Consider the following 72,089-nt stretch of genomic DNA (forward strand, 5'->3'; position numbering starts at 1 on the left):
ACTAAAATCCACAGATGCTCAAGTCCCCCATATAAAATGTCATAGATTGCCCTGGCTGGTGTGAGTCAGTGGATTGAGTGCTGGCCTGTGAACTGAGAAGTTACCAGTTTGATTCCAAGTCAGGGTACGTGCCTGGGTTGCAGGCCAGGTTCCTATTGCACACTGATGTTCCTCTTCTTCTGTTTCTCTCTCCCTTCCTTTCTCTGTAGAAATGAATAAAATATTTTTTAAAAAATGGCACAGATCAACGCATGCAGTTGTCTGTCCACATCCACAGACTTCCAACCATAGATTAAACCAGGAGAGGTATTTATTGAAAAAAAAATGCATATAAGTGGACCTGTGCAGTTCAAACATAAGTTGGTCAAGGGTCAACTGTGTATTAGATATCCAAAATACAGAAAATAAATTAGTGGTTGCCAGGTGCTGGAATGTGAAGTGACTGCTAATGGGTATTGGGTTTTTCTAGGGGGGTGATGAAAATGTTCTGGAATTAGTAGTGATAATTGTACAACTCAAAATATATAAAAACCTACTGAACTGTGAACTTTTTAAAGGGGCAATTTTATGGTATGTGAATTACATCTCAATTTTTAAAAAAGAAAAATAATTTTTCATTTAACGAAGTTGGATTTTCTGGGAATATGTTTTCAAGGGAGGCCAAATGATATTTTTACCTTCTCCTTTCTAATTTTTATGCCTCATATTGTTACTCTTGTAATAGTATAATAGTACGTATATCCAGAAAATGTTAAGTAATTTTTCATGAAAATCGTGATAGCTGACTTTTCCTGTTTCTGACCATTCTGGGAATGCTTCTCCACTGAGCTTTTGGGTGCACACATACACACATTTTTATCACATTAAGAGAATATTTATCCCTATTTGTCAGTAATCTATGGAGATTTTCTCCTTTGATCTATTAATATTTTGCAATATACAGGTTTTTTTACATTCCTGAAACAAATCCCACTTGGTTGTGGTGTATATCTATTTTAATATTCTAATATTTTGCCACATTGCATATTTAGAAAGAGTGACATTTAATTATCTACCATAAATGCCCCATTGTTTAGAATGGTCCCAAACTGGAAATAACCTAGATGTCTGTTAATAATGATCTGTTTGAAGAAGTGTAGTAGAGTCATATAATTGAGTACAATGCAGACCTTTAAAAAATGAGGAGGATCTATGCCCTGGCTGGTGTGGCCTGGTGGGCTGAGCACTGGCCTGTGAAGTGAAAGGTTGCTGGTTCGATTCAGGGCTGGGACATATGCTGGGGTTGGGGACCAGCTTCCCAGGTCGGGGTGTGTGAGAGGGAACTGATCAATGCATTTCTTCCTCTCTTTCTCCCTCCCTTCACCTCTCCAAAAATAAAATCTTTAAAAAATAAAAAAATGAGGAAAATCTATATATGCTACTATGGAAAATGTTCAAGATTAATGAAAAATCTGATATGTAAATGAATATTTTCAATATGATTCCATTTGTGTTAACTACTACTACTAATATGTATTACTATGATTGTGTGTGCATAGAAAATTTCCAGAAGGATATATAGATAACAAATTAGGGCAGTGGTAATGTTTGGGTCTATTTCATAATAAGTCTACCTTGTCTTTGTAATTAAGTTCATTTTAAAAAGATATAGGCAAAACACCCTATTGCTGGTGAGGAAGGGAAAAAAAACCATATTGTGCTTATTCTTAAATCATTTGCACATGGCAACCCTGATAGTGGTTATCCATTACATATTTTACTAACTTGATTTAACATTTATTGACCCCTTATACTCTACTATATGGTGGATCTCGGCCATAAATACACTTTTAAGTAGCTCTTTGTGCTAAGAGTGGAGAAGCATTGAGTAAGATTTACAGAATGATTCCAGCAGGTACTGTGTCCTGAAGGTCATATACACCATGTAAAGGAATGTGGACTTTACCTTAAGGGCAATGGAAAACCACTTTGTAACTTTCAGATGGGAAGCAGATTGCGTATAAGTCTTGTATCATTCCTCTGGGTGCAGTGTGGACCCCCACAGCGCGGAATAGGAAGACCAGAGGCTGGAGTACCAGTTCAGGGCAGCTGGAGTAACCTGGGTGAGAGAACGATGAGGACTGGAACTGGGAGGTGGTTTGAGGAGATAGGAAAGTGTTCAAATGGGAGACACATCAAGGGAGGCTGAATTGGTGGGACTTAATTGATGAATTAAGGGACATATAGAGGATGGGGGTGGAGGGACATTCAGAAAAGTCTCCCATTTCTAATTAGGGCAGATGGGTGGATGCTAAAAAAAGTCACTGAGACAGTGAAGGGGAGAGAAGTGGGTTTTAGGGAAGACTAAGTACAAGTACAGATTTACCTGTGTTGAGTCTGAGGTCTCTGTGAAACATCCTGGAGATGTACAGTGGCAGTTGGATATGCAATGCCAACCACATAACAAGCTCTCAATAAATTTACTTATGGAGTGAAAGAACTAAAGGAAGGTAGGTATGTGGAGAGGGGGGAGGAACACAAGGTCTGGAGCTCAGGAGACTGATCTAGGCTTGTTATTTTAAATTAATTATCCTATAGATGGCACTTAAGACTCTGGACATAGACGAGAACATGCAGACATGCAGGGAAGAGTGTAGAGTGAAGAGATGACAGTTGAGGACAGAAGCCTAGAGCACAGACATTTGAAGGATAGACAAAGAATGAGGTCTTCAAAGAGACCAAGAGGGTAATCAGAGAGGTGGGAAGAACACCAGGAGAAAAGTGTTACCTTCAAGAACTGATGGGGCAGGTTCCCTGTAGCAAATGGAGTCACGAGAAAAAGGGGAACAGCTCACATTTTTTCTGAACACCTGCTTTATGCCAACAACTTTTAACACTTACCATTTATTTATCTCCCAAATCCTAAGCAGCATGAATTACCCGCATTTTACCGTTGAGAAAATTACGGGGCAAAGACGTTATGGGGATAAGGTGAAAGGATTAGCTTAGGAATGATGGGAAAATGCCTGCTTTTCTGAAGCAAGTAGGAAGAGAAGAAATAAAAGCATGAAGGTGGAAAAGGTAAAATTGAAGGTGCTCATGTTTGAGGACCTATTTTCTTTGTGTTCTCTACTACAGCTCTGCCTCACACACCCAGGATTCCAGGAAGGAATTGACAAAGTGGGAGCTGCTGCAAAGGGCAGAAACGTTTCATCTTATTGCCACTTAAGGCCAATACCAACTCAAGACCAGTGGCCAGGAGTGGTTTCATCTCAATTTCCTGCTGATCTGGGGTTTTATAGATCCCATCAGGTGGTACTGAGTGGCACCTTGGAGATGCTGGCATTGGTTATTCGCCACTTCATCTATAGCAGCCTGTGCCCAGTTCCAAGGGTCATGGGTCAAGCTTTTGCCACTCTCGGCGCTCATCCTACGTGCACGGTCCCCACAGATCTTGTGTACCACATGCCTTTAGTTCTCATGCACTGTGCACTCAGAAATATCCAGGCTTATTTTTGTTCCTGGACTTTTATTCCCTGGCTTTCAGAACCAAAAAAGCTATGCTGAGTTAGGGAGTGGGGCACTGCCCAGAAAATTTCAGTGAGATGCAAAAAAGAAAAACACGAAAAATGTGTATACATGATCTATGTGTATGTATATCCTCATTCACTTTCAATTTGGTATCTACTTTTTTAGTACTGGCTTTGTGCTGGGAACTATGTTGGAAGGAAAAAACAGACTGAGATCAATTGCATTTTCTTAAGAGTTCATCCTAGTGAGGGACAGAGAATCATGGATTGGCGAGACCATTAAGATTGGTTTTGGCTTCGGATGACAGGAAAGTCAAAATAGCAGTGCATTTGGCTAAAGAGATGTTTCTTTTCTCTCATGTGAAAGTCCAAGGAATGGCAGCTACTTGATTTTGAGGATCCAGGCTCCTCCTCATTTCTACCTTAAGAATTTAGCCCTCACCTCATGTTCCAAGACTGCTTCTGCCATTAGTTCAACACACTAGTTAGTGGGGAGAAGATACACAGAGACCCACTCGAAACTTACCCTTCTTTGAAGGGCACTTTCACTCCCATAATGTGAATAGGTGGGAATCATCGCTCCCCCCACAAACACAGGTGGCCACAGTCTCAGCTAAAAATCTTGTTTTGAAGCTGTCAAAGGGGAAAAGTTCAGCAGTTTCTGGTGGTGATGCTGAAAAAAGTATGCAGATAGCTATAGTGCAAAGCCAAAATAAAAGTGACAGAAAACGCTATACTTACTAGGTCTGTGATCTTAGGTAGGTCACTTAACCTCTGTGCCCGTTTCTTCACATACAAAACGAGAATAGTAGCCCCTACCTCATAATTTAAATTGTGTAACAAGATTAATTTTACATTTTAATTAGTCAGATGCTTGGGGAATTTGTTACAAGATTAATTGTGTAACAAGATTAATTTTACATTTTAATTAGTCAGATGCTTGGGGAATTTGTTACCTAAGAAAATTTTTTTAATCCTTCCTGAAAATTTTCAATGTTATTTATTCAAATAATAGTTGTCATTGCTTGAGAGTTTTAATTGAAATACTGTTTTTCATGAGCATGTTTTCTTCCAATGTACTCTAAGACTGGGATCCCATGAATTTATCCCAAAACCTTACTCAAGGTTTTATTAAACTTTTCCATACAGCCCCTCGGCCCGCTTCCCTCTTCCTTTTCTTAAAAACCTTGCCATTTATGCTCTGGACAGCCATGTATTGCCTCTCGTCTGACATCCTTGTTACAGGGAGAACCCAGGGACACTTTGTCAGGTCCTAATAACAATAGGAATAACATTTCTCTAAAGTAGTTTTATCCTGTGGCAGAACACTGACATGAATTTTTGTGTTAGATGCTAGAAAACTCAGAGCCCGCCTTTATCAACCGTTAGTCTCACAGATTTATTAACTTTCACCCTGGCTTCATCTAATTTCTTCCATCCTCACTTTCCTTTTCCTGATTTCCTCACTTAAAAAACTAGCTATGTTGTAGGTATTTTTAAATAAGCTGTCTTAAAAATATTTTGAAATAAGACTTTTTTAGAAATTGTTCAAGATGTTAGGGTATTTTGAAAGCCCTTCTTTTATCAGGTTTAACCCAAATTTTCTAGGTAGTAGTCATTATTTTTTAAGTCCTTACCATTCCTTTAGTTTCAACTATGACAATTATACTGGCCACAAGCAGATCTCTGTATGCCGGTTAGATCTTTGTACCAGTGTTTCTTGGACCTGAGTTCACAGATGACAAAAAGGCATTTTCTGTCTACCATCTCCCACACACACGTGCACACACACATGCACCTTACCTACATCTTTATTTAAAATATTGTTAATTACAACATTGTTATGTATGTCTTTGATCATATTAAAGTTTTTTTTAATGTTAGCAAACTTCATACTTTCTAAATGTTGTTTAATTCAATTTTCTTCAAATAACCCAACATTGAAGACTTTACAAAAATGTCAATTAAATTTGTTAAGGTTCTTTTCCCTTCAATGGGTCAATACATGGGTGGGTCTTCTGTAGATACACCTACTTTTATTCCACAGAGCATATGATCATTTTTCTCTCAAACCAATGTTTTCCAAACAGAAACCCCTATCAATAAATAGGGCCAGTCTACACTAATTTTTTTGTGATGGTGTTAGTTTCCAAAAACATTTTCAGTAAATAAATAAAGGGGAGACGTAAAATACTGTGGTTTGCTTGGTGAATCTTAATTGCGAAATTTCTTCTTCTTTCGAAACTTCTTTCCTGCTGCATTTGCTACTTTTTCAGCCATGATCTCTGAGTACTTCCTTCGGTTATATCTAAAAATAAAAACCAAAACTTTAAGTTCTGAAGTATGACACATCAATTATTAGAAGTTAATTTAACATTTTGGAGAGGTGGAGGCCACTTTTAAATTTCTTTTTCTTTTTTTGCATTTTAACTGTCTATTCATTACATTTGTATTAAGTTCCCATGTGTAAGGAGCTATAGTAGGAGCTGATGACAAGGGAGTGCAACCAGACAAAGTCCCTGCTCCAATGAGGCTTACAGTCTAACAAGGAAAAAAAGACAACTGTAGAGGGAAGCTTTTGTAAATTTTCAGTCACTAGAGACTCTTGCAGTACATCCAGCTAATATCAAATGCTTTATATATTTTTGTGAGTTAACAATGTTAAAATAGGACTAAGCAAAACAAAGAAAGTTTACACTGACCTGAAAACAAAATATACTTTTTGGAACCTTAAGAAATATATCACAGACCAATAGTTTTCAAAGTGTTGTCTGGGAAGGAGACCCTTTCAGGGATCCATTAAGTAAACACTATTTTATAAGAATACTGACATTGTTGCCTTTTTCATGCTCATTATCTCCTGAGTGTTCAGCAAAGCTTCCCAGAGGCTTTATAATGTGTGTTATCCCAGCAGACTGATGAAGAAGCACATATGAGGCTCCAAGTTTAAGCCAGACATTAAAGAAATTTAAATTTAATTATTTTTGTTCTCTTCATAAAAATGTTAATGTGTTAGTTAATGTTAAGGTTACTACTTTAAAATGAGTAAGTATTTTTAGTTTCTTAATTCTAATTTCTATTATGATAAATACTGATAAATACAACCCATAAAAGCTTTTTAGGTCTTCAATAATTCTTCAGAGTTTAAAAGCATCTTTAGATCATAGAACTGCTTCTATACACTGTATTTCTCCATTGGGCTTTGGAAACACAAAAGCACAATTTCTTGCAAAAAAAAAAAAAAAAAAAGTAATGCTGTACTAGCTAGAAGCTTCAGCAGAAGAAGGGGTGCCAGTCCACAAATAATTTTAGTAGGAAATACTAAAAAAATTCACTAAACATGTGTAACTCCTTTGTTTTTAGCACATCCACTGTGTTACATAAATCTGTTATCACATAACTAAAGCCGAGGATCAGCTAAAATTCCCTTTTAAACAAATTATTTAAAACAGCAGTTCCCAACCTTTTTGGCACCAGGGACCAATTTTTGGATGATTCAAGTGCATTACATTCAAGCTCACCTCCTGCTGTGCAGCCCAGTTCCTAACAGGCTGTGGACTGATACTGGTCAGTGGCCCTGGGGGTGGGGACCCCTGATTTAAACCATTAAACTTTACAGCTCATTCAATCCCCAAAGCACAGTTTACACAGACTTTCTAACAAATCTAAGGTTAGATTAAAAATGAAACAAAATCAGAAACCACATAAACCAGAAGCATTTTCTTCTGTCCCAGGACATTCCTACTAGTGAACATCTGATGCATTAAATACATTCAGTGAAGTTCCCTATCCCAAAGTAGTCAGAGAAAACCACCTGAGCCCAGCTGCAGAGGGGATTGATTAAAACTGTTCATGAAGAGATGGGCTAGCAGAGTGTTTCACATATTTTGGCATGTAAATTCAGGACAATATTCATTTTAAGTAATGTAGTTTATCTTAATTAATATTGACAAACTCACAGTAGCAATAAAGTGTCCTTCCTTTTAAAATAAAGTAGGCAGCATACAGATAATTGTACAAAATTGTTAAAATGGTATTCAATGACTGGGTATGGGAAACAATGAACCGATATGACAGCCTCTAACCTGCAATTTTATGAGTTTCATGATATTATATTTCTAGTCTACTGCCCCAGCCTCCTTATTCTAAGATTTTTTTTTTTTTAGTGTTTTAACACTTACCTAAGTATTAACCATGTTATGGATAAAAACTGATCTATACTTTGTAGTATTTATGATGGCAATCTCAGAAATTAGAGCAATGTTGATAGTGCTTATTTCTAAATTTTTTACCATTACCCAGACTCATTTAATAGCTTATATAACATTTTGAGTTAAATTTGTTTTCTATACTTACAATCTACATTATTTTAGAATCCTTGATATTTTTACTTTTGCTATTTTTACTTTTACTTTTGCTACTAAACCAATCTGGAACTTTAGCAGAGGTTACTATATGAGGTATGCTTTTAAGTCTCCTATAATATGTATGTAGCTACTTCAAGGACATTTAAACGTACTTAGATTACTCCCGTCTTAAAAAAATCCTCTCAGTCCTTATCTATTAGCCATGCCTCTCTCTTCCTCTTCACAAAACTTCTTCAAAGAGTTGTATCTATTCCTTCATTTTCAAGTCATTCTCCAGTTGTTTTCTTCCCCATTGCTCCCCTAAAAGTCCTGCCAAAGTTACTCTAACTAAATCCAAAGGAAGTTTTCAGTTATTTCATTTGATTCCTCAGTAGCATTTCTTGTTAACCACTCCACTGGCTTTTACCTCCTTAAAACATTCTCTTTCCATGACTTTTATGACATTGTGCCTTCCTAGCTTTCTTAATGTTCCCTTAGCTATTCTTTCCCAGTCTCCTTTGCAGGCTCATTCTCCTTCAGTCTGTCAAATATTTTGCAGCTTCTCTCTAAAGCAGTTGTTCTAAACTGGGAATGCTTATATACCCTGCAGGGGACATATGAAAATGTCTGGAGACATTTTTGATTGTCATGAATGGGTGGTTGCTACTGGCATATAGTGGGGATAGAGGCCAAGGATGCTGCTAAACATTCTACAATGCACATGAAAGTATCCTCTAATAAGGAATTATCCCATCCAAAGTATAAGTAGTGCTGCCGTTGCGAAAGTCTGCTAAAGCATTTAAAAATAATCTGAAATTTAAAAAGTTTATAAATATTCTAAAGGAAAGCATACATATTATAAAGTGAAACATAAATTCCTTTACCTTCTGAATTCAGAATCAGCCAGCAGTTCTTCCACAATAGTTTTCTTTCTTTGTTTCTTGGGAATTCGTGAATGGTAGAAGTCAGCTGGATTGTCAACAATGGTTCCAATCTACGAACAATTGGTAAAATATGTCATCCAATACCTGAATGGCACATTGCTTTCCTATTTCAGAGTGGCTCTGAGAAAGTGTATTTATTGAAAGGAATGAAAACTTAGGTGTACATTACACCAATATTAAAGTTAATTTTGCCATTTTTAAAAGCAAAAATAAATTACCTACTCAATCTGCATTAATTCCTAATGACATTTCTTCATTAGTTTAAAATAAATCCAAAATTCCTTTTATATAATTTAGTGCTAGACAATATAGTAAATTCTTGATAAATAATGTAACTAGAGGGAAAAAGTGGGACAGGTAAACTCTTGTCTTAGCTCTCCAACTTAATGAAACTGATACATAAATTCTATTACACACCAATTTGATCTCCTAGATTATCATAAATGCTGCCAGCTTAGAACCTTCTTATTAACCACTCTGCATTAGTACATACACTCAACCAAGTAAACTGTACTGAGTGTCTACTGTGTGCCAGGCACTGTCCTAGGTATAGGGAAAGATAATGACCATTTGGTCCTTGGCAATGAGTAGACCATAGTCTTGAAAGGAAGATCTGCAGGCAGTTAACTAAACAATTAAAACATAACATAGTATTATGCTGAACAAAAGCATTGCTTAGTCTAAACACTAAGTGACCAATTCTGCCTGAGAGAGATAAAGAAGGTTCACAAAGGATGACATATTAGCTTGGGTTTGTACGAGTAAAATCCCACCAAGCACACATGGCAGAGCCAAGCACATGCAAAGTCAAATACCAACAACAGTCTGTGACAAAGTAGGGGTTGATGAACTAATTTGGGTGCAGACTTTGACTGTGAAGAGCCACATCAAGGGGTAAAAACTCTACCCCATGAGCCACAAAAAATTGTTGCAAGTATCACTGAATGACATCTGTGATACCATTTAACAGAGGTGTATCCTGGACTGATTGTTCCCTAAATAGATGTCTCGTTACATGTGGAGGATGGCCTAGGAGGGAGAGCAGACCTGGAGGCAAAGGACCATTATAATAATCCAGATGAGTGACATGAAAAGTAGTCAAAAAGAACAAAATGAATTTTAGAGTTCCCAGAGGATGACCACTGGACTTCACCTGAAAACTTTGAAAACCAATTTTTAACTTATTTTCAGAATTTGCCTGGGGACCTTCAGGAAAGAAAAAAAAAAAAAAAAAAGAAAGAGTTGGTCCAAATGAGTCCTTCTTTTGTTCTCTGTTCTGTAAGAATATTTACCCTTAGGCTAGCATTAGTGATAGATGGAATACCTACTTTATAGGTTCCATTAACTTTTTGGTTTGCAGGCCAGCAATCAATCCACTGAGCCACACCAGCCAGGGCTGGTTCCATAACTTTTCGCTACCTACGAACCTAGTTACCATCTGTAGCACTGTGTCTCTCTATATGGAGTCATTACAAGTTGGTGGCTGCCTGACTTGGGTTCTGGCCATTATTATATGGCCTGAGCTGATGTGCATTGTAAATATAAATCTATTTTAAGAGTAAACAGAAAGATCACACTATAGCGCTTCCTTCCCATGCTAAAATCCACAGAACATCACCACCATTATTCCATTTCTTCATACCTGGAAGTACTTAGGGAAGCCATCCCTATCGTTTTTCTTGTAAAACCTTTTTGGATCCATGCCAGCTCTCATCTTCAGTGCTTTGAGATCATTTTTTAGTTCATCTGTCAACTCTGGAGCTTTCATACCAAACCAGCCATCACCTGCTGTTTTCTGTCGTTCTTTCTGAAATTCAGATTTCGAAAACAAACAAAAAATTCTAACTTTAATAAACACTATATAAATTATACCTTATTTCCCCCAAAATTGTACATACAGAAAATTTCATTAGTAGCAAATAAGGTTACTTTACAGAATGTATTAGTCTTCAAATTCATCTTTCATTAAGGAATGAAACAACAAAAAAAATGGTTTCTCTGGTCAATTAGGTAAAGCACTAGCAGTTTCATAAATGAGGGCTCCTTTAAACTGAACTTTATATTTTAGTAAGAATTGCTGACTTGATGGGAGAATAACCCACAGCTTTCATTTCTATTGTCTAAAACAGCCTACACATGAGATAACAGAAACATTTTCACTTCTGAAGCTTATAGGTAAAGATTCAGTTTTATTCAGTCACCCATGTATCTCAAAGTCATTCACTCCAATAGTCCAGAAATTTGTATTTTTTTTTAAAAAGTAATTCTTTTAAAAACTCCTAGTAAATGATTTGCTTTATTTTATTTTCTGTTCCATTCATATAATCAATGTTATAAAGTATCTACCATGTGCCAAGGAGCTTTATATTAGTTACAAGACATTATTGGAATACCTTCCTCAAATTTCCTAATTCTCTTGATAACTTCTTTATGCTAAATGTCAGATGGAAGCAATCTCTATATTTTAGTAAAGAAAACAGTTTCTATTTCTCATCTGGCAGACTAAATAGACCAGATTTCTGGCTGGCTACATGGTTCCCTTCAACAGTATGCAACAGACAAGAGTTCCTATCGTTCAGTGAACAGTACTTATAAGCCAAAAGTATGGACAGTGACTTTAAATGGTGACTGTCACTATTTTTAAGGAGGAAAAAAAAAGTTGTCTCTATGTTCATCACTCGGTGCACTTTCATTTTGTGAAAATCCATATAAAATGTGTTTACGGAACCATATTTTATAGGCCCTTAGGTATCCATGACAATTTTCTCTGAAAATATCTATTTTTTATTGTATAACCATGTTGTATATGAGCTGAACACAGTATATTCATTTACCTCTAATACATTTTAAATAATGAGAGTCTTTGCACTTACCCTGCGTTTTTTTTGAAGTTGAAACTTTGATTCACGATATGGTGGGACACAGTAGTTTTTCTCAAAATCAGGAGTAATGACGACTTTCTGCATAATCTATAAAAATATTAAACTGATTTTAAGATTTCAGGATGTCATATAACCTTTTCAACATCTTTTGTCTTACTAGGGAAACCTCTCTCAGACTGAAGACTATTCCCAAAATATTAACCTTCTTTATATGCAGACATATTACTGCAAAGTTTTTCTTGTACTTAAATTTGTAAATTTTATTACAATAAAAATGTTTTAGGAGCCCTGACCAGCGGGGCTTAGTTGGTTGAGCATTGCCCTACAAAATGAAAGGTCACCTGGTTTGATTTTCTGGTCAGGGCACATGCCTGGGTTGCAGCCCGGTCCCCAGTTGGGGTGCATGCGCGAGACAACCGATTGATGTTGCTCCCACATTGATGTTTCTTTCCCCCTTTCCCCCTTCCCCTTTCTCTAAAAATAAATAAAAATCTAAAAAAAAATGTTTTATGAAGCAAACTAGAGAACTACTTTAGGAAATCTATAAAGTCAATCATCAGTTCAAATTTCTTTTACTAATCTGAACACATCAGATTTATATCATGTCAATTTGTATTTATTGCTTTGCAACCAGCCACCTGCACCAAACTGGAAAGTAAAGATAATGGGAACTATGGCACATAGCTCTTGAAATCCCTGGAAAAAACCTGACTAGATTTCAGTAAGTTTTTTTGATGTTGGTAAAACAGCTTATAATCTGAGGAGACTGGCTAGACTGTTAATAAGTACAGCAATATAGATTTTGACTCAACAACATACACTTCTTATGTTCTACCAATGAGACAATCCTATCTAGACAAATATGCTTCTTGCAACTCAATGTATCTTGGATGATCTTTCAACGCCAATTTATACATAGATCAACAACTTTATTAATAGCTGTTATATACCAGTTTTCTTCTAACATTTACTTTGTCTCCATTAAACTTTTCATTAAACACTGTAAACATCACTTCTGCATACTTGTGATTGTGATAAAAATGACTTCAAAATTTGTGTCATTTAAAATTTTTACAGGTAATGGTAAATTGCCTTACATTCAGATAGTATAAACTCCTACCAACAGTTAATCATGGCCCTTTTCTTTATATTGCCACCAACACAGGGCATTATCTTTTTTTTTATGTTGTTAGTGGTGTCGCTTGGCTATTTTCATTTGCTGCTGATCATCTTAATACATAAAGTTCTCTTCAGTGGGGATACCTGTACTCTTTTGGGTACTTTTCCACTTTTGAATAGAGTTGCATTATTAATATGTAGAAGTATATTTTGTATCTTGATATTAATCTGTGGTCTTTTACTTGTCTTTGTTAAGCAAATAAATACAAAATATTTTATTTATTTATTTTTAGAGAGAGGGGAAGAAACACTGATATGAGAAACACCAATAGGCTGCCTCCTGTATGAACCCCAACCAAGGAATGAACCCGTAATCCAGGGATGTACACTGATCGGGAATCGAACTGGTGACCTTGTTTCACAGGACAACACCCAACAGAGCCACACCATTCAAGGTTTAATTGCTTAAGTTTCAAAATTTTGTGTAGTCAATCAAATCTTTTAATTTTTTCCTAAGTTACTTCTGTATTTTTGTTACTAGACTTAAATGTTGTCGTAATACCATTTCTGTGACTAAAAGAAACCTCAGGGTAATTAGTCATCTCCCCCAGTACAAGAACTAAAGAAGATTACTGCTCAGTCCTCAAAATAGTTCACAGGAATACAGTAGTATTAATTCAGTCAATAACATCTGACATTATCAACTTAGACATCCCCAATTCAGGTTCAGGCTTGTAAGTTTCTGGGTAGTACAGCAGCAGTCTAGACTTTCCTATCACTCAGAAGAGAGAGCATGACATTTAACAGATTATTAAGAGCTTGCTGTGTGTTAAATACCATACTAGGGTTTAGGACAGTGGTTCTCAATTGGGAGCAGCTGGCAATTTCTGAAGACATTTCTGGTGTGTGTGTGTGTGGTGGCGGTGGGGGGGGGGGTGGATGCTATTCCCATCTAGTGGGTAGAGGCCAGGGCTGCTGCTAAACCTCATACAATGCGCAGACGCCCTCCCACAACAAAGAATTATGCAGCCCAAAACATAAATATTGCTATGGTTGAGAAATCCTATTTAGGAATACAGATAAAACTCAGTAACATAACCATTATACCACATGATTAATAATAAATCTGACTGATACAGGGTGTTACAAAAGTACAGAGGAGGTTGTGGGAAGGACTAGGGTCAAAGAATGTTTCCCAAAGACAGTGATCTATGATGTCTGCATTGGCCTGGGAAAGAGCAGGGTCTGTTCAGGTAACTACAGCAGTCTTTGATGGTGAGAACACAGCAGGTGGATAGAAGTGGAGGAACAGAGGCATTCTGAAGGCTTCGAGGAGCCACCGAAGGACTTAAAAGAGAAGAATGTCATGGTCATATTATATTTTTAGAAAACTTAACAAGAGTATGGAGAATAGCTTGAATAACAAGGAGTAAAGGGGCTGCAGCAGTCAGTATGTAAGAATTATTGTAGCCCAGGCTTAGTGATTGCAAAACAGAAAGACTCTGGCATCATTAACCAGGATAGAGAATACAAAAGGAGGAGCTGGTTCAGGCAGGAAACAGAAGTATGGCAATTAATGAGATCAAGTGCCTGAGCACATATGAAGGAAGAGACATCAGGCACCTGGATTTAAAGACCCGAAGAAAGATTTGAAGGGAGCAAGGCTAGAAAATACAGATGTGGGAAGAAGCTGTGTAAAAGTGGCAGCTAAAGCTGGGTGTTTGGATGAAGTTACCTACCCTGTAATTTCCTTCTGAAATTAAATGTACAATTTTATGTCTAGGTGCACCCGCGCACTTTATCCTGGTGGGCACTCACAGCTTTCAGATTCTCACCACAGTCTCAGAAACAGTTAACTAAAATTATAGTTCGAAAAAAGAAGAAAATACAATCCCTGGCATCACAACTGGTGAATGCAAGAGGAACACTGATCCTGTGTTACTTTACTTTTTCAAGTGTTATCTTTTACAGCTAGGACATTATAAAAACGAGAAATGACTGTTTTGGAAAGAGGTGGAAAAAGGAGCACAGAAGGCTGATGTGATTTCACTGTAGGAAAATCAGTCTCTTACCAAGGACTAATCATTTCTAGAAGTAGCTGGCTAGTTCTATGAAAGCCTCTAGGACACTTCATGTAACTTACTTCATTTTTCTTTTTCTCCTTGATCTGTGTTAGGGTTTTCTTGTTTGACTGTAGTTTGTCTGCATTAAAATTTATATACAAACCACCCAATTGCTTGATACTCAGACCGGTGTCTATGCTGCTGCTTGTCAACTTCAGTCTGAAAAAGAAATGAAGACTTAAAAAATCAAGTAATTAAATCAAAACACAAACAATTGAGACCATTTTAAAATTGCTTTTCTTCTCTTACTGTCAATGACGAAAAAAAAAAACTCTTATATTTACAATCAAGAGTAAATTTTTATATTTAAAATTAAGTTTTGAAAAACTGAAAAAATACATAGTTTAAATCTAGTAAAGTCACTAAGAAAAAAACTCTGGATGAATAATGAATTAAACAAAAAGCTTGTGGGGGGCACATCCTAATTTATTCCCCAGATTTTAAGAGGATCAAGGCCATATAATATGCCAACAGATTTCATAACAGGACTTTCATAAAGAAAAGATTTACAGAAGAGGAGATGCATCTGGCAATTTGGCTCAACTTCATATATGGTTAGTAAGTTACTAAATGTACGTATTTCCATCTCTAAAACAGGTTCTTCTATTCTGAACTTCCAAGTTATCCAAACTTAGAATATTCTTCTGGGTAACCAAAAGTATTGGTAGTGCCTCTAAATTAAGGAATTTTTAAACAGTGATGAGCATCCATATTTCCCATTGGAGTTTTCTAAAAATATGTCATATCCCAGACCTAACATATTAGATTCTTCTGCAGGTGGCCTGAGGTCCTGCTGTATTTATGGAATAAAAATTTCTACTTTATATTAATGAAAGGTCCTTTTTATAAGCAAGTACACTTGGACTTATAATCACTTTCTTCCCTAATTATTCACATAAACTGAGAAGCTGAAAGTTTTGATAATCAGCCTCTAATGGAAAAATGAAATCATTTTATTGCAGTGCTTTGGCAGTGATTCTCAACCCTGAAAGTGCACTGGAATTACCTTAGGGAGGGGGACTGCAAGTTTCAAAAAATAAGAATGCCTGAGCCTAGCCTGAGACTGGTTTCACTGGGCATCCAATTAATATATAGTCCTTTAAAAAAATGCCTGTATTTCACGGATATGCAGCTACCAGGGGCCTGTACTTGGGAAAAATAACTTACAACCGAGGAAAAGACACTAAAGAAAGAGCCCCAAATATTAATGCTTTTCAGTGGGGGGGGGGGAGGGTAGATGAGATTATAGGTTATTTTCCCCAGGCTGTATTTTTCAATTTCTCTACAATCAACATATAATAATAATAATAATAAAAGGTATTTCCCTTCCCTTTTATATTGCTATTAACAATCATGCAGGAAAATCCTGACAGATGATTTTTAACATTACCAAAACAAGCACTTTTTATCATTGGTGGGAAAAATATGACTAACAAAGACATCCACATAGATGAAGGAAATGCTGGATAAAAGAGCTCTCCCATACAGAACGCAAGGCAATAATTCTGTCAATTCCCATGCTTTCTAATATTTTTATGGTAAATTAGCTGTTAGAAATATATATCAACTTAATTTTTAAAATAAAGATAAAACTTACAGTTTAGACTTCGTGTCATTTAATAAGTCATCTTCATCACTAAACTCATCTTTATTTTTATCTTGGTCTGATGGTTCATCTTCACTTTTTTCATCCTCTTCCTCCTCTTCTTTTTCTTCCTCAATGGCACCCTCACTTGCCTTGTCTTCCTCATCCAAGTAAAAATTTTTAACAGCACTTAATCCAGGTGTTGTGTCAATTACAAACAATGCATTGTCACATAACTTATTTTCTGAGTCTCCATTTAATGACTCCCTTTGAGCACTATTTTCAACAAAACACACCGTGTCCTCTTCAATCTCACTATTTTCAGACTGCTGGCTTTCATCACTGCTGAGAAGTAATAAAACAGAATCACCTGCATCCTGAGATGTGTTGAGCTCAGACTTGTACAGCTCAGTATTACACTCAAAATCTACATCCCTTTCTTTATTCACATCTTCATTGACAGCTATAATTGTGCACTCTTCTTCATCACTACCATCACCATTACTAGATGTGAAGTCACTTGTTTTTACGGTGCTCTTTCTCTCTTCAGTCCACCTATCTATTTCCACAACTGCAAATGTTTCAGCTAATGATTTCATAATAGCCTCACAGTTATGATTTGAGGGCTTTGATGTAGTTTTGTTATTTTGGGGGGTTGAATGCCTCTGAGAAACTAACTGCTGAAGGCTATTGTCCTGAAGTTCAGAACAACTCTTCAACTCAGAATTTTTCTCATTAATTTCTTTCCCCTTATCTATGATTCCTTCAGGTTCTTCATCTAAACTCTTACAACTCTGCTGTGTTACTTCTTTGAGAGGTGCAACATTGGCCTGTTTTTCATCTCTTTTATTAAGATGTCGGTATTCTTGCACTGTTGGTTCTTTTCCTGATTTTTCCTGGAAGGAATCATCAAAGTCATTACAGATTTCATTATTAGAGAAATCTGGCTTATTTATCTGAGAAAGTGATCTTCCTTGTAAATGAGAAGTTTGTCTGGTATCAGAATCCTCTGAATTCATAGGTGTATTTATCATTTGCTTTTCATTTCCTAGTATAACCTTAGTGCCTTTCTCCTCCATTTGTGCCTGTAATTTCCTCTGCATACTCCTTGTTGTTCTCCTAGTTGCAATTCTGGAAAATGTAGAAATATCTGAGCATGATGACTCCGCATCAGAAATAGCTTCTGCATGTGATTCTTGGCTTGGATCTGTTAGGGATTTAGCCTTACTTCTTCTGGTTCTTGTATAAGGCACAATTCTAGAAATACCTGAAACGTGTGATTCTGCTTCAGAGACTTCTTCTTCAGTATGAGACTCACTTATGGGAGTTATTTTCAGCCTTTTCTTAACACTGGACAGTGGGTCACGTGCAACTAAGATTTGCCTTCTCCTAGTTACTCTTAAGATGGAATCCTGGAGCTCAAACACAGAAGAACAATTTGACTCTGCTTCAGAGGTCTCTCCATCAGTAGATGGTCTGTTCATTTCTGATAAGGAGCTTGCAGTTCTGCTCTTCCTCTTTCCAGTTTTAGGAGTTTTAGGAATTGGACTGTGTTTCCTATTGCTCTGTGAATCAGTGGTACTTGAGTCATCAGATGGAGATTCCTTCCCGCCTTTTATATGCTCTTGAATTCTTTTACCAGAATTCTGTAAGCCAGAAAATACACAGTTAATTTAGGTAGGACTGGGACGTGGGCAAAGTGAATGAGGCAACTCCTCTCAGGAGCAAATTTTAAAGGGCAGAAAACTCAGTAAACAAGGTGAACAAAAAAACCACCACCACCACCCATTAATGAAAGAGCCGTGACTGGTGTGGCTCAGTGGATTGAGCGTCAGCCTGTGAAGCAGAAAGTCCTGGTTCAATTCCCAGTAAGGGCACATGCCTGGGGTGCAGGCTAGATCCCTAACAAGGGACACGCAAGAGGTAACCACACATTGATGTTTCTCTCCCTCTCTTTCTCCCTCCCTCTCCCCATCTAAAAATAAATAAAATTAAAAAATAAAAATAAAAAATACAGTATCCATCCTTGCATTGCAGGGCCCCGCTTCACTTGCCTCACCCAAGCCCCTGAATCTAACTTGAGCGAGCAAAAAATAATTGAAAAGAAAAAAACTTCTACACTCAAGAAAGTCAAATATTCTAGGTGGACCTACATTTCAACACAAATGGGGAAGAGAAGATAAGGAGAATATTATTAACCCTGAGCAAAAACATGTTTAGGTACACACACCGATAGAATCGATGGTTGCCCTTACCTTTAAATAGGTAAGTGAATTAACGCTCCTTTTCCTTCATCGCTAAACCAGAGACGACTGACAACTAGCGTCACTGAGAGCCACCAGAAGGCATCACTGTAGACCTCCCCCAAGCCAAAAGGAGGTGCTGTGGGGCCACCGCCGACCTCCCCACGACCAAAGGTGTCATTCTCTCGAACCCTGCAATATTAGGCTCACGCTTGGTGACTGTAACTAATCCTTAGTACTGTGTTAACAGTAACGTTAAAAGGCTCGAGCTGTTCATCTGCTATACAGAGCTGAACTAACCCAAAACAAGTTACCTACCTACTCTGTTCCACACTAGAACTGCGTTAAAGTCTGTAGCGAGGACTGAGGAGGAAGCGGCAGGCTCAGCGCCGGGTCTGGTGCGCAGCAGCCCGCGGCTGGCCACTCTGGACTTTCCTTGTCTGCTCCTCCCTCTAACGCTCGCGGGTCCCTCGTGCCGCCCCCCCACCCCCCGCGCCCTCAGAGCTATTCTGCGAAGCAGCGAGCAGAAATGAGGGAGCCCTGTTGTTTCCTACCTTCTGCCCGGAGCTTTCAGCAGGCGTAGTTTGGTTAGTGGCCTGCGGCCGCGCCGACCTCGTGAGCACCATCTTAACCGACTCGGAGACACCACGGCCTGCCTCCTTTCCGGCGCCACGGAAGTGCGTCAGAGAACCTCGTTCGCATTTTCTGCGCGGATTCGGAAACTCGCGAGAATCTTTTACCTATTTCCGCCCCACCTGCCTAAGGCCCAGCCTGCCGACGTGGATTCCGGAGGGGTATGGATTTGCTCCAGTGCAGAAGATAGGCTGTCCGTTTGCAGGGAGAGTTCTTAGTTGGGACGGTGAAATGCGCAGGGACAGACGGCCTTTGTCACACGAGTTGTAGAATCGCTTCTATGATTATTTATCCTTTCGTTTGTTCGGTGTGGCCGAAGGAGACGTTTGCATTATTTATACTTTAAAAACAATCATTACTCTTGTATTATTTATGAAGTTAATTATAAATAAAACAAAATTAAATTTGAAGACTTACTTGGGGTAAAGATATTTATGTTAAATACCGCTGGAGTGCGGCAACTAGTTAGGAAGCTATATAATCTAAAGGTGAGATGGTGACTAAGGATTGGAAATAAGCAGAAAGGAAGAAATGTTAAACTGTAAAGAAGAGTGATAAAAAAATTTTACAGTGAAAAAATCTGAATCAATAGAAGGTTTTAGGTTTTGTTTAGGATGAAGTGTGGAGAGCTAGAATGTTTCAGGGGAATGGAAAGAGATTGAAGAAGTAGATGGATATTGTTGGAGGTGAGAAAGGATGGGTGACTCGCTAAATGTATTCTACTTTATTACAGGAGACTTTTGTTTTCTTCATGTCTCAAAGCACAGATGTTTTTTTCAGCGGGCACACTGTCACTCAGCTAAATAACTCCATTCATTGCTTCCCTTGCAGCCAGATATGGCTGAACTCCGGCCAGTTACATATAAATTAAGTGTTGTGTAGTGTTAAGGGACATCTTAAAAGAGAGGAGGTCCTTCCCTGCCTTCTTTAACTTCATTTTACTCCCTGGAAAGTTGTACTTTCTGGTTTTCAAGCAAGTTGTTGCCAAGAGGATGGGGAGCAGAGGAGTGAGGAAGAAAAAAACATGGGTCCAAGACAACGGAGCTGCCGTATCAGTCCTAAACAGCCTACTTCTAGATCTGCTTCACCTGAGAAACACACCTGTCTTTTTTTAAGTCACTGTTATTTGGGGATTTTTTGTTATTTGCAGCCAAGCCTATTCCCAACTGAAGAATGGAATAAAAAAATAAAGATGGAGGGTGTTGCCACAGAAGAATTCTCCTTCCTTTGGGGCAGAAGGAAAGAGCTGATAATTTGAAGCAGAGAGGAGAATGTGAATACAAGGAAATTAAAATGGAGAGAAGAAACTAGGAAGAGATTTTGGATAGGTAACTCCTATTTTGTGTTTAAGTAGAAGATTCATCTGCCCAGAAGAATGGGAAAAGTTTAGATTGGTTCTTGTGGAGAATGTGGTAAGGAGCAAAAAGAAGGAATTGGTAGGGCTGGGTAGCAGTGAGACTATGTAAGAAGAACAGGAGAGAAAGGCTGGATTAAAGAGCAGTAGAATGGTATACAGAGGAAGGAAAGTGAACCTACTGGAGGTTGAAACAGCAAAAGGTAACAGCATTAATCATACTAATAGTATTGAGCACTTACAATATTCTGGGTATTAAGTGCTTTACATGTGTTAACTTATCTCTACAAAAACTTTAACATGAGCAAATGCATGAAAATAGAAATTAAGATCACAGGAGTGGGTATAGAAAATTGGGAGAGTATTTGAAAATTAATTTGTAATGTTCACTTGCAAGCATGGCCCCTTTAAAGTAAAACAAACAAAATCCCAAACATTACAATCTATAAATGTCAAGAAACAAGTACCAAAATTAAAATGCCAGTGCAAATTCATCATCTGAGAAGACTGAGCTGGTCTATCAACGGGTGGTCTGATGGTAGGTAACACTGCAGGGTTCTGTTTTTGTTTTATGTGGACTTAGCAGGTCTGCCATTTTTTCCTATTTCTACCTTCTCTGCCTACCCTCTACCCAAAGTTGATTTGGGGCAAATGCAGTATTCTCACTTTTAGATAAGTACATTATAAAAATATAGTAGTTATTCAGACCTGAAGAAAAACTCTACCTTCATAGCCTATATTTGACTAATTAAACCCTTAAACTGAAGGGTTGAATCTCTGGAATTTTATGCATTAACCAAAAGATGAGAGTTTTAGTGCATGGACCTTCTAATAACAGGCACTATTCATTGTCATTCTGCATCACGTATAAAACAGTACTTTTAAATTAAGTTTGACCTGTAAGAAGTTCCCCAGTAATCTCATCTCTTGGTTTCAAACCCTTGAATGTGGGCTGGACCTAGTGATTTACTTACAATGAAGAAAATGACAAAAGTGATGGATTAGATTACCTGAGGGGACCGCTGGAGGAGCACAGCCTTCCGGAGACGATAACCTCCGGATCCCCGCAGGGCGTGTGGTGAATGCGCTAGCTCAGCCAGTTGGTCAGCGGCCCCCGCACCGCGGCCGCCCGCGATTGCGGAGCCCTGGAGCACCTACTACTTAATGACAACCTGCTGGCCGAGCTGCCCGCCCATGGTGCCTGCAGCCTGCGCAGCCCCACTTAGGCTCAACCTGGGTAGCAACTCTCTGGGCCAGGTGGCGCATTCCTGGCCTAGCTCGAGCTGCTCTACCTGAATCGCAGCTGCATCGCCTTCCAGAACCTTTCGGGCGTCCTCGCTCAGCACCCCGATGGCAACCACCTCCTCATGCTCACCTGGGCCGCCTTCCAGCCCAGCTTCTTCCTGGGCCGCCTTTTTCTCTTCCTCAGCCCGTGGCGCTGTGACTGTGGCCTGGAGTGGCTCCGGGACTGGATGGACAGCTCTGCTCTCGTCGCGGATGTGCTGTGTGCCTCCCCGGGCTCCGTGGCCGGCCTGGATATGGGCCAGGTGGCCTTTGGCCGCTCCTCCGATGGTCTCTGTGTGGACTCCGAGGAGCTGAACCTCACCGTGTCCATTCTAGGCCCGTCCCCAGAGCCAGCGGCCACCACCGTGAGCAAGTTCAGCAGCCCCCTCACCAAGCTGTTCCTCCGAGGGCCTCAATGGAGGAGGCTGCCAACACCACTGAGGGGGCCAGTCACGCTTCCGACAGCCTTCCCTCGGGCAGGGGTGGGGGCTGGGGGAGGGGCACATTACCGTTTCTCCTAAGCTCTCGTCTCCTTTTCTGCAAGGCCCTGCACGTAGTGTTTGTTCTGCAGACACACTGCCTCTGCAACACTGGGGTGGCCCAAATTGCCTTGGCCAACAGGGGAAATTTTACTTAATTGGGGTTGAAGGTGTTTGCGGGGGAGAGAACAGACGGAATGGGGGAGCAGGTGGTAAAAATTCCCATGGAAGGTGGAAGGAACAGTTTGCCTCCAGAGATGGTCCCAGGAAGAGGTCAACCCTGGGAAATGTCACGCCCGGGGTAGGGGTGGGGTATGTATTTCTGCTCAGTCACATGGGTTATCAATGGGAAAAGAGAAGCAAGAATGAACAAGGGCCCTCCTACAAGAAGGCTAGGAATTGGAAGCTACTAGCGCCTCAGGGCTCTACCTCCATCTGTTCTTCCCCACCTCCCACCCTCCATCTTCCAGGAAATGGGTTGCCTCAATTAGAGTCAGTCCATTGGCTAAGTACTAAGAACTGTGCCAGTTCTCAGGGAGGGGCAACCCATTAGGCCCAATCCCTGTTTTCTACCTCAATCCTCTTCCCTGGCCTGGGGACACTAGGGTCCAGGAATATGCTCAGCACAGGAGAGAAGGGGGATGGGAGGGGGACTTAGACCGAAGGGGGTGGTGGTGGTTTCTGGTGTCTGAGATGTAATAATAGAAGGCAGTTAAAACAGATCCATTTCGTTTACTCCACAATCATTCCCTGGGGTGGCCTTAGGCATTAAGGAACTCTGTGGCAGGGTAAGGAAAAAAGACGGGGAAGTGTCTGTGGACAAATACATTTGTAACATTTTAAGGTTAAAAAAAAAAGTTAACAGGTTTTTCTAGGGCAGGACTTTTCAGTCTTTCACAGGCAAACATCTTTTCTTAATGTTTGGTGGGAAGGGTCCAGAAGACACAGAAATGCAATGTTTGCAGGATGTCACTAATTCTAATTCTGTACACATCAAAATAAGCTGAAAATTTCAACTAAAAACTTAAAAAGCAAGTAGATAAGACATTACTTCTAGGGAAAGAAATCCAGATTTTAATTACCAAAAGTACATATACTGTAAGTCAGTGAAATATCTTCAAGTTGCTGAAGGAAAGTATTTGGAAACAGAGTTCTATAGTGCCCACTGATCATTTAAGATTGAGAAATAAAGACATTTTCAAACAGGACCTAAAAGTTTACTGCTCAAAGACCTTTGATAATTACTAAGCACATACTTAAGAAAGTGAACATAAAGGGAGTAGGATGCAAGAATCAATAATGAATAAAGAAATAGGGAAAACAGCTAAGTCAAAACAAGTAAAATATATTGTACAATATGAACCTTCTTAAAATAATGAATCAACACACATAAATCTTGTATGACATTTTATACATTTATTCATTGCTGAGGGATACACATTAAGGTGACTTTTCTGGTAGTGAAACTACCTAAAGCCATATCCTGATATATTTAGGGGATTTGGGCAAGTTTTGGTCTCTATAAAACATGACTTCCAACCTTACCTACTCGTGTCTCAACAGAAGTCATTCCTTTCTATCCAGAAAGCACAAGCTCTTGAAGAAAGTGTTTACACTGAATTTCTAAAGTTTATATATATAAACGTCATCATTCAATAAAAGCATATTTACAAACCAGGCAAAAAGGGCCTCTAAGCAGAATGCCCACCCTCACTTCCTCCTCTGACCTTACCCTACGGCTAGTTTCTTCATTAGTCTTCTAAAAATAGCACTTTGAAGCCCCATTTCCTTTCACATACCCCAACTCCTTTTCACCACAGCTATTATTAACAGATGTAGCTTTTTATTGCTCTGGTTCTTGTACAAATCTCCTCTCACCAAATATACTATTCGCCTCTAGAAAACAGAGTTTGTTCATTTCTGTGTCTATCTGCTAATACCTTGCACAGAGCCTGTCACATAGTAAGCATTTGATGTGTCTATTGAATGAATGCATGAATGGCTTGGATATTTAAAAATTATTCAAATTTATTTTCAAATTATATTCAGTTTAAGTTCAAATAATTCAAAACCATAATGTTTCAGGATGCTTTCAACTGCTGAGACAACTCAAATATTCTCACACTTCAATTAAATTCAGAAGTAAAATTTAAAACTATTATAAATATTAATGCTTTATATCTTGCCTGTATTTTATAGTGTACCACTATGCACACCAGTTGAATTATCTGGTAGCAAAAAGTTACATTACCTATTTTCAAAAATAAAACTGATGTATCCCATCACAAACTTTATAGGAAAATGACAAGCACAAGTTCTCATACACTATGAAGTTAACTTTAAAAAAATGGGTTTGGAATCATAAGTTGATATATTTGAGTATAAAAAACACAAATAGTTTAAATTCTCATTGAAAGAACTTTGAATTTTTCTAAATGTACAGTTGGCAGAAAGATGAACTGTCAGCCAATATACAATAAATATATCAATCACTTACATTCCCAAAGATTGAAAATGCTGGTTGGAAATATTAGAAAGAAAACCTTTTCTGAAAAGAGATATCATCAAACGAGGCTTAGACCTTTCATTGAGTAACTGAAAATCGAGATTCTATTTCAGTTACTACTTCGCTCTGGTAGGGAGAAGTCTGAAACATTCATTCAAATAGAATTATTTTATTTTCTATTTCACACATAACTGTTTTATCTTTTCTGAGAATGGAAAAAATTATTAGCTATTATTTGTGATCCAAGCTGTAGCATGGGTTATCCTTAAATGAATACTCTACTAGCTACTGGCACAAGAGGGCTTCAGAATTTATACCACATGAACATTTTTATAAGATACCTTGGTCCTTCTGGTGACTACAGTTTCTTGGATGAAAATTCAAGACATACTTATCACAGAACAAACTCCTAGTTACAGTACATTTTGTTAAAGTAAGGCTCCAGTGTATTTTGGAAATGTAATAATAAACTGCAGTTTTTTTTCATGTTTTACTGAAAAAAACAGTTATATAAATTCTATTTTGGTCCACTGGATATACATCTCCCCAGGAAACACCTGTCATAGACACTATTGATAACTTAGCTTTCAGCTTTAAGCAATTATTTGGTAGTATCACTGTTCTTTATTTTATGGCTTTTTAAACATTAAGTTCTTAAATATTTTAAAAGTATTCACTATTATCTGATAGCGCGCGTGCGCGCACACACACACACACACAGATGTGAACATCAGCTTGGAAAATTATAAAACCTTAATCAGTTTTTAAAAAAATGGCTATTCAATAACAGAAATTAAAAGTACAGAAGTGAAATAAACAAAAATTCATTTAAAAATTCCATACATGATCCCCTTCACAAAATGAATCTATAATCTTTGTCAGAAGTGGGCGGAAAGAACACAGAAAAGCTCCTTTTAAGGTTGTATACATTAGCAACATAAATTTTTTTCCCATTTTCAAAATAACCCTTCAAACAATCCATTTTTTTAAGTCCAGGGTTTAAGAAACAACAATAAATGTGATATTAAAATTCCTTCTTAAAACATCTTGACCAACTCACTGTATATAGGCTTAAATTAAAATGAGCATTTGTTTAGACTTACTTTAATGAAAAATGTTGTACATTTCCAAATAAAGTTAACTATATACACTTAATAACATTACTTACAATTAATATAAAGGCTATCAAAGGCTTTAGGAAGCTTGAAGTCTAAACAAATTTTAGCAGGTCTCTGATTTAACATAATTCTAATGATCAAATTATCTAACCACAAAACCTTATTTATGATAGAAAAAGTCTAGTGTATTCACTTTGAGTAACCACAGTTCTTTTCTGTAAGTTGAAAAAACTTGGGCAAATTAGTTTTATATATTTGTGTGTGTGTGTGTGTGTGTGTGTGTGTGTGTAGAAAAACCATATATTAAAATACATGGTTTAAAAGTTTTGATTGAGTTTTAAGAAATTTTTAAAGAACTTTTCAAATTTATAGAATTAAGGAGTCCTATATAGTATATATCGAAGGTCACAGATTATTTATTTGCTGTTTTCTGCTTCTTAAACTAATGAGGAATTACACCAAATGATGTATAGTCTCTTCTAGCTCTAAAGTTTTGATTATATTGTTTTGCTTTTAAATAATTAAGACCATATCTCAAACAAAGTTGTCTAAATAGACAATGCTGCCCATAAATTAAAGACTTTTTCACATCTCTTCTGGTGTTTAGTCCCTCGCAGTCACTTATTAGTGGGGAATAAATATCACATACTGAACAACTAATTCTTAATCCCTGTGTGCCCTCCTCTCTCCAGAACCCCTAGTGCCCAGCACATGGTAAGTGCTCAACACTGATTGGATATTCTTGAATGAATAGCAAAATATTAAGGATGAATCAAGAATTAAAAAGAATCTGAAGGTGGTAATAGTTGCTTTTATAAAACCCCCAAACAATCATTTCGAAGTTTGTAGTCTGCTTTTTTTAGATTTACTTTGGTTTGTCTTTCTATATAATAGCAAGAGAAAATATGGCACAAGAATACAAGGCTAAATCATTATAGGTAAATTACAAGCAAGGTTATTAAGTTACTAAGTAAACAGAAAAATTTGTTTCTATCCATGTATTGAAGAAATGAATTTTATTTACACTACTAGTAGATCTCAGCTACACCAGTTACTCTGAGATATAATCATCTTAACAGGAAAAATATCTTCCAGTATTTCAGTTTTAACAATTGTAGCCAAGTTGCTTAATTATACTATAGAGTAGGAAGCAATTAATTAATTTTTTGGAAATAAAAAATACGTATATACATTACCCTGATGCCTAGGCCAAAATATATCTAACAACACATTTTGATTTGTTAGTCATAAAAATAAAGGAAAAATATATTGCAAATTTCTTCGTAGATAATTTCAATTAGAAAACAATAGTTTAACGGAAACAATACAGAGGTTCATGTGAGTGAACTGACAGGGGGCAAGAGAAGTATTCAAAACTTGACAGATAACACATCAAAAATATAACTAAAGAATATCTGCCTCAACGACACTGTAGTAATTAATAGATTCTTACACATCTCAATTTTATCTAACATTCAAGGAAAATACAAGTCAGTAGGTTATGATCCTAAGTCATGGTTAAGAACCCCTTCTTTTAGCTTGTAAGATGTAGCCTTTGGATTTGATAATTCCTCTACTTTTCACAATGACTGAATAGCGCAGCAGCCACAGTGGCACCCACTCATGTGCTTGACTGCCAGGGATGCTTTCCTGAAGAGCTTCTTGGAAACTTGCTTCAGAAAGCAGCTCTTAAAAAAAGAAAAAACAACAACAACAAATAAAAACCCAGAGTTAATTTGAAAACAAAAGCATTTTACTATGGAGGTATAAGCATTTAAATACAACGAAACACCTCAAAACTGAATCTAAAATATGCTCATCTTTAATGTGTGCTGTGAAACCAAACCAGAATGTCAGAAAGATCCAGGCAGTTGTTCCAAAAGCATCTATACCTGTACCCCACTCTATTTAATTTACAACTTCTAGTAAATGGAGCCTGGACATTTGTATTTTTTTTTTTTAACATCTCCAGGTGATTCTAATTCTAGAAGATATAGGAAAGTACAATAGAAATAAGAAAAAAAAAAGTACCCATTATCCTGTCATCCACAGACCGACCATTTCTACTGCCATGTATTTTTTCCAACTTTTTTCCTATACCTATCTATCTCAGTATCTTAAAAACCAGAAATCATACTGTAGTTACAGCCTAATTTACTTATTTTTTCCACTTATATAAGTATTTCCCATGAAATTAAATATTTCATGAAAGCATCATTGTTAATAATTTTCCCAATATTACATTATATAAGTATCATAATTTATGAATTTCTTTATTGTTGGCCAAAAACTTAGGTTTTTCCCCTAATGTTTTGCTAATAAAAATAATGCTGTAATGAACATCCTTAAAATGCATGCCTGGCTATGGAATGACAAGGTCAGAGTACGTTTTGAAGACTAGAAAAATAACATGTTGCCAGTTGCTTCCCAGAAAGGCCATCCTTTACGCTTCACCCGCAGTTGCTGTTAGAGTGCCGATCTCACCCTATCCTCAGGAGCGCCAGCAATCATTTAAAGAATCTTTGCCAATGCAACGCTTATCTTTTCATTTGCATTACTTTGATGAAATCACTGTTTTCTAATTCCACATTCTGTCCAAGCTCTCAGCTACTGCTCTGACTTACCACTCCCCTCCTCACTTCCTCTTCATCAGCAACACTGGCTCCATAGCTATATCCAGGAACCCTCAGGCATATTCATACCTTGGGGGTTTTGCATCAGCTGCTCCCTCTTCCCTAACACTGTTTCCAGATACTCACAGGGCTCTCTCCTTTCTTGCAGGTCTGATTATCATCAACTTGGCAGGGAGGCCTCCCTGACCACCCTACCTAGAACAACAATCCCTTACCTGGGCACTCTTCTCCCTCAGACACCTTTTCTCCATAGCAGATATCATTATTTACCACATTTAACATTTATCTTAGTTTGCCTCTTCCCATTAGAAAATAAATTCCTTGAGGGTTGGGATTTGTCTGACTTGGTATATGTCTAGCACTTAGAAACAATGCCTGGCACATAGGAGGTTTTGAATTAATCAATCAATATGAAAAAATTCCACCAGGGTCAGAACCAAGCATACAATTAGGTATTAGGTGACCACCTATAAAACATGATTTGGGAGCACTAAAGGACCTGCTTGGCCCTAATGAACTGCTGTGATGTTTGAATAGCATCAATAATAAAGTCTCAGTAAGTGTTACCTATTATTCTGTGCCAGGCACTTTTCTGAGTACTTTACATGTATTAACTCACTGGATCCACATGTTAACCCTATGAGACAGGTGATATTATCCCTCTTTACAGGGGGACACCAAGGCAGAGAGGTTAGATAACTTAATCAAGATCACATAGCCAGTAAATGAGTTTTCTTAAATAGAATGTGAATGTCTCTTTGGAAAACTAACATTAACATGGATTTGTTTATCAGATAGTCTAACACAGAAAAGGATCCTGAGGGAAGAAGGCATAATACAGATTAGATTTAATGGGAATGGAGAAGGGGTAAAGCAAGTAAAGGGAAAGATCCTACTTCACAATTTTATCCTGACTGTAGTTAAACTGTTATCACAACGTCTAGGACGGAGTAATGGAAAATACCTACTTCCTGAGGAATAAGGATAGTTTAGAGCAGAGGTAGGGTTTTAGAGGACTTAAAAAAATTCTATCTTAGATGACAAGCACAATGAAATATCTCATAACTTGATGACTTAAACAAAACATTCAACAGTGTGGACAAAAAAGGGGCCCTGTAATAAACCTAACTAAAAGTAACCTCACAGGGTGAGCTGCGCGTGAATTAGCTGTACTGACATCCCAGGCATATAACTTCTTTAGTAAAAAGTCTATTTTTGCTTTAAGCAAGCCCTGTCCATTATATTTGTGCATCTAGGTTAACATCTTTGAAATGCCTCTTTTTCAGACCCTTGGGAGCCTAACCTTACCCTCAAGAGGGCACATAATCTTGTCAACTCACCTGTAATCCAATCCCCACCTCCCCTTTCTCCCACTTTCCTGTACCTTTCATCTGTTCCCTCCTTATTTCCAAATATCTTAGAGAAGCTGCAAACTGTCGTTCTCAGGAGTACTTAAGATCTTGCTCCCTGGCATTGTCATCAGTTTTCTCAAATAAACTTATAAAAGTTCTCTATAGGTCTGGACGTTTCTTATATCAACAACATAAAATTAGAAAACTATGCTATTCATTAACTCCTTAGAATCAGTAAACACAACAAATCTTTTCTGAGAAGAATTGCTTCATTTATAGATCAAAGTGTATGAAAACTCATTAATTGCATATGCAGGATTAACCTATAAATTCTAATTAAAGGGTTTAGAATTAAAATTATAACATCCAAGTGTTAAATTACATCAGTAAAACAAAAACATACAAAAAAAGATTAAATTCCTCATCTCATCTACATATGCACTATATTTTGCCATCAGTTATGTGATGTATTAGCACATAATCCACACATGCCAACATTTAGATAACTAGGAAACAAAACACTGGATGTATTATTCTTTTCCTATTTTCTTTCCTACTTGAAAAAGTATAGGGCTTTTTTTTTTCAAGATGGAGGTAAAGGCTCATTCATTAGCTACTGGTAACACCTGCTACTGGTCATAGTTACTGTTGGAGGAGCCCCTAACCCATAGTAAGCAGGTAAGTTGATAGACTATTACCAACATACAGAAAGTTAAAATTTAAAGTTTATATTACAGAATAAATTAGCAATAGCAATTCCTTGTTAGCTTTTCACTAAATGACTTTCAAAAAATGAATGTATACAGTATGTTGTACTACCTCTCTGAAATCAGAAGATTATGAATTCTGAAGATTATGTATGACACTATTTAGAATATATGAAATCAGAGAGGAAGTACAGCATAGTAGGGAAAGTCTCCAAATTCAGCCAGGACCTAGGTCCAAGTTCAGACTTTGCCCTATGCCATTTGAGTGGCCGTGGCTAGTTTCTTAAACTCTGAGGCCCTATTTCCTCATCCATAAAATGCCTAGTTTCTGTTGTTATAAAGATTACAGGTAATCTCTGAGGCATTTAGCATGATGCCTGGCTACTGAGGAACAAACTAAAATTCCTCCTCCTCTTCCTACAAAACAGTGAAAAATGAGAATGGGGCAGATGGCTAACATAATAGTATAAAGCAGTGGTTCCCCAACCTTATTGGCACCAGGGACCATTTTCATGGAAGATGTGGAAGGGGAGTGGCTTGCAGCAGACAGATGAGGGGGGAAGACAGTAGGCAGAGCTCAGGCGAGCTTCGTGGGTGGCCAGGTTCTTAACACACTGGTGCCAGTCTGCAGCTGGGGGCAGGGGTGGGGACCCCTGGTATAGTCTGAAGAGGTTACCCATAAGCATCCTAAAGATAAACTAAATCAAACCACTAACTTAATACTATCTTTTTAGATGAAAATAAAAACTGAATTTTTTCTCCAGGAATCATCTATAAAATATAGTTTCCTCCAATATGGAGATTTAAAACTTTCACAAGACATTTCTCACTTAAAACTATACCAAAAATACTGTTTCACAGAGTCTGTGTATTTACTAAGCAAAATGTCTCCTTCTCTCTGTATGAAACAGTGAAAAAATGGGAATGGAAAAGAGTAATTAACAGTATAAAGTGTAAACATTCTCTTCCCAGCTTTTCTAGTTCTATAAAAGTTGACAAAAAATTATTCCATAGAAGGTAGACAGCCATTCTCATTAAAAAAGTTTACGATTAGCACCGAACATGTATGTCCTGATATTTGTGATACTAAAATACCTATTCAATTACTAATCCTAAAATGCTTAAGTTTCAAATTAAATTTTATTTGCCTATTTTTCCAGATATTTATCCTCTTTAATTACTATAAATGGTTCTTTGGTGTAATCTTTGCTGTTCTTGAGAAGATTATATATGATACTATTTAGAATATCTTAAAAGATCTTTTCTGTGTTGCTTAATATTTATAAACCTCAACAGACCAATGTTCAGGAAATAATCCCTTCACTTTTCCCCCTTTGGTATGAAAACAAAACTAGAGCTCTCTGAAACTAAAACAAGGGCATATATGTTTTGAACTAACCATTGAGAATAGTTCTAGGTAACAGCACTGTACCTTTATCACTGTACACAATTAGAAATTCAATTTTAACAAGTAGCTTCTTGTAACCTAAACACTCATGATCAAATTCTATAAATAAGAATCTGTCTTACCTTTTGGATCATTATGAGTCAATAGCTGTATGTCAAATTGTTTAGCAAATGCAGTCAAATCGGGTGGCATCACACAGCAGGAGGCAAGATTAACTTGGTTACTATTTGGTTTTACCTACAAGTGAAAAAAAAAATCATGGTATCTCCACTAACTTAAGAACTACTAAAAGCAGATAGTAATACAAGGACTCAATTTTAGAAAATATGAAATATCACATTCTATATTGCTTAAAGTTTAATAAATACTTTTACATTAATAAATTTACATTTAACAAATAATTTTACATTAATATATTTATTAATGTATGCTTTTCTAACTCCTGTTAGTAGTAACAGGGAATGAAAAAATAGCTCTAGGAGGGGAAAAGTTAATATAGTACTACACTATTAAAGAGTGTCCTGCTAGCCCGAGCCAGTGTGGCTCAGTGGGTTGGAGCATCATCCTGAAAACCGAAAGGTATGGGTTCGATTCCTGGTCAGAGCACATGCCTAGGCTGTGGTTTCAGTTCCCAGCTGGGCACATATGAGAGACAACCAATTGATGTTTCTCTCCCTCTCTTCCCTTTCTATATAATCAGTAAGCATGTGCTTGGGTGAGGTTAAAAAAAAAAAGTACCCTGCTAGAACCTTCAACCTAATACATTTGCTTCAACAGAAACTTGATTCTAAGTGTGATGGTTCTAACTACAGAGGGAATATGCTTTAAATGTAGAGGATCAAATACAGATGATAAGTACATTTAACATTAAAGTATAAAATATGATTATTAATCAGACACATTTTGAAAAAAAGAGAGGAATTAGATAATTTCTAATAGCTCCTCTGATTAATTTATAGGTACATTCTGGATCATCCAAGTCTCGCCAGCAGGATCTTGGCCACATTCCAGCTACCACCAAGTCAAAGGGAGAAGGGACAACACTTTCTCTAGGGTCTTCCTGTCCATAAGAAACTGAAAGTTCTGGAAAGGACGAGGCTGGGGATAAAGTATAAGGAATAAAGAGAGATACAGAGAGTAAAGGTAAAACACTAGTAAGCAACCTCTCTAATAATTTGTATGTTACTAGGTCACATAGTGGTGGGGATTAATTTATGATGCCCACTCCATTATCAAGTTTAATGAACTAAGTCTTATTTATCTTTAAATAACAATCAGCAAAATATTTGTTATAGATGGATATCCCCTTACTTAGGAAATTAGAACCATGGCCTATTAAAATGTAAAGAAAAATGTAATATTTTTATGACATAAGTAAAACTGAAGGAAACAGACACAACTTGTTTGGCTATCAGTGCTTCAATATACATTTTCTAGTGTTTTTGTCACTCACTGTAAATTAAATCAATAATAAGTTCAATTAGACATATATTTGGAAAAAACAAAATCCAATGCTGTATATAAAGCCTCCCTCAAAACTTCCACATTTGGAATAGTCACCCCACAGTGAGTGCCCACTATGTGCATGATGCTCAAAAGTGTACAGCAAAGACAGTAAAAGACAGGCCTCCCCAGAGCGCTCGCGACCCAGCCATCCTTTACCTGGGCCCACTGATACAGCTGTTCCAACTGTGTTTTGTCTAGATCAGAGGTACCTATAGCAACAATCTTTTTACTCTGAACTAAGTTTTCTAATTCCTCCCAATAAGGCTGCAAATGCTCCAAGGAAAGATTAACTCCATCTTCAGTAGGAGGTGAAGCAATAATCACAGAATCCAGCTGTGCGACTCCAAGGACTGAACAGGCTGATGTGAAGGAAAACACAAAGAGGAGAAATGTTTGTTACATAATAAAAACAAGTATTTCTAATGCCCTTCCAGCATCTCACTGAATTCTGTCTATATAGTCACTAATTTTCTATGTAGCAGGTTATTTTACCCAGTTTCATAGTTTACCTGTTACTAAGAATATTTCCATCTTTTAAAAAAGTGTTAAGTATCCCTTCATCCACTTGGTCTATGTGGCAGGCAAGTGGGTTTCTTTGACCTTCCTCTTCTTGGGGAACCCACAGCTTCTTTAGGTTCCTCTTTCTGGGGGAACAGGCCTCCTTGTTTCCTAGGTCCCAGGATCTTTAGGTGGCTTCCTTATTTTCATCACATTGTCTTCTCTATTTCTACTAGTATCTCATATAGATGATCACAAGAATTCTGACCTAATATTCTACAATTGGTAGGCATAACACAAAATTAGCTGGAGACTCTGAAAAGCTGAATGAATGGCCTTAATCTATATCTATGGAGGTTGATAATTTCTTATAAAAATAATTTAAGAGTTTATTTTAATGATTATTCATTCAACAGTTATATGAAAGAACTAATTATTTAAGTATTCAAAATATATAAATACTGGAAGAATGTTTTAAGAGAAAAAAAATACTGAATAATTATTAATAATTCCAAAATAACTTAAACCAAGTACTGCAAATAGAAAAAATCCTTTGCTTGCTTGTTGTGGTTGTGTTGATATTTCATCCAGTGTTAAAAGGGCTAAGAATACAATTAAGGAGAATTCCTACCTCCAAACATACAATAAACATTTAATTATGCTACATCTTTTACATTCCTCTTATATATCAAAATAAGACCCTATGTAAGTTAATATGACTCTATAGAAGCCTTAGGAAATTAGGCCAAAACTTTAAAAGGTAAAATTGGAATAAGCTCACTTTCTTTCTTATGTGGACCTTGATATTAGATATAACTAATACACCCACACTAATTTAAAGTCCACTGTAAAAAGTTAATATTTTGCTTACCCATGTCAACTGCATTTCTAGTTGCTGATGAAGAGTTTGTTCCTACAATGAACAGTTTTGCTGGGTAACAAAGAAAACAAAACTGATTACCACATTTGGGTAATGTTCTACTATATTGTATTAACACTGCTAATATTCAGATGACAGATAATCCTGAATGAATTATATTTTCTTTCCTAGTCACATAATTTTATAGTTTTCATTTTAAGACACAGAAGTTTATTTCCATTGTAATTTTAAAATTATATGCTAGTTGCCAACAAATACGTCTGTCAAAACAAAAAAGCAATTATTAATTACCCATTTGTTAGAAGGCAAGTTCAGATAAATACAGAAACTTACTACTCAAGAGGTACATTTTATAAATTAAATATTAATGGACCATATTATTTATTTTCTCCAATAAACTAAAAAATCTATATATAGACTAAATTAAAATTGCTCATAAAGAGAAAACTGGGGAAAAAAAAGCGACAACCCACGATCCCACTTTCTTAATATAATCATTAACAAAAAAATTTAGACCATCTAGTTCTTGATCATATGAAACAGGGTCTAACACTGTTTCTATTTCTATTTGGTTTATAATCATGTAATATTTTTTATATCTCTATGCAGTATTTAGTTTTCTTAATTTTTTATCATAATAGTAATGTATTCACTCTAGAAGTGAGGAAAACCTACAAATGAGTAGAAAGAGCCCTTAAAAAAAAAAAATACCAATTGTCTCACCACCAGTACTTGTCAGTACTTTTGTCTCACAAAAGCAAGTACTATTTAAACTTTTCTGTTCTCTGTACTTTTAATGAATAATTTTACCTGCTCATTTAAAAAAACTTTTTTTATTGAATTCATTGGAATGACATTAATAAAATTATATAGGTTTCAAGTGTACAATTCTATAATATAGAATTTGTATATTGTATTATATATTCACTACCCTAAGTCAAGTCTTCTTCCATCACCACTTAACCCCCCAACTCTCATTTTTAATAGTTGAACATTATTCTGTAACTTTGATAGGGTATAATTTACTAAACGATTTCCTGCTTTTTGAACGTTATGATTAATTTTAGGTTTCTGTTATCACATATAATGCTAACATAAACGTCTTGGTAACTTTTTGTTCCACATGATGCTGAAGGATTTCCAAAGGACAAATTGTCAGAAATGAGATTATGAGTCAAAAAATATAATCTTTTTTGTATTGTTCTGTTTTATCTATCTCCTAAGTTTTACCAGACCACTGAAAGTTAAGAGCTGTTCTCCTGACAATATAGAATGTCATAAAAATAAATGTTTCTAAATATATATATTTGCTAATTCAGTAGGTACAATATACACCTACCCAGGGCCACATTAATTGGCATTTTTTTATTCAGCTTTAACCAGCAAAATTTTGAATAGTTTTCTAAATTTATAAGATTATGGTTTTGGCTTGATTTCAACTTAACTTTACATGTCTGTATTTACTTTATGTAAATTCACTGTTCAAAAATATAAATTTACTCAAATAGATAAACGGAATAGTGGGAAAGCAGGAAGAGAGAAAATTCAAAAGGGGAATGGAAGAAAACAGGTTAATGAAATATCCGCTATAAAGTATCTGGCATTCAACAGACACAATAAATTTTCCTTGTACATTTCTTTTATTTCTCCTTTCCTTTCTACTGCTAGATAATCTTCCTAAAACATTGCTTTCCTCATGTTACTTCTCCTTTTAAAAGCCAGCATAGTTCTTCTGCCGGGTGAGTCAATCTTTACCATTTTGGTCTCACCTGAGCTCCCATTATACTCTAAAAATCCTCCCACCACAACCCCTCTGGCCTTGAATTTGTGACATTTGAAATGGCCTTCTCTCTCTGAAAGAGGCATTTTTAGGTAAGTAGAGAGAGAGGAAAGCTCTTCATACGGGAAATTTTGATCTTATCAAGCTCTCTGGGAGCTGAGGACAACCTGTAAGAGCTCCAAGATGACTCTAAACCATGATGAACTGCAATCAACCACAGAGAAAATGTTGCTTTTACTTCCTTTTCAACACAAATAGTAATGTGAAATTAATAGAAAGAAATGGGTTTTGGAGTCAGGCACACCTGGATAGACTCCTGGTTCAACCATTTACTGACTGTATGACAACTTTCAAGTTATTTAATGGTGGAACAGGGACAGACCTACCTTACAGAGTTGTTTTGAGACTTACAAGAAATATAATTTAAAAAATGCCAAGTACAGTGCCTGGTACAAAGTAAGACTCAAAAAATGATAGTTATGATTGAGTCAAAAGACAATGTCCTATCTCATCATGTATGTCCATCCCTCAACCTCCAAATAGTAACAACCACAACACAATCCCAAATGGTACTAAATAACTGCTAACTAGCACTTTACTTTGTGCCAAGCACTGTGGTGCTTCTTTTGTAATTTCATCTAACAAACGAGTCTGTGAAACAGATGCATCCCCATTTTATAAAGAAACTGAGTCTGAGAGATTAAACAACTTGTTAGCCCAAGATTATACCAGTATCTGGAATTTCATAAGCTTTTTTTCAAACTTTTAATCACTGTGCCATGCTGACAATGAGCTGAGTGTAAGAACTGTGAACCTTTTAACTTTTTCATACCTTGAGTTTGGCATAATCTCTTGAAGGTAGTCACTTGACACATTTGTTGAATGGGTATAATATGTATTTTATTTCTCTTTAGGCAACTTGTTGCCCACACTTCTTTCTATACTGCCAGGCTACCTCAGCCATTGTTTGGCAGTGTCCCACCAGGAACAGAGGGCTCATGCCTGCTTTGGGTAGACAATAAAGGGAAGTTCTTAAGACTTCCCTTTATTCTTTCCATTTCCTCCACCTTAATTTTCCCACTGCTCTAAAGTCCAAAATATAAATTAATAAAAACAGTTGTGGCCCTGGCCAGTGAGGCTCAGTTGGTTGGAGCATTGTCCTGTAACCAAAAGGCTGCAGGTTCGATTACCGGTCAGGGCACATACCTAGGTTGCGGGTTCCATTCCCAGTCTGGGCGTCTATGTTCCCAGGTCCGTTCCGGTCTGGGTGTGTATGAGGGGCAACCATTCAATGCTTCTCTCTCTCCCTTCCTCTCTTTCTAAAAGCAATGAAAACAATGTGCTCAGGTGAGGATTAAAAAACAAAACAAAAAAACTGCTTGTGAAGAAGAGTAAGGTAAAGTTTTACTGTGACCCCACTTAAGTAGCCAACACTGACCTCTTACAACTCCCTCTAAGAGCTGACATTAAAATTATGTTCAGAGAATCTTCATATGCCCCAAATTTAGTGACTGAATCATTCATTACCAGAAGCAAAGAGAGGCTTACTCCCATGCCTGACAAAACTTCAGTAATACTTCTACTGTATGAAACCATGAATTAGAAAACTGGACTTTACCAGAAACTTTCATTTCTTCTCTTTCATCAGGATTTATCTTTTCTACTGCATGAGATACAGTACATTCCAAGACATCTGGAAACTCCTGTAACAAACATATGATGTTTATAATAAATACAAAATGTTTCAAATTAGTTACATATTTTCTACAGGGCACCCCAAAAATAACAGGGTTGTTTACTGAGGTCTGGTAAAGAATGGGCTTCAGAAGGCTTGTAAGGCCCTGAAATACAGGTAAGAGAGAGAGAGAGAGAGAGAGAGAGAGAGCGAAAACAGAGACTTTGAGAGATGAGAGAGTGTGTGTGTGTGTGTGTGTGTGTGTGTGTGTCTCTCAATTTCCTATTTCCTGTGTGTGTGTGTGTCTCTCTCTCTCAATTTCCTGTGTGTGTGTGTGTGTGTGTGTGTGTGTGTGTGTGTGTGTGTCTCTCTCTCTCTCTCTCTCTCTCAATTTCCTGGGAAACAGTGAGTCATTTTGATCAGGTACTCGGAGGGATGCACGATGTAAAAAAACAAATAAAAGTGGAGGGCGGGAGGCCTGTAAGGAGTTAGAACCACTAGTACAGTCGATAATTTTACTTAGGGAAAAAACCAATGAAAAACAGTATTATCTCTTCTGGGTAATGACATGTTAAAAACTTTCTACATTAATCGCACACATTTTAAACCAAAAGATTTTTTCTGAGTGCAATAGAAAAATAAAAGTAAAAGTCATTCCAATGCAAAATGAGTAACTTATGAGAAAATAAAATTTAGCACATACTAATCAGAAACATATTAACTCACATTTACAAGATTAAAACAAAGTAAACAGTGCAGTCTTTCTCACAATTCTTGAGCATATTACAATACCTGGTGCAGTGTTTACTAGTCATGCATAAATAGAGGAAATGGTCATTTCAGGAACCAACACATGTCTAGGGCTATAGAGTTATAAAACCTGCAGTATGCCCAGGGGAACAAATATGTCCAGCACACATCCTACTCCATTCTTTTAATATAATCTACATAATCTGTTATGTGCTTTTGGCTGAATTGGCTCCTGAAGAGTAGTTTACAGACAGGTGTTCTGTATATTCACATTTATGATGATAGCCATATATTGACATTGAATGCAACGCAGTTCCTTACTGTTTCAGCAGAAACTGACATTTTAGAAATTATTTCTAGTGACTATATTATTGGGGTGATATCCTAGCAAAGCAATTTACCAACCAAAACTGTTTAATAATAGTTATTCTTTTATCAGGCTAACTATAAACTGGAACAAAATACATTGTGAGGAAACTGGTAGGAATTAAGCAGAGAATCCTAGTATCTTGTCTAGTTGAAGGGTTGACTACACAATCTAGATTTTCTGTTTCATGCTTAAGCCTGCTGAGTCAGACTGCTATCTCAGCATTATCAGCCACAGGGAGTTAATTTTATGCTAATTGCCTATTTCACTTCCCTATCAAAACCAAGGAAATTAATTTCCTGCTTACTTCACTTCCCTTTGGATTACATGATTTCTTGACCCATATTTTACTCACCCTGACCAAATCAGGGCTGATTTGGGAACTCCACTCATTCAAGGTCTTTTGGATACAATCTCGAAGCTGCAAAAAGAATGCATTTTGAAACTGTTAAACTCTATACACTTTTCTGTACTTCTATAAGAATGTGTCAGTTTGATAAGGAGGGAAAAGATATCAATAGGAAATACCATACAAACCAAAATTTTAGTTCTACAAGGTTTTCTTCAACAAAAATAAACCTGTATTTATTTTTATTCTCCTTTTAATTCTCAAATATTGATGACCTAAACCAGTAATCTAATTATTTTTAAAGTGTTTTATACCAATAAAAATTTAAGCAAACTTTTGAGGCATAAAAACATCCATAAAGAACAAAAAAAATTCAAGTATAAAGTTTATAATGGAGAAACAGGAGTTCAAGTCCAGACAGCCTGATTAGAATTAGTATTAACCACTAAGTTATATTCCTCAAAGACAAACAAATGATTCTCTAAATGTGACCAGAGGAACTCCTACATCAGATTTATGGTATTTATTAAAAATTCAAATTCCTGAGCCCCATAATAGACCTGCTTAATCACTGCATAAAGGCAGAACTTTATTTAACAAGCATCCCAGGCATTTGCCATGTACTGTAAAGTCTGAAAACCACGCTACAGTCTTATTGTACAGAAGTCAATGTGCATGCCAAACATCTGTTATTTCCTAACCCCTGGGTGCACCTACAATCTATCTTCAATGTTTTCTTATATAAACAAATAAAATTCTTATACGAACATTACATTTGTTATAAATTCATTCAAGTGTTTATATTTTTTTTTATCTCTTATGTCAGTATATTTCAAAGTTATTTGATAGTGGTCCAAAGTAAGATAAACATTCACACAGTGAGGACTTCATACATATAACAAAAATTTACCAAATAGTATGTTCACTACATGACAAGTATACTCTGATGGATTCTCTTAATTAGAAAAAATGTGCTGCTCTATAACTAACTAAATTGATTTATGGCTACAAATGGTCAACAGTAGCAGTTTGAAATCAATGCCTTATAAATATCCAAGGACACAGTGCTCTGCATTCTGTAAACAATCAATGAAAAATCAAATGAGTAATTAGAAGCAAGTCCCTGAATTGCAAAAGCGCTTTCATAATAGCAACAATAGACTAAACTTCTGAACTATCTGATCTATGACCACTTATGATAAAAATGGGTATAAGCACTTTATTGCTTATACTTTAATACTGATAATTACAAGGGACAACTAGTTTATCGATTGAACAGCTCAGACTCACCTATGTTAAGATTTACAATCCACAACAATAACCTACATGAATTTAATTTGCAAGGTCTATATCTTAACAGAAAGTACATTTATAATCAAATTTAAGTCTGTAGATAAAAATTAGTTGATATCATCATTCCAGACATAACTACAAGTTAATATTCTTTTAAAAATTGGTAAAAGCTGAAGAAGCAGCAAGATGGACTGGAATTTAACAATTCTATCAGTAGCCCTTAGGCTCAAATCATGGGAGAATTTGATGAAATTTTCTTTTGAAAGGATAGCTCATTTGCATCCTTAAGGCTTTCCTGGTTTTTGAGTAGTCTCCTAGAAACCATTTCTTTAATCTTGGATTCCGAAAAATTTCAGTATAAATTATAGAACAGTCCAAATTTACTGACCATATCACAAACTTAGTAATTTTTAATCTTTCATGTTATCTGTATTGATTGAACATTAACCTTGTACTTTTTTGTTCTTTGCCTTCTTCATTCTTAACACACACAATCACAGAAGATAAGTATCATCATAACATAGTGTATCATTAAATCTGCAGTTGTGTAAGAGTTTTAAAAATAGCACATGATTCAACTGGTCAACTACAATTACAACAAAGAACTAGGCAAAACAGTCCTGTAATGGTGCATTTAAAAAAACAAAATCTGATTTCATAAAATTCCAGTGTAACCAAACATCTGGGCAGAGATCACAGAATAAAAACAAACAAGGAAGTAGAACTAGAAGAAAACTTTTAGAAAAGTCAATTAAACTCTCTACTCAATATGCAAATCTTCTCAAGAATGACTAATTTATTCAGTTTCTTTATTCAAGGAGCTTAAATTGTTTCAGTAGCATATCCCAATTTGAAGCCCTGGTTATTACAAAGTTTTGTTTTTTTTTAACATGGAAATAAAACACGCATATTTTCCCTACAATATGCTGCCATTATCTCAGGTGTTCTTAAAATATTTTCTAATTTCTTTAGTTTTTTCTCTCTTATGCTGCACCTCCCAAAAACCAGACAACCCAGATTTAGTCTTTTGAAAGATGTTTTTAAAAATGTGGGACGTCGCCCTGGTTGGTGAGTCAATCCACTGAGTGCCAGCTTGTGAACCAAAGGGTCACGGGTTGGATTCCTGGTCAGCGCACATGCCTGGGTTGCAGGCCAAGTCCCTAGTTAAGGGCACATGGGAGGCAACCACACATCGAGGTTTCTCTCCCTCTCTTTCTCCCTCCCTTCCCATCTCTAAAAATAAATAAATAAAATCTTAAAAAAAAAAAAGTGGGATGTGACTCATACTGCATTAAGAAATAAAAGTTTTTAAAAATTAAAATGGGATAGGAAAAACTCAGAATATACAGTATATAATAAGGGATAGTGTCTTTTCATGAAACCATGTATCTTTATATTATATTGTTATGCAAGATAAATGTATTTCTTACTGGGCTTGCAGTAAAAATACTGAAAACCACTACTTTAGAATGTGTTATAGTGAGATAAGAGAAAATTTCACCCAATATTATCAATATACATGCAATATGGTGTACTGAATCAGAAAAACTGGAGGAAATTAAAGGTCTGAAACTAAATATAGAAATATTTTATCTTTGGGGGAAATAGTCCAAGTGGGTTGGCTTGAACAAAACAAGACATACAGACTGAGCTGTAACCTGGACACAGAAGATGGTACAGGATTCTGATTCCTATTAAAGTTACAACCAAGAATTCTTATTGGGTTAGGTACTCACTCCAAGCACCAGGCCTGGGCACAGGTCTAGCGCATACTCAGAGGGATGCCACGTGCTGCTGTATAATCATCGATACATGAAGAACAGAAACTACCTAGGAACACAGCTGATAAAATCATGTTATATAACTTAGCACTTTTTTTTCTTTTAATCAAGATTTGTTTTATCTGTATGATGTTAGATGTGTACCAGACTTAGCAGAGTGATCACTTCGTAAGTTACATAAATGTCTAATCACTATGTTGTAGACCTAAAACTAATACAATATTGTATATCAACTGCAATTGAAACATAAAAAATTATTTAAAAAATAGCTTTCTGCTTGAACCAGAAAAATAAGGGAGATAAAAATGCCTCTATGGTGAACCCTTCCACATATATTTTAATACAACGACCTGCTGATGAAGACATTATCCAACTTTACAGGGTCAGAGTAACCTTCCAAAAGTCATGGAGCTCCTAAATTGAAGTTTTATTTACTGTGATTTTTTAAATACTAAAACTGTCCCATACAATCAACATGCCTCCGCAATTGTGCAGCGTTAACGACTGTACGCTCAGGAATGACCAGCTAGATAACGAGTGTATGATTCCATATTAACCTCTGCCACTTTCATACTAGTGATTAGTCTTTAGGCAAGTAAACTAAGATTAATCTTTGGCAAGAAAAATATACGAGTATACTTTGTTTCAAGGCCGAACGTGAATGCTTAGTCATTTGCCTCCCAACAGAGAAACTATTGTCAACATCCTAAAAGCCAAAGGGATTACTACCACTACTGCTACTTAATCTGAATTTTTCAAAAACTAATCTCTAAACTATTTTTCACGTGGACTCACTGAGGGAAGGGGGCGGGACCGAGCGATGTACTGGCCTTCTCTGACCCTGTAGCCAGGGAGAGGGATCTGACACGTTTGAGAGTTTGGATATCAGCCATAAGCACGAATGGAGACGTCACTCGGTGTGAAGTTGCACCTGCCAAGTTTTTAAAGACTCGTTGCCCCCAACAGCAGCTTTGGGTACGAGGTCGCGCGGACAGCGGCCGCAGCCTCCTCCCGCAGGCGGAGCCCAGGTGCGCGCCAAGCCCGCCCGCCCGCCCTTGCCTTTGGGAGCCGTCCGGCCCGGCGCGGCGCGGCCCGGCCCGGCCCGACCCGCGGCCTGGCTCGGGAGCGCCGCGTCTCCGCGGGCCACGTTCGTCTGTCCTCACCTCCTCGCTGTGTGTGGACGGGCACTTCTTCCGCAGGCGGCCCCAGTTCAGCAGGTTCCCTGTCTGCAGGTGCAGGGTGCGGGCCCGCGCCAGGAGCGCTCTCGCCGCGCGGCTGTCCGTGCCCATGGTAGCGGCCGACGGAGGGGACCAGGCGGTGATGGGGCAGCAGGCGGGGAAGAAGGCGCTCCCGCAGATAGAGTGCCCGAGGCCGAAAAGCTGGGCGCGAGGCTGCCCCAACCCCGCGCGGCGGGACCTCGGCCTGCGCTCGGGCCCGAGGGAGGCCGGGCAGCGGTAGCGGAGCGGTGGCCCAGGAAGGACGCGTTAGTGGCTGCGGCTTCTGGCACTGCGGCCGCCGCAGGAGAGTTGACTCCCAAATGAGGGAGCCGTTTCCTGGAAGACAATGACTAAGCAGAAATAGCGGCGTGAAAGTGCTTCGTAACCGTTACCCTTCCAGCGGCGAAGCCTGGTGGGGCGGGGCGGCAAGTAAGCTGCCAGACGCGAGCCCACGAAGAACCGGCCTTCGGCCTGAGGCGGGCGGGGCACGGGGAGACGGGAGGGCGCGCGGGGCGCGCGGGGCGCGTGGGGCGGGGCGGGGCGGGGCGGGGCAGGGCGGGGCCGGCGCTCAGCAGCGCTCCCCCTGTCGGTCAGAGGACCGCGGGAAGGCTAGCGCCACCTCCACTTAGAGCCTCTAGCTGCTCTCGGGGTCTCGCCACCGCACCCCGCACCCCGTCAATGGGCAATCACACTAGTGAGTTCCTACACACCTCTTAAAAAAAAACAGCATCAGTGTCTTCCAAGGCTTTGAAATACTAGCTGGTTTTAGTTCTCATAAACAGGTGTAAATGCACAGGCGCCTCTTCTCCTTTGCTTTGCTCCCCTTTTAGTTAATTTTCTTTCTCAAGGACATCCCTCCAAACTGCTCATTTTTCATGTTCATCAATTAAAGGTCAACCAAAAGTGATTTGCGGGGCAGTGTGAAGTGAAAGAATAAGAATTAATCCTTGTTCTTGAGAATCTTAAACTGCAGTTCCGGAGACAAGGCATAAACATTATATGAAATAGTAAGTAATATACAGGGTCCAGCACAAATAATACCCCTTTTTTAATTACAAAATCTTTTATTACAAAATTATAAGCATGTAATCCTGTAACATGAAAATATCACACTCAAGCACACCACATGACATTTTAGGTAAAATGTTCAAATTAAAACTGTAAGTTATCACACCCATGTTATTACCCTACCAACCACACTCAAGCAGGCCTGCCTTCTGCTGGACTCTGTATAAAGCAGTTTCCAGAGTTCAGATTAAAGAGAACAGTTAAACCGGTGAGACCAGAGAATATTTTATCATCCATTCCTTTAGATTATTTATTCCTATTAAAGATCATATGTGGTAGACTTAGTACACACCTCAAATTGAACATTTATGGAACTTTCTTCAAGAAATATTTACTGTTGTTGAGGGTAATTGGGTATATTAAAAGACAACCTGCAATGAAAAAGAAAGATGAATTTCAGTTGGTAAGAAGTAGAAGGGTAGAAAAGAAGCTCCTTCTAATTGGAGGTTAGAAATTATGACTGATCTTCAGTAAATATTTGTTGTCTGAATGAAGGTGAATTAAGAATTCATTGAGGATCTTCTAGTCAAGGTGATGGCGTAGGTAAACATGGCTCACCTCCTCACACAACCACATCAAAATTACAACTAAATTATAGAACAACCATCACTTAGAGCCATCACAAATCAAGTTGAATGGAAATCTGACAACTATAGAATTAAAGAAACCACATCCATCCAGACTGGTAGGAGAGGTGGAGATGCCTGAAGCCGGTTGGTCCTGCATCCACATATGGTGGATATAAGTTTGGGAGGGATATCTTGGGGATGAGGAGTCCCAGCTCTAGCCCATGGTTCCAGTGCCAGGAAGATAAGTCCCCATAACTTCTGGCTGCAAAGATCAGTGGAAACTGAGTCAGTAGAAGAAAATACTGGAGGCCCAAGCAGTTCCCTTTAAAGAACCCACACACAGACTTACTCAGACTCACTCCCTCTGAGCTCCAGCACCAGGATAGCAGTTTGAAAGGCACCAATGGCACACAAGGAGGAAATGAAGTGTCTGGCATGAAGACAAGAGCTGGGGGACAGCTTTCTTCCAGACAAAAAAACAGGCAGAGGCCATTGTTCCTGTTCTGAACCCTCCCCCTCAAGAGCCACAGAACTGGCAAGGGGTTGCCATACCTGACACTCCATCAACCTGGCTAACACTGTTTGCCTCACCCTGGAGATCCCCTGAGGCTCCATCCCACCCAATTTATAGCTGTTAACAATGGCTTTTTCATATGAATGGCTGCTCTTGGCTCTTGCTTCACAACTTCCTAAATCCTCTCAAACAAGCAACAGCTGACCTCAGTAAGCCCCCCAGCTCCCAAATCTCTTGCTAAGTGGCCCCAGGCATAGCACTAGCAGTAGCCAGCTGAGATTCACAGCTTGGCTCCGCCTGGGAATTTCCAAGCCCAGCACAAGTAGCAACCATCTCAGATTGCTTTATAGCTCAGGCAGGGTGGCCCTGGGTAAAACATAGGTGGGGGCTGACCTTGGCTTATACCACCCAGGAAACCCCAGGGCCTGCATACCCAGTGGACAGCTATAGAACATGTTGGAGCACCACCACCCTACTCCTGCACAGCTGATCCTCCATGGAGGGCAGAGGTTGGTGTTCAGTGGTCATAGCCAATCCTTGCAGCTGACTGGCCTGGGTAAATCCCATTGATCTGCCAACAGCAATCAAGGTTCGACTACAAGAGGAGGGTATACTCAGCCCCCATGAGGGGCACACCTCAAGTATCCAGCTTGGGTGATAGGGGAGGCTGTGCCACTGGACCCTACAGGATGTCTGCTATATTAGGCCATGCTACCAAGACAAGGAGTCATAGCAGCTATACTTGATACATAGAAACAAACACAGGGAAGCTGCCAAAATGAGGAAACAAAGGAACATGGTCCAAATGAAAGAACAGATCAAAACTCCAGAAAAAAAGAACTAAATGAAATGGAGATAAGCAATCTATCAGATGCAGAGTTCAAAACACTGGTTATAACGATGCTCAAGGGATTTAGTGAGGACCTCAGCAGCATAAAAAGATCCAGTCAGAAACAAAGGTACACTCATTGAAATAAAGAACAATTTACAGGGAAAAACAGTAACATTAATGAAACTGAGAATCAAATCAATGATTTGTAGCATAAGGAACCAAAAAGCAACCACTTAGAACAATAAGAAGAAAAAAATACAAGAAAAAACAAAGATAGCGTAAGGAGCCTCTGGGAGAACCTCAAGCATTCCAACATTTGCCTCATAGGGGTGCCAAAAGGAGAAGAGAAAGAAAAAGAAATTGGAAATCTATTTGAAAAAATAATGAAAGAAAACCTCCTTTATATGATGAAGGAAATTGACATGCAAGTTCAGGAAGCACAGAGAGTCCCAAACATGATGGACACAAAAAGCCCCACTCCAAGACATATCATATTTAAAATGCCAAAGGTTAAAGATAAAGAGAGAATCTTAAAAGCAACAACAGAAAAGAAGATAATTGCCTATAGGGGAGTTACCATAAGACTGTCAGCTGATTTCTCAAAAGAAACTTTGCAGACTAGAAGGGACTGGCAAGAAATATTCAAAGTCATGAAAAGCAGGGACTTACAGCCAAGATTGCTCTACCCAGCAAAGCTATCATTTAGAATCAAAGGGCATATGAAGAGCTTCTCAGACAAGAAAAAACAGAGTTCATTATCACCAGATCATTGTTGTATGAAATGTTAAGGGAACTTATTTAAGAAAAAGAAGATCCAAACTATGAACAATAGAATGACAATATATATGTATCTATCAACAATTGAATCTAAAAAACAAAGCAAACAAGAAGAACAGAATCATGGATATGGAGAGCATTTTGATGGTTGCCAGATGGGAGGCAGGAATGGGGCAAGGGGTGAAGAGATGAGGGGATTAAGTAGTACAAACAGGCAGTTACAAAATAGCAATGGGAATGTAAAGTGTAGTGTAGGAAACTGAGTAGCCAAAGAACTTAAACGCATAACCCATAGACATGAACGATGGTGTGAGGATTGCCTGAGGGAGTGGGGGGTGCTGGGTGGAAGACGGCAAAGGAGGAAAAGTTGGGACAAAAGAGTTCATTGAGGAGAACGATAATCCCAGAAGCAGGAATAAACATGAGCTGTTTAAATAATGTAAATATTTGATTCTTTTGCTGAATTTGCTTTTGCATCATTTCTTGACTTTTTGTATATTCTCTAATACCATGCAAATAATTCTTGTTTAAAGCTTAGAGGTTACACCTCCTAAACTATTAGACCAGTCATCTTGCTGGGAATTTATAGCACATTAGTCACAGATGTAAACCTGTATGGCTTGCAAACCTGACTTTACCAGGCTGTCTTAACTTAGGTCACTTAATATTTCTGTGTTTTACTTTCTCCAATTTGGGCAGATGATAATTTAAACCATACAAAATTTCTGGTAAGTGATCATTTAAATTCTTTTAATTTTATTTTTGATTTTTTATAGACAGGGGAAGGGAGGGAGGAAGAGAGGGAGAGAAACATCGATATGAGAGAGAAACATTGACTGGTTGCCTCTCGTAGGTGCCTGGACCAGGATTGGACCCAAAACTTAGATATATGCCCTGACCTAGAATCAAACCTGCAATCTTTCAGTTTATGGGATGATGTTTCAATCAACTGAGCTACACTGGTCAGAGCAAGGAGGCCAATATTAAGCATAAATCACAACTAAATGTAAAATTATATTTTGGTTGAGATTATGAAAAAAGGGCACAACTGCAATACATCAGCAAGTAGTATGTAAAATTGTAGTGGGGAATGGCTCAATGCTGAGACACCAGTGAGAAGACTCTGGTGCTATTGGGTTGGCTAAAAAGTCCATTTCATTTTTTCCATAAAATAAAAGACACATTTTTCTTTTTCACCAATAACTTTATTGATTTGGATATTTTGAGTAAGTCAGCTGTCTCCTGCTATTGGCTTCTAGTGGGCAGAGGCCAGGGGTGCTGCTAAACATCTTCCAATATATGACACAGTTCCATAGCAAAGAATTATTTGACCAAAATGTCAGTAGTACCAAGAAACTTAGCAAACCACTTTTGACACGTTTGGTCGGTAACAACACCTTCTCCATATACTGCAGAAATCTTTTCTTTGCGTTTCAGTTGCATTTTTACTTTTCTTGAAATAATAAAGCATAATACGCCAAAAATATTGCTTATTCTATCTTCAATATTTAAATGGCTCCACAAAAATTCACCAATTTGGTAAATTTTTTAAAAATGTATGCTGATATGACAGTTGTCACAATGCAAGCTAATAAAATTGTTTTGAATGAAGTTAAAGACAACTAAGCACTACTAGAACCATCGTACGGAAAAAACTAAACGAACTTTTTGGCCAACCTAGTACTAGGTGTAGATGAGTAAGAACCTGACCTATGGTGAATGAAGGCTGTGAAGATACATCAGAAGAGAATATATATGCCTTTATTTTATCTAATTAGTATAAAGGGGAGAAATCAGGTTACCATGGTGGGGTTAGAAAAACTGGTAAGATTTACTTGGAGAAAGCAAAATAGAAAATAGGACAAAGCAGAGAAAATTCAGAGAGCCAAAATGAAGCAATTAGCCTTTTAATGTTATTTTTCCATATTGGTAAGAACACAGCAAAACTGATAAAATCCTAGCAATTTGCCTTTCATTTATCATATCCAGCTTTTAGGTATATGTGGTGAGCTGAAGTCACTTTATGATAATTATCTATTACTTAGCTGTGTGTGGTGGGCTGAAGTCACTTTATGGTGATTATGTATTACTCAGCAAATTGAGGATGATAAGGTGTATCCAAAGGAGTGATCTGTTTGTTTATATAGACAGTATTCCTGTGAGCACAAAGCAAGTGCTAGGTGCTTAGTAAATGTTTGTTGAATGAATGAATGAGTGCTATTTCTGATGCTTTGTTTTAGAGCTGGGATGAGTGTCTACATACTGGTTATTCTTTGAAGTCACAATCATTCAGATTAATCATTTTAACTCAGCCACTGTTAAACTATTGCTACAGCTGGAGCCTGGGAGGAGAAAGAAAAGGCTCCAAGCAGGCCCTTCTTCCCCATCTTCCAACTGTGGCCTTATCTCCCCCTGTCCCTTTACACTGTGGAGTCTAGTCAAAGAAGGAAGAGAGAATGCCCTTTCTAGGAAAGCAGGCAATATGGGCAATCCCATACGGGTCCTATGCCTGCTAAGAAAAGGGAAGTGAAATTAGTGATTCACAGGCATTATCATGCATAAGACCACAAAATCCCGTGAAAGTAAATGGCCAGGGTAACATTTATTCAATCGTTCAGGAAGTCTTATTGAATGTCTAATGTGTCACTAAAGGACTGTTCTAAGAAAATTAGAATGGCTTTTCAAGACAGAGATATTCCTTACTTTTAGTACAGAAGGCATGCAATAAATACAACTTAAAAATGGTTTCAACGACTAGTTAAGGCTTACGAAGAAAAGGTGATGAGGTGCAGGGGAGAGTGGCAATCTTAAAAACAATGCCTGTAATTTGTTCATTGCTATGCCCAGACATTGTGCACTTGAGTTGCACCATTAATAACCGCATCTGGGAAGAGAAGAGCTAGGGTTCAGTTGCTTCCACCAAAGAAAGTGAGCAGATTTTTAATGAGGCCACATAGAGTTCTTTTTCAAAATGTAGCACTTCTTTGAGAGTCCCTCTTGCTCTCGGTTAGGCCTGGCTCACCTTCACAAAGCAGACTGGACCCATCCTCTGAACACCAGACAACTTGACAAAAACTCTGGGCATCAGGCTCCTAAAATTCCAATATTTTACCCTGAGTAGGGCATGGTACTTACAGACCACCCAGGTAAAACGACCAACCATCTTCTGGATGGTCCAACCATGATGTTGAAAATGAGAATTCAGTGAAATTCTGGGTTTGGCCGTTATTCAGAACTTGGTTTAATTTCTAGCTCTCTCTCTTCCCTGGGAGCCAGACTGCTGAGAATTAAATGAATTAAAACCCACAAAGCTCTTAGAACAGTGCCTGACACATAGTAGTGTTCCACAAGCGTTATGTATTTGTGTGTGTTTGATATAAATGAGAATATGCTATTATTTCATCCTATTTATTTTAAAATTTAATAATATATTATTTTTCCATAACAGAAAATATAGTACATAGATGTCTGTCTCATCTGTATTAAAAACAACCTAGTATTTTATTATGTGAATATAGTATAATTTACTTATTCTCTGTATTGCTGACCAGGTAGGTTGTTTTCAGGTTTTTTGTTAGAATAAACAATGTGGCCATAAGCATTTTTAGTACTTGCCTCTTTGTTCATGGGGAAACATTTTACTCAGATAAACAATTAAATGTAAGTATGACTGTCTTGAATGGTGTGCACATTTCCAATTTTAATAGCTACCACTGAGCCAATTTACAGTCAAATCTAAATTGCATTTCCTCCCACAATCACCAAACTAGGTATTACCTGTCTTTTCAGTTTTTGCCAATGTGATGGGTAATAAGGGGTATTTCATTATTTCTTGGTTACTAGTAGGATTTTATTGTTTTGTAAAGTATTGCAATCATACTCTATATAATTTTGCATCCTTCTAAAGTTAATATGGTGCATACACATTTTCAGCATGTTATTATACCAAATTATTTTTTAGTCTCTGTTAACACAGGCAAGAACATTGCTAATTCTTGTCATATTCTTTGGGCCTTAAACCATGTTTAAGCAAGGCCGCTATCACATATCTATTGACCGTATGTAATTCCTGAAGACAAACAAGCTTTTAGCAAAGGGTAATTTCAAACATTTTACAAAGTTCACAAGCCAAGTTTCTTCTCCCTTGGTTCCTGTTTCAGGAGCAATTTCAATGAAACATGTTAGACGGCATTGTGTGAGGTACTGGAGATTGTTGTCCAATTACCGAGGGTGTGGTTTGCAGGGGGACACAGACCACAGTGTCTCACATCCTGGGAATTCCATGCTATGTTATTTAATAATATGCTTTGTGGTAAAAATCTTAAATTGGCACTCGATCCCCAAATTCCTTCTAGAGTGCCTTCCTGTACAACAAAGCCTGAAAGCTAAACACTGTAATTCTCAGAATCCCTTACAGCTCTCATTCTAGTATAAATTAGATTACATCAATTCCATGTACTAGTTGTAGATTTCGAAGGTAAGGGTATGATGAAGAGCATCTTCCTGAGTCTTCAGCTGTTGAATTCTGTTGCAGCCATTGTCCGATGTCCTTTCCCCAGCTTTGCAGGTGCTAGGCAGTTCCAGCCACTTCATGATCCCTGCATCACAGCAATGGCAATAAGCTGTCAGCAGATTCAACAGCAGCCTCCTGATTGCCCACTGGTCTTACTGTGGCACAATAGCAGCTCTCCTGGAAGGACAGTTGAGCATGTCATCCTGAGAGTAATTTCTAGAGGTTCAGTCCAGAGCTCATTTGTCTATCCTTCAATTTTGTAAGCGCTTAACCCACTGTATAAAATACCCTCTGCTTAAAGTAGAATCAATGGCCGCTCTTTGCTGCACGTGAACTCTGACTGATCCCATTTCTGTTCTTGTAACCACATTTGAAATGCACTACAACACTGAAAATGTAATATAAATTTTTCATCTCTGACAAACATTACTCCATAATTTTTAAATGTACATTGATACAAAGGTTATACATTTGGGCAAAGTGCTAACTATAGTTTGCAATTATGTATACAAAAGAGCACCCATAATTGTGATATACACACTTAAGATTTATTTTTATATAAAAATATTTAAAAGTTCTGGGAAGATTAAAATAGGGAAAAACTTATGATTATGATGTGCATTTTTGAGGATTTTGGTTATAGGTATATAAATAATGATAGATGACAGCAAGCCACTGAAGCAGTATTGTAGAATGGTTAGGAGAGCAAGACCAGTGCATCAGACAACCTTAGTGCAAATCCTGGCTCTATCACTTGCCAGCAGCATGTTTTTTGAGTAAGCTTTTTATTCTTTCCAAGCCTTGGTTTTCTCCTCTATAATATGAGGATAATCCTCACACTTAACTAACACAGTTACTATGTAAATGAGATACCAAATAACATATTTAGCATAATATATGGCACATATAGCTCAGTAAATGTTAGTCATCACAGGAACAGGTATATACAGAAATATTGAGTTTTTTGCATGATTTACTCTGAAAATAGAAGACTCTTAGGACTATTAAAACTTTCTGGCAGGGGAACTATACTAACTAGTTTCTAGTTGTATTTAGTTCTATATATTATTTCGTATAATCTATGGTATGTTGGTTGCTTTCTTCAGAGACTCATGCAAAATCCCAGGATGGCTATGACTGAGGTCCAACACAAAAATTGTAAATTTACTTAAAACATTGAGAATTTTTTTTGTGGTTACATGTTTCAATGTATTTAATGTGTGGCCCAAGACAACTCTTCTTCTTCCCGTGTGGCCCATAGATGCCAAAAGATTAGATACCATAAAAGAAATTATCTTCAAATGTATTCAAAACTTGCTAATACTTGCTAATTCTGTACAAGTTATATTTAGAATCTGGCTAGTGTTGAGCCAACTTTGGGCTTTCATTGAATTGCTGTATGTTGTTTGGGTACTGGGTACTTTAGGACCAAATCTAGGCTACAGTGCACAGTGGAGTGAGGTAACCTAATTCTGTCTTAACTGTTCCTTATGGTGACCCCATCTCAAGATGAACATGGACTAAAGTCAGGGTAGCACGTTTACCATTAAATGAATTACCATCGAAAAAAGCAGAAGGGGTTAGAAACCTGCCCCCAGAGCTGCTGGGGTATCAGGAGCCAAGGGCAGGGGCTCAAGTGATAAGTAATAGAGGGACCTAAGGCAAGCTTGGCACTTCCCAGTGTCAGAATTTCATTTGTGAAGTCAAGGACCTGAATTGGATGATGCTATTTCCCAATGACTGGCCCATTTGCCAAAAAGGACTTTTCTAAATAACTGGCAACTGAAAAAAGCAAATGTTTATTATTCTAAGGGTCGAAATTCAGAGATAAAAGAAGGAATAGTATTATCTTCATTAGAAGGTATTGAGTTAATGGGGGAGTGCTGTGTTGCTTTTCTGCCATCGCTGTGAGATAAACATGCCCTGCCCATCCTGCTCGCCGAAAGGATGAGAAACGTGGAACAGACCTGGGCCCAACCTCCAGCTTGTGACAAGCCCAGCTGAGTCCAATGCCCAAAAGACCTTCGCTGAACTGCACCTCATTAAGTGAGAATAAATGTTGCCTTACACCATTAAGTTGTGGGGCTGTTTATTATTAATCATTTGTAGCAACAGCAAACTGAGATAACATCCTTGCCACTTTTCTATGGCGGTGTTTGTTTTTTTTCCCCTTGTTGATTTGTAAGAACTAAAGACGTAATTGCCCTATTAGTCTTATGTCACATATAATTTCCCATTTAGCATTTTCTTTTCAGTTTTGATTACTATGTTTATTGATTTACAGAAGACTTTTATTTCTTTATGGACAGATCTGACACTCTTCCTTTGTGGCTTCAGCCTTTGGTATTTTGCTTAGAAAGGACTTTCCATCACAAGATAACATAAATATATCTTTTTCTTTTAGTACTTTTATTATTTCATTTTTTACATGAACAGACTCCATTTGGAATTTATTTTGAATAAAGGACATGAAATAGGTACTTTCTAATTTGTATACCTATATGGGTCTGTTTCTAATCTTTCAATTCTCTTACATTGTTCTGTCTTCTATTCAGTGGTACACTATCATATTTCATTTATTTTAATCTCACAGTATGATTTTATTTATATTGATAAGATGATGCTATGCCATTTGAGGATGCATATGCAGGTGTTAAAAGTAGAAAATAAAGAAAGGAAATGGCAGTCACAACATTCAGGAGAGTGGTCACTTCGAAGAGTGAGGGCGCGGTTGTGCACTGGGAGGTGCACACCGCTGGCTTCTGGGGTACCGCCAGAGGGGCGTCACACAGGCGCTCACCTTATAATAAGTTTTTAAATAGCAACAGTATGTTTTACTTACTTTTTCTGTAAAGATATCTCACAATTTAAGGATATTTTTAGAAGGTCTTACTGCACTCAGAGTACCTTTTAAGCATGTGTGTAAAGAGGATTTAAAAATAGCCAGAGGGGTGGAAAGGTTCCATCAATAAAAGTATTATGCTGGAAGGGTCCACGGTTCATGGAAGTGGAAGGTCTGTGAGGGTGTTTGTTCAAACCCTCCAAACCTCCTCTGTCATTGACATTCGGACTCTCAGGCCAGGCCCCAAATGTCCTTCACGCCCCTCCTTGCTGCTTCTCCCAGTGCCCACATCCCGATTTGGGTAGGCAGTGCCTGTGCCTGGCTTCTTCCACCCCCTCTGCCCAGCCTAGGTAGCTTTCTCCAATCTTTCTCCACCATCCTTACTACCCATTTGAAAAGCTGTGCAGATCACCAAATAGCAACAGTGGAGCTATCACTACCAAGTGCTCCTCACACATAGCTTCCGATCTAGTAAGTCCTCTTATCGCCCACTTTCAGGGAGTCGCACTGCCTGTTGGGTAAAGTCCAAATTCTCTATAGAGGGGCACTCCTGACTGCAGTCTGCCTTTGGCCTCACGCCTTTGACTTCCTACACAAGCCCTGCATTTAGGGTAACTGAACTGTGTGCCTTTCCTCTCTGCACCACCTTTCCAGTCTTCTGACTTTTCTCTCCCACCTCAGCATCTCACACAGCCCTGTTTTCAAGGCCTCTCTCACATGGCACTGTCCTTCACCTTCACCTCTGTCCTGCTCCACTCCTCTCACGCCCTCACTCTCTTCTCCCTTGGATATGATTAGCTAGCTGTCTGTCTGGTTACCCCCACTCCCGCCCCTCCAACGCCCTACGTCCTTTTCTGCTCTGAGTCCCTTCCAGGATTGCCTGTGACCTCCATGATAAAGTCCAGCAGCGGTTAAGGCTCTCAGACCCGTCCAGTCCTGTCTCAGGTCATTCCCACGCATGAACCCTCTGCTCCAACCAGACTCTCCTCTCTTCCGTGTCTGAAACACTGGGTGGTACCCAGGCCGTACCTTCAGTCCATCCTTTCCCTCCATCCTACCTGCCCTCTCCTTTATCTGCTTGTCCTTTTACGTCGTTACCTTTTCTCCATGAAACTTTTCCTCGTTATTCTGGTTAAACTTTCTATTTCCTACCTCTGAACTTTTGTGACATTTCATTTCTATTGACACTTGTCACAAATGTTCTTAAATTCTCCTTTTTGTATTTGCTTCTCTGGCCAATTTAATTACCAGTTCTTGGAGCTGGTGTGCTATTTCTTAGGCTTCTATTTTAGTATCTCTCATTGTTTTGAGTGATGTGGTTCAGTGCCATAGGTTACTTGGCAAAGGCACGTTGATTGAATGACTACCCGTGTACCTAATTCAATTCCTAGTAAGTACAGTGTTCCCTGGCCTAGGCAACTACACTTTTAACTTCTTCATATCTTACTTTTCTCGGTTTCAAAATGGTGATAATTTTATTCCATCAAAGAATGGGGCAAAGCTAAATTGGACAGATGTTCTGTACTTTTCAATGTCATGTATTTTTATTATCGTTTAAAATAAATTTGCTTCTTAATTCTGAGGAAGCCAGTTTCTCTGGGGTGTGGCTTCATTCCCCAGCTAACTTGTGGCAAAAGTTGATAGGGTTTGTATTCTATTAGATAATTTAGGGAAAAAGAAAACACCCAACACACAATTTCAGTAAATTAAAGGCCCTCAGAGCAGAGGACTAAACAAGTTCTTCTACCCCCAGGGGGTACGTTTTCCTTTCGTAGTTAAGGCTGAGGCCTGCCCCCTGCCCTGTGCTGTGTACCCCGTCAGACCCGTATACCCATCTCGCTGCTGGGCATCTCCCCTCAGAGGACCCACCGGCACCTCGGACTCCCGACAGCTAACACGGGCTCCTTATTTCCTGTCCTCAACTCTTTATCTCTCACGTGGCGGCACCACCTGCAGCAGTTCCCCGGGAACCATGGCAGCCGGCAGAGCCCTCCTGTCCCCCTTCATTGCTCCCCCTACCCATCCTCATTTTCCTAATGAAAACCACCATCGCTTTCCATCCCGACCCTTGGTCCCTTCTGTTCAACTGTTGCAGAAACCTCCTCCTTGCCACCACGACAGTCTTTCTTAGCTACACAGAAACAGGTTTTAAACAGAGGCGAAGGGTACTCATTTGCAGTTTAGAAAGAGCACCCTTTACCTCTGTTTACAACCTGTTTCTATCGTCTCCAAATGAGATGACCTTCCTCTCCTGTTTACCTGGTGACAAACTCACCCTCGGGAACCCTCTGTGGGCGTCTGTTCTGGACCGTGAGCACTGTGGCTCACTCACTTTTATATTGCTGGACCCAGCGTGCTGCCCAACGCCGGACAGCAGAGACGCTGTTGCCTGTTGACTCGACTGTGCAAATAAACCACCGCAGGCTTGTGAGCCAGCTGCAAGGTGAACTATGCTGTCTTCTCATTTAAGTAGGCAACTTGGAACCCCCAAGAAGCTAGCAGGCCCTGCATGGCTTTGTCCTGCCCTGTCCCCCTGTTCATTTGACAGGGCAGTCCTCCTCCTCTCGTGTGCCATCCACTTCTCATCAGGCACCCCCTTCACCTCAGTAAGCATATCTCCTCTACCATCCACATGGTGTAGTAAAAGGTCACTGAGTTTGGAGTAAGAAGACCTAGAAACTCATTTACCTCTGCCAGGAACGAGCTGGACAGCCTTGGCCAAGTCAGTATTTTTGTTCTCAGCCTCAGGATTTCCTTTTGTAAAGTGGCAGGGGCAGTGGATTAGACTAAAATGAGTGTTTTTAGAAGTTCTCAGGGGTAGAGGTGCAACAGCTGGAATTGGGGCCAGGGCCTGGCCTTCAACCAGAAGCTCTGGTTGATGTGTTTTATTTGTTTACACTTCTTGGTAGTATTCAGTTTGAGCAAAGTGTTCCTCTGTCAAAACCTTTTTAAAAAATCCCTGAATTTTAAAATCCCTCTCCTCCTTTTGTTGCAGGAACCATAGTTCTTCATATGTTAATAAGATTAGGCTTTGCTAATCTTCTGAAAGGAATTTTAGTTTTTAAACTCCTGGGACAATTTCCCCCTTTAGTTTTCTTAAAACTGAAATCTGATCACAGGTTCAACTGGTTCCCTGAACTGACCTGACTTGTACAGTCCTGGCTTGTTTGTATTTTTATTGTTTTTCCAACGTTGGATCTCAGTTCATGCTGAGATTTGTTGGCTGATTATAAAACACAGCTCCACAGTGAGTGCACCTTGGAGTTTAGCTTGCCACTCGCAGACATCAGACGCAGGCCCAAACTTGTTTTCTGTGAGTTGAGTGGGAAGAAAACCAGTGGGCATTGGTAGGATTCATTTAACACTTACCATTGAAAAAACATTTGTTTAAAATAAAATTAGGATGCAAACTAAAATTCAGTTGGACTATAGAAGGGAAACAATAGGCATTTGTTGGGTACCTACTATGGGCAAGGCCCTGTGCTGGGGGTGACGGAGGGAAGTAAAAGCCAAAGCTGCGCTGTTTTGTCTTAAGGAGTCTACAGATCAGAAATCTTCCAAGAAACGACTCAATTAGCCTGAAAATGTGGTTCATAAATGCTGGTTTCCCGAAAATAAAAAGAGTCCTTGTGAGCCATTTTGACCTTGCTGGCATAACCTCTGAAGGTGAATTTAGTTCAGACTTGCTGTTTGCAACCTGGCTCTGAATTCTTTGCCGTTTGTACGTGAATGGTTAATGGATAGAAGGCACATTACAAATTCTGTAATAACTGTTATTTAGTGACTGACTGACTGTTTGCTTTTTTAAAACAAGGCAAACTCGCCAAAGAAAGCATGGACTTTTGCCTCCATGCCTTTCCGTGTGCTGCTCAGCCACCCCAGGGCATTCTTTCCCCATCCTCACAGCTTACTGATTCTAAGTTCCTGCTTAGAGCATGACGTCCTCTGGGAAGCCCTCCCAAGTCTGGGTTATGCACTCATCTTGTGTCCTCCTAAAATATCTTGTGTTTGCCCTTGCTATAGAAAGCACTTGCATTTTATTATATTAGTCTGTTTCATCGTAACTTATATGTAGGACTTTCTGGGTACTAACTGTAAACATGCTTAACATATACGAACTCACTTAATCCTCTCATTGCTGTGGGGTAGGTCCTGGTATCATCACCATTGTATATATGGGGAAGCTGAGATATACAAGGTTAAGTGACTTGTCCAGCGTCACGTAGCCAGCTGCGATTCTAATCCAGGTAGCCTAGCTCTGGAGTCTGTACACTTAAGCATGATGCCTTTCCACTACCAGGACAGCCTTGCTCACAGCTGTATCCCAGGGACCAGCAGTTTGCTTGGCCCTTCAAAGGCATTAAGGCACGCTTTCTTGGAAGAGTGGATGAAGCATCATCCTCACTCCCAGAAACTTCCTGCATGGGGCCTAATCACAGAGAGCTACAAGAGGACGTCAGACCCAGAGCTGAGGGTCTGAGGAGGAGGGAGAAACTCATGCCATCTGGGAGCCGCGGGCCGATGTGTGGGCTCCACATTCTCTGACAAGAACTGGGGTCTCAGCCAGACAGTGACCGCCGTCTCTGGTGTGTCAGGACAACCTGGAATGTGCCTTGTTATGAATCTTGAACTAGTTACCCAAATGACCTTAATTTTAAGAGAAATATTATGCATTTGATTTGTAAAATCTAATGAAAACAAAAACAAAAATTTTATCACAATGCCAAAAGTGATGAAATTAAACTTGCACAGAACTGTCTATACAGTAGAATTCCCAAAGCACGCACGCGCGCACACAAATCAACGTTCTTTTTAAAAGGATTTTGAGTCTAAAGAGCTTGTGTAGAAGAAGCTATCATGAGCCACCTCAATTCTCAACACCCCAGGCCCCAAGGACGGAGGACAAAGGGCCAGCAGAGGCGGCTGAGGACCATCGCCAGGGAGGGCACATCCTGGCCTGCCTGCAGCTCTTCCATCCTGCGTGCCAGCGGCAAGGCATTTACCGGCGCTACGAAAATTAACTGGTGTTTTTACAGCACTCATTCACACAAGTTCAGGGAGGCTTTAATTTACAAATTCGATACAGCACAGCAGGAATGTGAGATAATTGCACCGTAACAAAATCTGTGCTCTGTCTTGCCGCTGCCTCCTGAACATGCCAGACTCTCCCCCAGCATGTGGGTTCCTCACTCCTTCCCCTCCCCAGGACCCTGCACACCCCTCGCCCTTCCCACCCAGCCCATCCAAGCAACTCCACTGCTCACTCACCCCCAATTTTTGGAAATACACATTTGTGTTTTATAGTAAAATGGTAAGAGCAGTATAATACGATATTCTTCCACATCAAGTTGTGGGGTTTAAGACCTGCTCCTGCTGATTTCTTTGGCGTGCCACTTAACCTCTCTGAGCCTTTACACTAGTACCAGTTCCTGCAGATGAGATTATTATGAGGAGCAACTGAAGAAATATATGTAAATTTGTTGGCACAGTGCCAAGCACACCCCGCAGCCTCACAGGCCAATCCCCTACAACACAGCCCCAGGAGCCTCCCTTTGTCTCTGAGTCCTCTCTGGCCTGGTCCTGGTGGTGTCCTAGAAGTGACACTGGGGTTGGAGGCGGTCCTGTCAAACACCATCCACAGCAGACAGAGACACAGGAAGTTGGACAGGGACTAAAGCTACTAATCCAGTGTCTTTGTCCCTTGTAATGGGGAGGATCCTTTCTGGGTTACAGAATAGAATGTGCTAGAGCAGCTTAACGACTGGCTTATTTATTAACCAAGCCAGGGAGAGTTTGGCTGAGGACCCTAACTTGCATTGGGAGTGTTAGTCTTTATTCACTCTCTAGCCTGACTCATGTTGATTCTTTGATTTTACAATAAGCCAGAAAGGTTTATTGGCCCAGAGCTGGAAGAGGCACCTGGGACCCGCCGATCTGCTCATCCTGCCAGCGCTCTGACTTCCTGGTCCTTACTCCACCACAAGGCAGGCAGAGGTGATCTCTCATGAGATTAAAGAGTAACTATTCTAAAGGCCCCACTATGAGTAAGCAAAAGCTCACAGGCTCAAAGTCGCTAACTTGAATTTGGGCAGCTTGATCACAGGGCAGAAAGAAACCAGAGCTCTGAGCCGGGGGATCCTTGGGTTTAGAGCCAGCCATTGTGGTCAGGAACTGGCCAGCCTGTGCGTGGGGATTTCCATTTTTACAAGTCCGAAGTCTCGGTTGTTTCGTCGAATGTAGCTGGAGCTATGGGGTGGTAAGCAGGTGGCATGAAAAGGCCTGAATTCTGGGCTGTGCCATCAGCATTTGGCCCTGACCATGATTCATGGAGAAATTCCTTTAAATACATACCCTATTTATTGCCCTGTGCCAGACATTTCCAGGCTGTTGACAGTTACTTTTGTTTGCTAAGTACTTACTAGTCTGCTCAGGCAGGTCTTGTGCTGTGGGTTGAACCTGGTCGAGACTATCCAAAACAGAACGTGTTTGTCTCTAAGAACGGGGGAGGCAGAATAAGTCAGGACCTCTAGGCTAGGGGTTGTAACTAGCCCTGGTGCTCCACCCCGACCAGCAGACCAGGTTTTGCCCTTGGACTTCTCATAACAATCCTTCAATGTAGGCATTATATTCCTACTGTAAGGCTCAAAACTGAGATGATGAGTGGTTGGAAACTGGTATAACGTAAAATAATAAGAAAGTGGCAGAGCTGACCTTTGAACCCAAGTCTGATCTATGCCCAAGCCTGCGCATTTAGTAAAATAAAAGAAACATACCCACAAACTCTCCCCTTTCCCCCAGCTCAGTGAAATCAGTGGGAATAGATGCACTCCTTTCTTCCTGGTAACGTAGTTGCCCAACTCCAAGGGCTTGGAAAGGGGGCTTGAATTTGCCTTTGGAGTTGCCTCAGGGAAGGAGGCTTTGATTGTTGACACAGCCAGCACCCTGGGGCTGGTTATTGCCTGGTCTCGGTAGAAGTAAGGTCCCAGCAAAACATGCCCTTCCTTTCAAAGGAAAGGTAACAGTCCAGCCTGCATTTACTTATTTGTAAAGAGCACCAACGCAAAGGCCTTAGTGAGATTTTTGCCCTATGACCCAGACTGTAAATGTTTGCTACAAACAGTTTGTTTGAGGCAGGATGATTTGGGTTGGGCTGTATCCAGGGCTGAGGTCAAGGTTGGGTAGAGCCCAACTGATGTGCTTTTCAGATTGGTCAGCTTCTCTCCCATCTGCTGTAGGAAGATCTCAGCCAGCAGCTGACATAGCTCTTCACTTCTTAGGACCCAAACAGGCAGGCCTGAGAAGTGAAGGGATTTTCCCAAAGTCACAGCAGTTTGGGGTAGACTCAGAACTAGACCTCCAGCCCCCGATGGGCTTTCCTTACCTTCCAGACCTTGTAACCCTTCCAGGTTCCCGGTAAATCGACACATTGAGAGCTTTGTGTGGGAGGTCTGAAGACCCAGTTGCCTCTTTTGGCATTTAACTCCTTTTTTGTTTGGAAGTTTCTCTTCCAGGAAGAGACACCTTGGTACCTGCAGTTATTTGTTGGAGTTTTGCAACGTCTTTCTTTTCCCGCACAGAGCTGGAGGCTACTGTGGTAATACTAACACCCTTGCCTGCAAAAGAGCCACCTGTCTGGTGGGGGTCACACATGTGATCCAGTGACCAGGACTGATGCTTCAGAGGATGACACAGCGTGTTCCTGGAGCAAAACTGACATTATGTCCCCAAGGAAGGACTCTTTGCGGGGGGTAATGAAACAGTGGGGATGGAAGAATAAGCCAAGGAGCAGGCAAGGGGGTCCAGATTAGAGAGAGGTGACAGTTCGGGGACCACGCCTAGGATAATACCTGGATCAAGAGCTGGAAGAGGGGAGAGATAAGGCTGGAGAAGAAGGCAGGGCCTTGTGAATCTTGATGAAGACGCTGGGTATTTTCATGAGAGCAGCAGGGCAAAGTGTGAGGTCTCAGGTCTGTCTCTTGTTTGCGACCTAATCATGCCTGAGCGAGAAACCCTTTGAACCCGGTGGTGACTGTCCACAATAGAACGTGTTTCTCTCTAAGAACGGGGGAGGCAGAATAAGTCAGGACCTGTAGGCTAGGGGTTGTAACTAGCCCTGGTGCTCCACCCCGACCAGCAGACCAGGTTTTGCCCTTGGACACTCTGGGCACTGGGGCCAGGGACGCTGCCATGCACCCCACTGCTCTGTGCTTGACTTCCCGCCACAGGTCACAGCATGCACTAGATGACATTAGTGTCGGCTCGTGCTGTTACCAGCACACTGCTGAGAAAGGCCCAGTCCTTAAAAACCAAATGGCATTTCTTGTGTATGTTTTTTTCTAAATGGGACTATCTTCTTGTATGTTCCTATTATGAAAGTAATATGGTTCTTATTAAAAAATAAAAATTCCAGAAGTGTATACAACAGAAAGTAGAATTTCATGCCTCCTCTCACAATCCTGCTTCCCCAAATTCTTCCAGACTTTGAAAGAAATGCATGTATATATGCCCAGATATTTTCCATTGCAGCATCCCAAGTAAAGACAGGCATTCGGGCCCCTCAAAATGTCCTTCAGCTCTTTCTGGAAGTCCTCAAAAGGGTGCCTCACTTGTGTCTATAAACCTGTCAGTCGGCTGTGGCTCCACAGGACAACTTGTCTGTTAGCTTCTCTCAGCCTTCTCTTGTACCCACTGCTCACAGAAGCCTGGGGAATTTCACAAAAGGCAAACACCAAAGTCCGTGCCTTGGATGCTGTCTCCAGATGCCTTCAAAGTTTCCAGTCGTTGGTTGGCAAAGTGAGGATGTGAGTTACAGGCAGAGGTAGGGAAAGGGCCGTTGCTCACCACGGGCCATCCACCCTGTGTCATCGAGGGCTCCAAGGCTGCTCTGCTTAAATCCTGGGTCTCAAGACATCTCTACTGAATGGCCCCATCTGTGCTCATGCCGCCTGTGGGGACCTCAAAGTCAGTCTCGGGGGTCAAGTGGAAGGAGAGATGCTCTTCTCTCTTTCTCATTGTTCTCTTCTCTTTTCTTTGCCTTTGCCTACCCTCACAGTCTCTTTTCTTCTGTCTTTTGTGTTCAAACAGTTTATATTAATTTGTAGAAGCTCTTTATATATTATCACTATTAACCTTTTATTTCTCTGTATTGAAAAATATCTGTATAAGTTTATCTTTAATATTGTTAGTCTTGTGCTCTTAAAATACCTTGAAATTTATTTAGTCAAATCTGTCTAATTTTTCTTTTATTACCTCTGTATTTTCTGTTCAGCTTATAAAAGACTCTTCTGCCCAAAGATTACAACAATATTCTTTTCTTATAAAGTAGGAGTTGCATATCTAAGTTAAATGCTTTCATCCATCTGGAATCTGTTTTTGTGAAAGTTGTGTGGTAAGTGGATGGAATTTCCTTAAAATTTCCCATAGTTGCGTGTCAAAGCTAAAAGCTAAGAGACATGACAGACAGAACGACTCGGTGGCTCCCGGAAGCCCTGCCGGGGGTACACTTGTTTGCTGACAACACAGGGCACTGTGCTCTTGGCCAGCTTGGAGTCCCCTTTGCTTTGTAATTAATGTAAGTCCAGTTTAAATGCCAGGTTTCTGAGAACTGCACAAAGTGATTTTAAAGTTAATGTGGAAAAATCAATATCTGAAGGGATTGTCACAGTAATAAAAAAAATAAGGGGGGGATCCACCTACCAGGTATTCAAAGGTACCTGAATAAAACCCTGTCATCCAAGCCGCACTGTGCCGCTGTGGGACGTGGAGCGGTGAGACGAACGCCTGCGTCTGGAGGCAGCCCTGAGCCAGGTGTCCCCGGGGACTGAGGGAGTCAGGGGAGGTCGCCTTTCACGTCACAAGGAAGGGCAACATGGTCACCAACAGTCATGTTGTGATAAAATAACCTTAGCTCCTATGAATTTATGTTCAAGGTGACTTGGAAATCAAAATATAAAGAAAGCAAATAAAAATTACGAGCTCAGCAAAGAAAATGGCGGATAGTTGCATAACCTTGGACTACAAAAGACTTTCTAAAGCTAGACAGTTTAAGAAGAGAATATAGCTAATTCTCAGATAAAACCGCTCTAGTAAGTCACAGGTTACCTACGTGCAGGTGAACCTGGGTTGTGATCTGTTTGTGAGGATAAATGAAATACATAAAAGAAATAAAAGGTGTTCACACTGAGCTTATCTCACACTAAATTCCAGTCAATTTGAGCCAGTTTTGAGCACTGGTACCTCAGAGCCTCCCGGGTCCAGGGAAAGGACCTCACCTGGGGGGCAGCGCGCCTCCTCCCAGCTCCAGTGGCTTGTGCTTTCCCACTTCCCTTCTGTAAACACCTGGGAATGGGATTGCTGGTTCATATGCTTTCCCAGTGGTGTATTTCACTTCCCCACCAGTAGTGAGTGAGGCTTCCAGTTTGCCTACCCCTTGGCCGACACTCGGTACTGTTGGTCCCTTAGATTTTAGCCTCTCCCAGTCTGGAGCGGCACCCCCTGCTGACCCTCTGCATCCCCTAGTGCCAGGTGAGGTAGACCATCTCTTCACGTGCGTATTAGCCGCCCACAGGTCCACCTTGATAAACAGTTTGTTCAAATCTTTTGCCCATTTTAAAAACTTGGTCATTTTCTTATAATTGAGTTTAGAAAGTTCTTTATGTATTCTGCATGTAACTATGTGACTTGTAACTATATTATTTCAGTCTGTGGCTTCTGTTTTCATTTTCTTAACGGTGACCTTTGAGGGGCAAGCGTTTGTAGTGCTGAGGAGGAGCAGCTCAAGCAACGGACCTTACGGAGTTGGCCCTGCCGGCATGACCCCGAGCAGAGCGAGGGTAGAAATGATGTAACACAAAGGTGCACACCACACACTGACACATAAATGCACTGTATCACACACATACCATGTACGCTTACACACACCCACACACACATGCACATACACACAGGACCATGGCTACACAGAAGCAAAAAACTGTGACTAAGCGGTCCTAGCCACAAAGTGACCATGGGCCTTGTTCCAGCCCTGAATAAAGAGGAATGATGCAGCATGGGGCATCCGTGCCTGTGGAAATACTTGTATTCAAATGGACCTAACTTTGTGCCTCGATGAGACATGTGACCTCCGTTGTTTGCAGCCCCATGTCACATAATCTAATGAGCTCTTCCTGTTCAACGCTAAAAACGAGAAAGAAGAAAAAGGGCACTTATGAACCATCCTCTATGTATACATGACCCATTGTCCCAGGGTGTCAGGGGCTAGAATACTGGGGTGCCGCTGGACAGCTACTCCAGAGGCCCGCTGGCCTCGGGGCAGCAGCCAGCAGCTCCTCGCACTCGCCTGAAGCCTGCTGCGCACCGCCCCCCATCCCTGGAGGGGCCGCCCTGCCTTCTCAGAGCCCAGGAAGTAAGTATGGAGCTATGATTAGCGCCATGCCCAGCGCGTTTTCTCTTACACTGAGACACTGGCTCCAGCTTGTGGCAGGAGCAGACATCCATGGTTGCTTGCCCAGGTGGGGAAGCTCCGTGATCAGGACCGGGAGCTATGTACCCAGCTAGTGGCAGGGACCAACGACAGCCTTTCTCACCCTTCACTTTTCCCTCCGGGACGGACAAAGCAGAGCCTACTCTGGGGAGGCTTTCCAATTGGAGCCGTGGCCCCACAAGCGGCAAAGAACCATTTACTTAAAGGTGTGGCTCCCACACACTTCACTAAGGGAAAGGCCTGGGTGCACAGGGGACCCCAAGCCACACCTTGAAGGCTGTGGGGGGTGCGTAGCCAGTGTTGGGGTGGGTGGATGGAGAGCAGGGTGGTCCGATGGCTGGATGGGACCTCCTTCTGGGCAGCAGGTGAGACTGGGACTGAGCCGCGGCCCAAGCCCTTTGCTTCAGTGTCTAACCCAGCTTGCCCATCAGATGGCTGCCAGCACTCAGCACCTAAGCAGGTCCGCGTCGGCTTCTTCACACGCAGGTAGCCCACAGGAATGATCCCTGAGGGAAAGCTGGTCACATTTTCCCCAAGATGACAGGGCCGCTCTCACTCAGCGACCTCCATTGAGGGTGGCCTAAGCCCCTGGCATGGAAAGGCCACATTTTAGGTGCCACACCCTCAAGTTCCACGGTTTCACTTTCAGAGGTAATTTTATTTTAAGTTCAAGCTAATTATAAAGAGAAAAATGAAGAGGGCTCCTGATCACACCTTCATTACCAATCAGGAGCCTCCTGACGAGCCCTGAGGCTTTGCAGAGCTGTTCTGGGAACAGGCTGGAAGGTCCCTGTGCAACAATCTGTGTTGGCAAACAGTGCAGAAGTTCCCAGCAGAACAGGCAACCTCTCCTCCCGTTGGCAGCAGCAGAAGGCAGAGGGCGGGTCCCACAGCGGGGTTCCTGCTGCCGCAGTCACCTGCTCTCTTCCTTCCAGGGTGCCCGCTGGTCGGAGGTGGGGTACCTGGGGTGGGAATGTGGACTGACAATTGTGTTCCAAGGGCAGCCTGAGCCCAGGACAGCCAGGGAACCTGTCCTGTGTCCACCACGCAGGACCAGTGTGAGGGGCAGCACAGACAGGGTCCCTGAGCTTCCCTGGGTTGGGGATGGCCAGGGCAGGTGTGGGCAGGGAGTCCAGGTGAGTCCAAACTCCTGGCTGCACCATGACGCAGATAGGAACTGAGCGTGACCACTGGACAAAGACTTGGAGCCAAACAAGGCTGAGTTATGGGTCAAAACAGAACGAAGATAATGGGTTATAATCCAGCCCACAGGCAGACCAACAGTTAAGGGCTGAACTGTATCCCTCAAAAGATGTTTCCATCCTCACCCTCAGGACCTGTGTGTGCGATCTTATTCAGAAATAGGGTCTTTGTGGATGATCAAGTTAAGATGAGGTCCTTAGGGCAGGTCCTCATCCACAGGACTGGCATCCTTTTGAGAAGAAATTAGAACAGAGGAAAGACCCTGTGAAGACACCCATAAGGAAGCTGTCCACAAGCCAAGAGACGCCTGAGGTCACCAGGGCTGGGAGAGGGGAACAGGTCCTTTCCTGGAGCCTTCAGAGGGAGCGTGGTCCTGCCCACACCTTGATCTCAGACTTCTGGCCCCAGAACTGACAGAGAATAGATTCTTTGTTTAAGCTGCCCCGTCTGTGTTACTTGTTACAGCAGCAGCCAGGGGAACGCATACACAGTCCATTGTGCTGCTAAGGGGGAGGGGGGAAGGGTGCTGGCACTCACAGGCCCAGCTCGTAAAGGAGCTGAAGTTTCAAGGGGATCAAACAAGACACACAAATCCTCACACTGCCCTGTACCTCAGGCACACCCCTTGGGTAGTTGTCTCTGTGGGCAGATGTCCCCGTGGGCACAACACAGAGCACAGCCACTCCTGGAGGACCTCAGACCTTCAACCCCATCACTGAGCCGTGCGAGGGCTGACCTGGAAGCTCCGTCATGGGGGACAGGGTCCCGCCGCAAGCACCTGACAGGGGCTTGAGGTGAGCAAATTGAGCTGTGCATTGTAAAGGCTTTAGCATTTCTTAAAAGTTCTTATTTATGTCGATCTTATTCATTGGACCACACAGATCGAACTTTGCTCATTGTTGTAAAAGCTGTGATGGTCCAAGTCGCACCGCCTTCCTGTCTCTGTGGCTCTCTGCCCCTCACCTTGGGCCCCTTGCTGCCCTCTTAAAACCGGGCACACTCTCTCTGCACCAATCACAGGGGAGAGACAGATGGTCCTGTGTAAACATCTGCACTTTATCCAGGGCGGAGATAGTGAGCCTGACAGACAGCAGAGGAGAGGGCTGTGCGTGGGTGCGGGGGCGCGGGCGGGGCGGGTTTGGATACCAGAACAGGATGTGCATATGGTGAGGAGCTGGGAGTGGGAGTGTGCTTCAGGGGAACTTGCAGGAAGAATTCTGAGGGAGGAGCGCTACCGAACAGAAGCATCACCTGATCACACCAGCAGTTTGCTTTTCTTACATTACCTTGGATCTTAGAGAAATGAGGGCCTCGTGCTGACCTGGGGTTTCATCTCAGACTGATGGGTCTTCTGATGATCCCTGGGGTTGATTTGGTGTAGAGGACAGAGCTCAGAGGGAGGTCATCTCCAGTATGTCTCTGGAGCCTGCTCTGGTGGAGGAATTCTTCCAAAGCCCCTCCCCACTCTAGACAAGTGGCAGATGCTGCCCCAGTAAAAGGATACTCTGCAGGTGATGTACTTCCACACACTAGGCAGCGTGGGAATAAAAATGCAAAATGTAGCCAAGTCCAAGATCACAAATATGGACCAAGGTATCACCTGGTATTTGTGGAGGGACTTCAACCAGCCATTCACTATGGACGGGCCAGGTGGCCATGTCCCTGTTGCCCTGCTGGTTGCGGTTTCTGGGAGGACCTGTCTCTGGCTCCTGCCGCAGCAGTCCATCTGCAAGACAAAAAAGAGAGCATGGCAGGCCATGGGCCTCCTTCCCACAGCCTGGCGTGGCCGGGGAGACACCATCGCCCTGCAGTGCCGGGGACCACTGTTGGTAGAGAGGTGGCAGGGTTGGGTCTGGGGCTGGAGCAGGTAGAGGATCCTCCACAAGGGAATCAAGGGAACCCTTGCAGAAGTCAGCCAGGCCACAGCCACAATACAGCTGTGGGAACAGCTCTTAGAGGGTATGTGGCCCACAGGGCCGAGGATCGGATGGGATACCCGCCCACCTAGACCCCAGGAGTGGGCAACAACCAGTCCCTCATGGCCAGGGGCAGCCTTCGATGATGCCGAAGATGGCCAAGGCCAAGATCTGGAGCACGGCCTAGACCGTCGCCTGGGAGGAGAGGCTTTGTAAACAAGTCAGGGGCTTGTTTATAAATGTGCATGGGCTCATCAGAAGACCCATCAGTGTGAGATGAAAACCCAGGTCAGCACGAGGCCCTCATCTCTCCAAGATCCAAGGTAATGTAAGAAAGGCAAACTCTTCTGGTGTGATGAGGCGATGCTTTTACTCAATAGCAATCCTCCTTCAGAATTCTTCCTGCAAGTTTCCCTTAAGCATAGAACCAGAGACCACGTTTCCAGAGAGTTTGGTGTTATTTCTTCTGCAGGAAAAGGAAAAGCCTGGGACTTCTGGGCATTTTGGTGTTTCCCAGGTAGAGTGGCTGGAAGGGAACTGCGGCCCCTTCTGGCCAGTGAGGTGGGCAGGGGCCACAGGGAAATGAAAGGGCATAGTTTTGGACAGACTGAAGAATCTCTGAGGGTATGGGAGCCGGGGGGGGGGGGGGGGGGGAATGGTATTTCACAGGTGCTAAAAATGGATTTTAGAAAACTTTGCCTCATTACACTGTGCAGAGCCCTTTGTTGTCCCTTCAGAATAAAATGCACTGAAAATATGATATAAACATATTTATCTGGGAACAGACAGAGATGTTGAAAGCTACTCTAAGAGTCTTTCTCATAAATTGTGAATTCCCTTGGGAATCTTCCTGAGAGCACGTTTAGGCTGCTGTGCACTGCTTTGGGTCATCTACTCTGGTCCTCTGGGTGTGAAGGAGGCCACAGTAGCCCTGAGCTTACTTGGGTTGCATGATAATCTCAGGAAGACCTGAGAGAATATCACTTATAAAACAAGACAAAGGTATTAGGGGTGTGGGGATGGGGTGGGGGAAACATACAGAAAGGTAATATTAGTATAAAAACATGATTCCCACATAAAAACAACATGCAGATAAAAGAGCCAACTAACAGGGAAAAAAATAACCAAAAATTAAAGTCCTGTAATCTGGAAAGTGAAAGCAAGGAATTATTGCAGCTCTTGGAAGAGAGAGGTGAAGAAGCAATAATTAAGAGAGAGGAAATTTAAATGACGTGGAGAACAAAAGCTAAAGGCACAGTATTATCTGTCAGAATTTCTGGAAGAGGCAATGGAGTGGAGGGAGGAGAAGAAACAAAGAAAAACATGTAAAGAAAATGTGTCTGTACCTCAGGGAGATGTAAGAGTTTAGACCCAAAGTATGCTCCAAGAGCCAGACAGGAATAGTGAAAAAAAAAAAAAAAAAAAGAAATAAGGTTGTCTGCAATAGATGGATACCCAGAAGTTGTAACTGGCTTCAAATTTTGTAGAATTTAAGACACAGTAATTTTTCAAGTTCTCAGCTTTTGAACCTAAAATCGATGCAGCCAAACTATCATTGAAGTGTGAAAGCAAACTGGAAGAGCTTACAATGTGTGAGACACAAAGTACACAGAAAAGGTTCAGGCCATCAAATCAGAAAATTACCCACAGCGGTGAGCAAATGAATCTACCACCATGTCTGACTCAAATCTACAAGAAAATCAAGTTGAAACAACGCCTGATGACAGAATTACGAGTCTGTGCCACTGTCAGCAGGCACCCTTGGTCAGAATGTCAGCAGGATGACATGTGCCAAAACTACGGGCGCCGGGCATGCACTTCCTCCCAGATCCTTAGGACACACATTTGTAGACAGTGACAAGTCAAGCTCTCACGGGTGTTGCACGGGACTCTCCCAGGTATTGTGCGGCTCCCCCAAGTACTGCTCCCCAAGGTGTTCCAGGCACTGCTCAGGGCTTCCCCAGCTGTTGCGCGGGGCTCTCCCAGGTGCTGCATCAGGCTCCCCAAGGAGGGCCTGGGGTCCTGGCAAACGCTGCCTGCGCAGTGTTCCCC

The 72,089-nt window shown here is 40.2% G+C and overlaps 2 protein-coding genes across 2 annotated transcripts; both read right to left on the reverse strand.

The window, feature by feature from the left end:
- Nucleotides 1–5,224: 5,224 nt before the first annotated feature.
- DNTTIP2 (deoxynucleotidyltransferase terminal interacting protein 2) lies at nucleotides 5,225–19,426 on the reverse strand. The gene is made up of 7 exons (XM_054592160.1): nucleotides 19,306–19,426; nucleotides 16,521–18,154; nucleotides 14,944–15,082; nucleotides 11,673–11,768; nucleotides 10,442–10,606; nucleotides 8,740–8,849; nucleotides 5,225–5,817 (listed from the first exon to the last, which is right to left on the reverse strand). The coding sequence occupies exons 1-7, from the start codon at nucleotides 19,375–19,377 to the stop codon at nucleotides 5,724–5,726; spliced, it is 2,310 nt and encodes a 769-aa protein (XP_054448135.1). The 5' UTR covers nucleotides 19,378–19,426; the 3' UTR covers nucleotides 5,225–5,723.
- Nucleotides 19,427–23,897: 4,471 nt separating this feature from the next.
- Nucleotides 23,898–44,789, reverse strand: GCLM (glutamate-cysteine ligase modifier subunit). Its single transcript, XM_054592161.1, has 7 exons — nucleotides 44,268–44,789; nucleotides 40,037–40,102; nucleotides 38,508–38,592; nucleotides 35,101–35,160; nucleotides 33,888–34,090; nucleotides 32,348–32,462; nucleotides 23,898–27,813 (listed from the first exon to the last, which is right to left on the reverse strand). Exons 1-7 carry the CDS (start codon nucleotides 44,391–44,393, stop codon nucleotides 27,644–27,646), a joined length of 825 nt encoding a protein of 274 aa, XP_054448136.1. The 5' UTR covers nucleotides 44,394–44,789; the 3' UTR covers nucleotides 23,898–27,643.
- Between the last annotated feature and the right edge of the window lie 27,300 nt (nucleotides 44,790–72,089).

This window comes from Pteronotus mesoamericanus, unplaced genomic scaffold, assembly GCF_021234165.1.
Source record: "Pteronotus mesoamericanus isolate MK-2021 breed Mesoamerican mustached bat unplaced genomic scaffold, CSHL_Meso_final scaffold_31, whole genome shotgun sequence".
Classification (NCBI taxonomy): Eukaryota; Metazoa; Chordata; class Mammalia; order Chiroptera; family Mormoopidae; genus Pteronotus; species Pteronotus mesoamericanus.

What these genes read in the sequence shown, in the direction of transcription:
- DNTTIP2 (XM_054592160.1), bottom strand. Translation starts at nt 19,377, where the DNA reads ATGGTGCTCACGAGGTCGGCGCGGCCGCAGGCCACTAACCAAACTACG. An exon ending in CTGAAAGCTCCGGGCAGAAG is followed by an intron (nt 18,155 to 19,305) that starts GTAGGAAACAAC and finishes TCTGGCTTACAG; the next exon opens with AATTCTGGTAAAAGAATTCA. An exon ending in GCTGATTCTGAATTCAGAAG is followed by an intron (nt 5,818 to 8,739) that starts GTAAAGGAATTT and finishes TTTTATTTTTAG; the next exon opens with ATATAACCGAAGGAAGTACT.
- GCLM (XM_054592161.1), bottom strand. Translation starts at nt 44,393, where the DNA reads ATGGGCACGGACAGCCGCGCGGCGAGAGCGCTCCTGGCGCGGGCCCGC. An exon ending in AGAAGAAATGAAAGTTTCTG is followed by an intron (nt 35,161 to 38,507) that starts GTAAAGTCCAGT and finishes TTTGTTACCCAG; the next exon opens with CAAAACTGTTCATTGTAGGA. An exon ending in GACTCATAATGATCCAAAAG is followed by an intron (nt 27,814 to 32,347) that starts GTAAGACAGATT and finishes TCTTTTTTTAAG; the next exon opens with AGCTGCTTTCTGAAGCAAGT.